This window comes from Marmota marmota, unplaced genomic scaffold (genome assembly GCF_001458135.2).
Source record: "Marmota marmota marmota unplaced genomic scaffold, marMar, whole genome shotgun sequence".
NCBI classification, from domain to species: Eukaryota; Metazoa; Chordata; class Mammalia; order Rodentia; family Sciuridae; genus Marmota; species Marmota marmota.
Window position 1 is genome coordinate 49,397,362 of NW_025999977.1, and position 72,089 is coordinate 49,469,450.

General features: G+C 48.7%; 1 long non-coding RNA gene across 1 annotated transcript; it reads right to left on the reverse strand.

Annotated features, from left to right (window-relative positions):
- Positions 1-26,098: 26,098 nt before the first annotated feature.
- Positions 26,099-58,198, reverse strand: LOC125617251. The gene is made up of 3 exons (XR_007348184.1): positions 57,426-58,198; positions 27,611-27,726; positions 26,099-26,397 (listed from the first exon to the last, which is right to left on the reverse strand). It is a non-coding gene; the product is annotated as an uncharacterized LOC125617251 (long non-coding RNA).
- Positions 58,199-72,089: the final 13,891 nt, after the last annotated feature.

Here is a 72,089-nt window from a genome sequence, read left to right on the forward strand (position 1 = left end):
CTCCATCAAAACTTTTGGTTTACTTATTTGCAAATTAATTGATTTATTTATTGAACATCTACTATGTGCCTGATGTTGTGCTATAGGAGCTGGGAAACCAGAATCGAGTTGGATTCGGTCCATGCCCTTATGAAGGTTTTGTTCTAGAAAAGAAGCCAGCCATTGACTAATTCTAGAGTGTATGCGTGGTACCAGAAAGTTCTGGGTGCTATGAAAGAATTTAAAAGCTTCTCAATCCAGGGGCAGAGACCAGAGAAGACCTCCCAGAGGAGGCAGTGGGGAGTCGCCTACCAACAGAGGCAGGAAAGAGGATGCTCCATTCAGATGAGAAGCATGTGCCCAGGCTGGCCACGGGGAGGGCAGCACTGTTTCCCTCTGGGGACACCTGGAAGACCTCCTGGAGGAGAAGCACCTGCCAATTCCTTAACTGGGTCAAACACCTGCAGGCACCTCGGTCTCGGTGGCCAATGAAAGGATGCCTGGGGCCTCTTCACCTGTGCAAGGGAACCCTTCACCAGGCTTCCTGTCCCTGGGCCTGGCTCTCACTCCCACCATAGGCCAGAGTCTACACGGGGTGTCTGCACTGCAGCTCTGCCCATGTTCAAGGTCCTTGATCTCCCTGGCCCTCTCTGAACCAAGCCTACTGGACTGGACCTTGAGCGCCAGGGAAGAACTCGCTGGGTCTTTGGTCTCTCTCTTCTGGCACCTGCCCTGACCAGCCCTCCTCACTGGCCCAGGCAACGAGGGGATTGGAAAGGACGGGACGGAAGATGAGGACCTTCAGGACACTTCCTGAAGATCCTTTCTCCCTTCTCCCAGAAGTTGGTGACCCGCTTGCCATCCTCAGATCCTTGTCATTCCCCCTGGAGGCTATTTTCCAGAAGGAATCTTTAGGGATCATGTTCCGGGGAGCTGATGACTTCGGGGTGATTTTCCCTTGAGAAAATCTTCTCCTCTTCCTGACACAGGAGCTGTCTGCATGCGGTGCCCAGAGAGGGGAGCGATGTGCTGATAAAGAGTAGAACGGGTTCCATTGACACAGAAAATGAACTCCTGGCCTGTGCAGGAAAATGAGAAAAGACCGGGAAATGGAAACCGTCCTCCCAAGTGTCCCAGGACCCCCAAGTATCCGCTGGCAGCAGAGCAGCCGGGGGCTGGGATTGAGCCTCCATTGAGCTCCAGGAGACCCTCAGGGCTGTGGCAGGGGGGAAGGGTCCAGCCAGACTGCCAGCTGATAACTGAGTGGGACCCCATTTCCTTCCCTTCTGCCAGCACAAGGACTTTGGTCCCTGCCACTCCTGGGCCCTCTGATTTATCTTACTGCCAGAGGGTGTTAAGGCTCAGTCACATTTAGACACCCCCTTCTGGGTGTTGTCCCAGATCCCCTGGCACTGACTGCTTCGGCCTGCTGTCTCTAGGCTCAAAGCTTTGTGAACTCTGGCCTCTGGCCAATGTCTGCCAGCTCCCAGCAACTGCCCCACCACTCCTGGGTCCATTTGCTCTTTCATTTCTCTACTGGACCAGCCTCTGCCATCCTCCAGGGCAGCGCAGCCTGGCTTTTTGAGTCCTGGCAGTGCCATAGCTCACCTGAGCCAGCACATGCCTTCTGATGACACAGCCAGCCCTGCCTCTGACCAGAGGAGGACTCCAGCCTCGAGGGTCCAGCTGTGGCCAGCTGACCACAGCCAAGGCCACTGTGACACACAGCAGCCAAGGCAGCTGTTCTGCTCCAAAGGTTCCTAGCCCAACAGACTCCGTTCTGTGCCCCGCCTCTCCAGGCTTGGGTTCCAGGGTCTTCTACAGGTGAATGGTCACCTGTCCTACTGGAAATGGTCATGCAGTCAATTGGGCAATTTGCTTGTCTCCAAATAGGACAAGGAAAGAGCCAGAGAGGACCCTGGAACAAGTGTCCTGGGGAGTAGGCTGGAGATGCAGCAATGAGCAGGGCGTGGAGCAGCCCCTGACCCTGGCGGGCCCAGAACAGCCCTGTCAGGCAGCTCTGCCCCGCTCTGTACGCCCACAGCACTTGGGTAAAACCTCTACCACAACGCCCACCCATGTCAACGTCCCGCTGATTTTCACACGCTCTTCTCTTCTCACATTTTAATTTTTCAAAGGCAGAAGATGTGTCTTTACTCATCCTTATTCTAAATCAGATACCCACCATGTGTCCACAAGTCAGTCACCAACACTAACTCAACGTCCACCTTAGGTCAAGCTTCTGCCCAAGGCTCTAGGATGCAATGATACATAAAATACAGTCTCTGTCCTCAAAGCTCCCAGTCCTGTGACATGTAAACAGATCTCCATACCTCAATACAACTCATGCGAAAATAGAAAGAAGCAGAGAGCTACAGAGTTCAGAGGCACAGCCATTTTATCCAAGAACACATCAAATTTTAGTTTTTCAAGGGGAGCATGTGTCATCGTTCATTCTTGTATTCATTCAAGAATTCTCTCAGGAGAGTCTGAGAATGTTTTACAGAGAAAGAAGCTTTTACACAAGGGTTTGTAAGATAAGTAGGAGTTCTGTGGGTCAGAGAGACATTGCGACCAAAGGACTGTGAGACAACCAAGGAACGTGGACCAGTATCATTATAAGACCTTAACAACTGACTCATTGGTGATGCTCAGGAACAGTTACTCAGCTGAACTAAGTGACAATGTTCTGACGGATGGACACACAGCCCAAGGACTGCAGAAAGAGGTCACACACCCAATTCTCTGCCTCGGACCTAGAGACACATTGCAATCCCTTGGGGAATTTTTGAATAAACTCTGTTCTGACCCCACCCCAGAGATCCTGGACAATAATAATGGCCTGAGATGCCACCTGCTCTTTGGAATTTTCAGAAGCTCTCTAAGTGAGTCCAATGGGCAACTGTGTTTGAGAAACACTGATTTGGGCCAGTGCTCCATATTGACAGAGATTTAAATGTGTCAATCGATCCAGGTAACCTTGTTAAAGTGAAGACTTGGGCAGAGCAGATGGGGCCTGGGATTCTGCATTTTGAACAAATCCATGGTCTGGGACCACCCTTGAGTGACAGGAGTCTCTAAGGCATGATCCCTGAAACCAATTCAAGAGGCTTCACCTGCATCCCGGGTGGTGTTAGGAATTTTGATGGATACATGCTGTGGTCAGGCCAAAACTGTAAGTTCCCACTGTCCCAGGTATCAGTGAATCTTGAGTTCTGAGCTGGGGGTCTGAAAAGTGGAGGAGCGGGAGCAAGCCAGGGCCCCAGGGCACATGGAGGGGAGGACTGGGGACCCGCCTGGCCGTTCACCCCCACAGAGGCAGATTTCCACATTTAAGAGCTGGCACTCACACCTGTGCCTGCCAGCTGCCTGCCCACCCAGCCTGCACCCAAAGCCAGGGAGAACCCAGAGGCCTGGGCGAGCCTGCCAGGTCCATCCCAGTGCAGGGGATGCGAGGAGGCTGCCTTGGCAGGAGCTGCCTGCTGGGTAAACATTGTTCTGGTTTTTTCTTTTTTTCTCTTCAAACAAGCCCTTCTCAGCACAGACCACATAACCCTCAACAAGGCCTCTCAGTGCTGTTGACACAAAGGCACAAATGGTGTCATTCCAGCCCAGAGATAAAACTCAGACCCTCCCTTAATGGCCGGCACTTCCTCTGGGGAAGAACACCCCAATCAGGAAATTCGGCAGGCCCCTCCGAGCACCCCCCTCGGGCGGGGCCGGGGTTTTTGTTATTTCGAGTGGATTTCTTCCTCCCCAAAGCTCTGCTTGTTCCGTGCAGCTCGGTCAGCAGATATGTCAGCCCCAGACAATGGCCTCTTTCTGCAGACAATGGTCAGCAGGAGGAATGTCGCAGGAGGGCAGGGCTCAGGGAGGGACAATCCCGCTTTCAGGATCCAGTGCCCAAGTGGGTGCTGCAGGGAGGGCCCTGCTGTCACCAGGGCAGCCTCCTCAAAGGCACCATTTATAGGACCCGCAGCCCCAGAAAACTAGAGGCCTTGGGCAGCGGTGGAACCGGGGGTGCTCAGCCACCGGCCACTGCAGGCTGACTCACCGCTGGACCTGCTTTATCGGGCTCCGGGGGCTCCTGAGACCATAAGCCCTGCCAGGCAGACTTTGTTTAATGAAAAAACAAATAGCTACCCCCAAATTAGACCGAGGCCTGCTGCTCCCTTCGCCGCCCCTCCTGCAACACCCAGCCTGGGCCTCCACTGGCTAGCTCTCCAGAAAAGAAAGGGCTTATTCATCTCCAAAGGTGGAAATTCGCCTCCTCCCGGGGAAATTGTGTAACCGTTTTGTAGTGGAATTGACTACAGTCCTCAAGGCCTTTTGGAAAAAGAAAAACAGATAAGGGGGCGGTGGCTGGAGCCAGTGCAGCAGTCCTTGTGTGAGATCTGCTCACTGCTGAGTGACTTTTCTGGCAGAGGCCACAGGCCCAATCATCACATCAGCTCATCCCTGGATCTCAGGGATGCTCTCAGTGTGATTGAAAAATTAAACCATCAATGTACATTCCTTCCTTCACTCCTGTAACACAATGCCTGGCACACAACAGATGCTCAGTAAACACTTGTTGAATGAATGGAGTCGTTGATAATATCGGATTCTCTCTCCCTGCTCAAAAAAACATCCCTAGCTCCCTGTTCCCTATATTGTACATTTCATCTCTCTCACTTTGACCTGGGGTTCATTAACTGGCCCCACAAATACATCTGCAAACATGTCCCCAGAACCCCCACCACACACACACCACCTGCTCTTTCTTGAACCAAACCATGGTTGTGTGAGCCTCGAGCCCTTGTCCCAGCTCTCTCTTAATCCAAGTCCCTGCCCAAGCTTCCTCTGGAAACTGGTGAGTTCTTCTCCCAGGAGGCTCGCTTCCAGCTTCTGTCTGTGCCCTGGAAAGCAGTCATGCAAGCTTCTGTCTCCACAGCCTGCTCCTGACGGCAGCCACAGTGTCTGCCATTTATCTGTCCCAGACAACGGTGGACCCTGGAGAGCAGGACCTGAGTCTGAGTCTCCTCTTCATTCCCAGGGGGAGCGCAGGGCCTGCTCCACTACAGACCCTGACACCTAGGGGAACCAGCAAGTCCTGGGGTACCCAGTCTGTGTCTCACTTCAGCAAGTTCAACCAGGAGACGCCACTGTCCCCACCAGCAGCAGTCTGTCCAACATCCCTGAGGAGGAAAGGACAAGCACTGATCTCTACCATTGGCTCAGTCGTGTCACACATGCGCAGTAAGCACCTGTGAGCCAGGTCCCCCTTTCACCAGGCAGGGGGCGTTTACACAGCCCACGTGTCTTCCAAGCAGCCCCGCTGCCCAGCCTTGCAGAGGGACGAGTCTCTGCTGTCGAATGGCATTCATCCAGGAGGCCCCTTCCCTGGCCCTGCTTATCTGCCCCGCTATCTCTTCCGGCAACGATGCCATTTTGTTTGGAGTGCATCTGTTGACATCTGCCTTATCTCCTAGGATTTGCTCTGGGTCTCCCTGGGTCCGGGGCTCTCAGAAAGGATGAGCCCTCTAGCCTCACAGCTGAATTCCTACCAAAGGGTCTGTAAGTCCAAAGGTGCCCACTGGAGCTCGGTTCCCGGAGCAACCCTGGGCCCTGGGCCCTCGGAGCAGGACCCGTGTGTGTGCTCAGCCTCCCTCAGAGCCTGGGGCAGTGCGGCCCCATCTGTTTCCCAGTTCTAGGTCAAATCAAGCTGAGAAAGCATCGGGCTTCATCTGACCCAGGATGGCTGCAGCATCTGGCTGCTCCCGCCACCTCCCCCACTCTCAGAAATGAGCCCAAGCCCCCACCCCACTGGGAGGCTTCCAGGGATGCCATGTCTCCTCATGATGATTCCAGGATTCCTGGGAAGTGGGATCCAATAGAAGCCTCAGAGACAGGCACATCTGGCTTTAATCCCAGCTCAGTCACTTAACTGAGTGACTTTGGGTAAATTACTCAATCTCTCTGGGTTACCTCAGTTAAACAGAGGGATTGCTAATGCTCACTTTGCAACATCATCCTAAAGAGTAGATTTGCAAGGCATTCAGTTCCATACCTAGTACATAGTAGATGCTCCAAAAACTACTTCTTTCACCTTCAAGCAAAGGGGATAAGGAACCATTTGGAGCAAATCTATTCACATTGTACAGTCAGGACCATACTTCTTAGGATCTTACACGGTGAACTAAAGAAGGGACAGCGTCACTGGGGAGGGGCAACCCAGTTTCTCCTTCTCTAAGGTATCCCTCTCTCTAAGAGAAGGACCTCAGTTGCAGAAGCTGCCTCTGGATAGAAGTTGCTCTTTTAAATTGGGAAGTTCCTAAGAATCTTTGGTTAACAAAAGACAAGGAAAACAAATATTAACAGATGGATTTTTTTTTTAATCCTTGCCCTAAAAATTCACAATAGAAATGTTAAATGTTGCTAAAAGTTGCCGGGCACAGTGGTACACACCTGGGCAACTCAGCAAGACCCTGCCTCAAATTTAAAAAATAAAATGGGGAAATTAAAAATTAAAAAGAGCTGGGGCTACAGCTCAGTGGCAGAGGACCTCAGTTCAAGGCCCAGTACTGCAAAAATTGCACAAAATAAAAGCTGTCAAAAGTCCTTTTTTTCCCCCTTAAAGGGATAATTTATTTATTTATATGTTTGTTTGTTTCTTTATTTATTTTTACTTGCAAAGTCGATTTTAATGCTCGGCATGAGGCCTCTTGACTTGAGACCATACAGAGGTCACACTTTGAAGTTACAGTCTCATTTTGTTTTTTGTTTCCGTTTTGAGATAGGTTCTGCTTCTGTTGCCCAGGCTGGCCTCCAACTTGGGATCCTCCTGCCTCAGCCTCCTGAGTACCTGGGATTACAGGAATGCATCACTGCAAAGAGTATGAGCATTCTGATTCCCAAGTGGAAAATTAAAAGAAGCAACCACCTGGCTCTCCAGGAAGTGAAGGTTATGAATTGTGTGCACAGGACAACTTCCCTTTCAAAACCCAGGTCCATTTAACTAACTTGCTCCCTCAATGTACCCCACACTGTTTTAACCTGTCATTCAGAATGTCCATGGCTGACTTTGTTCCTGTTTACTTGCCTGTTCTTATGAACACTTTGGCTTTTCATTGAATTAAAAATAATAGATTTGCACCCAAAAACAGAGACGGGGCTGCAGAACTCTGTTTGGGGGAAGTTTTTTGGAATGTGCTTTTCCCCCTCAGCAGTAGTCCTGAACTGCTTGCTTGAGAGAAATCCTTTCATCATGACTCTGCATGTCTGCATATCTCACATAGGTTTAAGAACACGCTGTGGGTGAGCACACACGATCACACGAAGACGGACACCCTAACAGCCCCGCCATGCAGCCCCGAACATCAGCAGCAGGTGTTTCCATTCGTATTCTGTTATTAAAAGTCAGGTGGGAGGGCTGGGACTGTGGCTCAGTGGCAGAGCCCTTGCCTCTCAAGTATGAGGCACTGGGTTCGATCCACAGCACCATATCAAAATAAATTAATTAATAAATAAAGGTATTGTGTCCATCCACAACTTAAAAAAATATTTAAAAAAAAAAAAGTTGTAGAAAAACTGGATATTCACCGAGACAGCCCCTAAAAACGACATTTGAAACATCATCGTGCACACTATACTCATTATTTTTTCCCAATTAGTCTTTTGAAATGCACTTGTTCCTCACTAATTGCAGGGTAATTGTCCACTTTGGAACTCTTACCAAGCGGGTAGGTATCTGAGAACCATGATGACCTATGATCTTTGACCCAAGGTGATCTTTACTGGGAGAACCCGTGAAAGATTGATTTGAGCAGAGCTGAGTTAGACAAACAAGCCATTCACATAACTTCAAATCTGGAGGCAAATCAGGTAAAAAATGTGAGCAACCTTTGTGGCCTGGAATTTCCTGTCCCCGACATCAGGAGTCAGGACCAGGCTTCTCCTAGCAAGTATTGATGAAAAGGTTTCTGATCTTCCCTTTCAAATAGCCCCATCGAACAGCGCAGTGGCGCATCTAGGTTCCATCCATGAAAGAGCTGTTTTCTTGCCAAATACCTTCAAAAAGGAATCGAAAGTGGGCCTTTTGGATAGTCTGCTCTCTTTGTGGCAATTGCTCTATTAAAATCACCAGCAATCCTTTCTTTTGTTTTTTAAAAATCTTTTTCCTCCAAAGAACCTAGGTTTGGGGACGATTTTTTATATTAAGCAAATTGCATTGCTTTATTTAAGTTATTTCCATCATCAAAACTCAAGAACATGCACGTCAGAGCCTCGGAAGGGGCTCCAGGAGCTGTCGCAGGGAGACCATGACTGCAACCCGCCAGGAACCTGTCAGCCCTGTGTGCCTGCTGAGGCTCAGCAAGAGCCTGGTGGCCCAGCTCAGTGGCAGCATTTCTAACCATTCAAGGCTCCTGCTCCTCCAATTCCAGAATCTGGGCAGGGAGGAGCCCAGGCTAGGAACCCCTGATCCTCAGGCTGTGTCCCCACCATTTCTGAGCCCACTGTCCAAGTTGTAGCAACAAGGTGGGTAGGAAAAGAGGCTTTAAAGACCGCATGTGACTTTGTTTCTTTCCCTGGAGTGTATTTATTGTTAAAATGAAGAAAAAGAAGAGGGGGGAGAAAAAAAACCCTGACATTACTCATGACGATTTTAAACCAGCAAAACATTAGTAGCAATCCTATAATCCATGTTTAAATGTTCACCTACATTGTTTCCGGTCTCTATCCACATGTGCGTCCTCATTGCCTGTGGATTCTGAGTCTGCAAATTCGCCCACTGGCTGAAATATATTTGTAACCCCGAAGTCAATACACACTGACGGGGCTGTCACCGTGGCTCACAGACACGCAGGAAGCAGTGAACAATCAGAGCTGCCCCTCGCCCAGCGTCCCTCCCGCACCTTCTTGTCCAGCTCTCATAACCATGAACACCCATCCTCCTCACAGTCTATTTAGCACCTCAGTCCTGTGTTTTTCACATTTTTGTGCTTCCTGTTGGCAATTCTAGCTGTTTGAAATGGCCACCAAGCAGGGTACGGCCACCAAGCTGGTGTTCCTCAGCCCAGAAGGCTGCGAGGAGCTAACCCAGGAAATGTGTGTGTCAGGCAGGATCCAAGCCGGCAGGGGTCACAGCCCATGAATTCTATGTTAATGGATCAAAAAGACATATTAAATAAAGCGTCTTTAAACAGAAGCACACATAAAACAAGATACTGAATTGATCGATTGATGAACATGCTATAAGCAAAGGCCCGTAAGATTCTAACCTTATATGTCTTAGGAGCGATGGATGACTCAGTATTCAGTAATTCAGTGTCCATGACAAGTTTATAGAACATAATTACCACAAACAGTGAGGATCGCCTGTACTTAAATTTCATTTTCTGCTTGTTTCAGTTAATATCACATCGTGAGAGGCTGTCAGTATTGGTACCCAATAATGCTCCTTTGTGTGAACCAACTGTCAGCTACTTCACCTATCCCTTATTGCCAGGCCTTCAGATTGTTTCCAGTATTTCAATCTTGGAGATGAAGCTGGAGAAGTATCTCCATGCATATTGATTGAGAGCTCTGCAAAGACAATGGCCCATCTTATTCTGGTCTGTATTCCAGAACATTCTTGATGCTTGACATACATTTCATCTCAGTAAATGTTTGTTGGGGGAATGGATTATTTAAGACAGGACAACAGTGACCAGGGACAATCATCTTAACATGGAAGATTCCAGTAGGGGTTCAGTCAACGCCTGGTGCTTGACATGTTAGTTTCTATAATCCCTGTTATATGCCACATAGGTGCCCGGATCTTGCCTTTCATAATATTCTTCCATTCTCATGACCTTCTGAGGTACATTTATTAGCCCATCTTACCAAAAGTAAACTGAGACTTCTAAGACATTGCAAAGTCACATAGCTGACTACAGCCACCTCCGGGATTCCAGTCCAAGTGTCAATATTCCAAATCTGCTGCTCTTTCCACTGTGCCAAGCCAAAGTCATCTGTGGTCCTGAGCCAGGGCTGGCACAGCTCCTGTGGTCACCAGATCAGGTTGAGCAGGATCCACCAGCTTCCCGCCAACTCCACAGGACATGTAATCCCTAGGGCTCTGCTTTCTAATGCTGCTGGCTCTTCCTTCCTCCTGTAGTCACACACACCTTGGTGGCTGCTGTCCTCTGATCCTAGGTCCTGCCTTTGTTCAGGTAATTGGCAGGCACTTGGCCTCCAGAACCTGATCCCAGGTTCTCTGAAACTCACACTGACTCAAGTGTGATGTGGAGTCAGACGCAATGGTACACGGAGGGCAGAGGCTAGTGGACTCCCGCAGCAGTTCAAGGCTGGGATTTGGGTCTAATCTTTTCATTTGAATGGATCTGAGTTGTGGTGAGGGTGGAGAAAGATTGAGTCTTCTCTTCACATTCACAAAAGATGAGATGAATATGGAAATAAAGATGGTTCCACTTGATCTGCATTTCAGAAACACAGGGATTACCTCAACTGGAACCTTCTGGGCCAGGAAGACTGCCCTCTGAAAAGCCCAGCTATGGCAGCGAGTTCCAAAGCAGGAATCAGAGACTTCTTGCAAATTTGGAAGCAAACTGGTAGATCTGTTGAAGACAGTTCTTGTTTGCTTTTTTACAAAGCACCACCCTTAGGATCCCAGGGTCACAATGCCTTCCAGGAGGAAAGGCATCTTTTCTCATCTTACCTGTCTGGGGCACTTCTGCTCAGCTTTTAAGACCCAGGAGAAGTGGCATTCCTTCTTTGGAGAATTATTGGACAAACTCCAATAAAAGTAACCGTAGCATCCTGTAGCCTCTCCTGTCCAGGACACATGGGCTTGGATATCTGTTGAGCAATGTCCACATCATCCATCTCTGGTCCTGTGCAGCATCTTGACATATAAAATGTACTCTGGAAGCGCTGAATGAATAAGTGGGCAAAGAAAAAGATCAGCTTCTTCAAAAGGATGTACAATGACTTCTTACACACTTATTTAAGTATCCCCCAAATTCCACTGTTGTTGGAAACATGGAATCTCTCAAGGGGACATTAGCTCCAATTTCTCCTTCCACACTGAAATCCTCTTTCATCTCACAAAATAAAGTTGTTCAGCACCTCTATGGACATACCCAGTAATGGTTAGCTGAGGAAACTTCTCTTTAAGACTGGTTTTCTGTGGATACTTTACCTTCTTCAACACTTAGGGCCTCTGAGATTTTGGGAAATGGAATGACAATTACAACAATAACAATAGCATTCATGGTTTTCCAATAGCAAAGTTTATTAAAGCAGCTAACATTTATGGTGATTGACTCGTTTAATTCTCATTAGACCCTCACATCAACCCTGTGAAGTGGTAGGATTATTACTCTCATTTTATAGATAAAATATTTGAGGCCCAGGCAGGTGAAAATAATCCACGCATGGTCACACCACTAGTAAATGGCAGAGATAGGCTCAGAACCCAGGTAATCTACCTCTAATACCTGTGTCCTAACTATGGCATTCTGCTGTCCTTTGGAAATGCATGACACCAGGGAGCACATTAACCCTTCGTCATACACGAGCTCACCACCACAGATGGTCCTATGACACAGAGAAGTGAATGTCCCTGCTTCATAGGAGAAAGTACCAGGAGCAATGATATCACATGCCACACCCTCTGCACGGTACATACCATACTGACCACTAGTGAAGGGGAAGCCAGCCACTGTGACAACACTGCCTCACCATGGGAAGCCAAGTCTCAGAAAATTCTTATTTCTGTCTCTGTCAAAATGCAATTTCTACAAACTCATTTTACGCCTGTCAATGGATACCCAGAATATCCAAGAAGCCTCTGTTCCCCTAGATGAGGCCTGGGGTGTCCTCATCTATAAAACGCAAGAGACAGGACTGGAAATATATGGTCCTCTTATTGACATAGGGGCCCATTTTCACTGAGATCTATGGAAAAGGGGGAGGAAGAGGAAGGAGGAGGGAGGGAAGGAAGGAGGAGGGACGGAAGGAAGGAGAAGGTCACAGTTCTAAGGAAGACACTTGGCAGCACAGCCCCCATATTTAGAAATAGGTGGAGGGAGGAGAACCTAGAAGGATCAGTAAAAGAAAACCAGGAAAAAGTGGGCACAATCTTGGGTAACAGCCAGATTCTGCGTTCCTCCTCACCAAGTGCAAAGTCCTAGGACCGCCCTCCGGTTACCCTGGAGTGAGCCTGTCCCGCCATGATTCCAGGCCCTGGAGGAGCTGGCAGCAGACACCTGTCCCTTTAGCCTCTCAGCTGAGCCATCCCAACACCTGGCTCCCCACACACACACCAATCACCTGCTCCACAGTGTCCTGTGGCCAACTGCCCTCAGAGGAGTTGGAGAAGTCCTCCAGGATACCAGGTGGGGACAAGTGGGAGTGTCCCTAGGACTAGGCATCCTGAGCCATGGCTGAGGCTTTAAACACAACCTGGAGAGCAGGTGGGGCCAGCCACCCTCAGGACAAGCCACCTGCCCTGGGGGCTCACCGCTTCAGCCACCCTGAATAACGCTGAGGAACCTGTTCTTGGTGAGTGGAGTGTGGTTTGGGTCCCTGCCACAGTGGTTGGTGCCACGGTCATTCAACCTGTGTGCAGTGCCATTCCAGGACTGGGGATCCTCAGTTTAGGTGCAATGGAAGGCAGTCCCCATTTCATGGCATTAAGGGCATATTTGTCCTCTCCCTTGATAGGGGACAACAACCATATGCCCTCTCACCCTTTACTAGTGACTCCTAAGGAACAGGTCCCCTGTGACCATAAGGTGGTGGCTCAGCCCTCCTGGGCCTGCTTCACCCATGATAGGACCTGTGCCACCTTTGAGGGTCAGAGGTCAGGACCTGGCCTTCCTGCTGCATACAGAGGAGGAGCTCCATCTCTGAATTCCTCACAGTTGGGCTCGGTGGGATGAGGCAGCAAACACCTCCATCAGTGGACCCGACCCTCCCTCAGGCAGGATGCCTGGACGTATAAACTTGGGGTGGGGGTGGGGAAGCCAGACCACACTCACATGCCAACCTCAGCAGAGGTAAGGCTAAGACCTGAATCTCCTGTCTGGTGACTTCCCTCTGCTGCTCAATTGGGCCTGGCCTAGGGAATTGAAGGGCTGTGAATATATTTGCATGTCAGGACCAACAGGTAGGCCTAAAAATCCCCTCACAAACTGCAGCACTCCCAGCCAGAGGACCCAGGCTCAGACTGCACACCCTTCTCCTACAACCTCAGGAAAAGGACCCAGGACAAGGATGAGTAACCCAACCTGAAACGTGCTCTCCTATAAACCCCCCCTCAAACCATAATGTGAAGACTGTTGCCCATCATCAGAGGAAATCAGGCCTGCCAGTTCTGGGCCTGGCCTGGTCCTCCTCAGCCCTCTGCACTGGAAACCCCATGGGGCTTGCTAGCACCTATCACCCTGCATTAGAACCATGAATCAACTGATCACCAGGCACACAGTGAGCGCTTACTCTCTGTTTGTGAGGGGGAGCAAAGGGAAGACTTGGTTCCATTTACAAACCAGTAGGTTCCAGTCTGGGGCTTCTAACATGGTTCACCTCTGCACACAGGATTGCCAAGCCTGTGTTCAGAACTCAGCCAGGGCAAAGGCACAAACATGTGGCGGGACTGTGTGTCCCATTTTCAAAACTGGTGCTGAGTACCCCTCCAGGAAGGGAGGAGAGGCCAGCCACAGCCCTCACACCCCTCCACTGCTCCCAGGGGGAGTGCTTCCAGAAGGCGGAGCAGGTGCATCCAAGGCCCAGGTGAGCTCACCTGGGTGATGCTTATGTGGCTCTGCTGGACAGGAAATAGAACCAGGTGTTGGGGTGAAGAGGTAGGGGCTTCCACTCTCAGACTCTGTGGCTGTCTGTTGCCCCCTCCCTCACACATGTGGCAGACAGAGATAAATTAACAGCAATCAACAATGAAGCTTCAACTTTCTAATGAACTTGGGAAAGTATACCTTCTATTTTTAACTGGCCCAATTTCTGGGTCACATCACATGACTCCCATTGTCTTGGCTGAGAATTATGAGAGTGAGGGAGAGAGAAACTGGGCCATACTTTCTAGTTCAGTAAGGCGATGGACTCCCCATTAAATGCATATTTCCTCTTTCATTCGAAATTTGCTAAGTAACCTTGGAGAAAAAAAAGTGCTCTCTTACTACCTCATGACCCTATTTAAAGAAACCAAGTGCTATAAGATAACCTCATCGAGGTCACACATAAAGTTCTCAGTTAAACAAGAAGTTGCTTTGGAAAGCATCAATGTTTTATGTTCATTTAGCTTCAGGAGTTTCATAATTGTTTTGGCTTGGACGTAGGGTGGGTTCATCTTCATTTTTTATAGTTCATACCCATTTTTACCTTATACTGAGCAGTGCTTTGCAAGGAGAAAAAGATGATTGACTTCAACCTGGAATGAAACTATGCTCTTCTCTATCCATGTGGCCTGCCTTGAACAAATCTCTCAGCATATATGTGGCTCAAGTCACCCCTTACATGACATCATTCCTCAGTCTCTATGCATGAAATTTTCCAGGGCAGCCTGTCAGCGTCTTGGAGGTTTTAGGTAACTCACAGCTCCCCGTTCCTGAAAACAAGAAAGCCAAGTGGTTCCCTAAAATCCATCAGTTGGGCAAGTCATTTTAAGCACTCAGGACTCAGAACTATCCAAGACTGGTCTGTCCTAACATTTAGGAGCTCTAACTAACCTTGTTAGGAAGTTGGGGATCTGTTAGGAGGTAAATGCTTATTAAGTTTTTGGATAGAACAACTTAATAAATAAAACTATTGATTATTCCTTTTGGCATATGGACACTGTGAACCAGAAAGATTTGGGAGGCCTCTGATTTAAGTTCGCCTCTCTATTAGGTAGTCTTTCAGCTTCCCACTGTGTCAGAATACAATGTATTTTTGCAGGTTGTGTTTTTGGCTTTTGGGGGTTTTACAGTGCTGGGGATTGAACCCAGGACCTTACACATGCTAGGCAGCTACTCTATCACTCAGCTAGATTTCCAACCTATAGTAGGTTGTGTTTTTCCAAAAAAAGTTCACAGCAAAATTTTTGATCCCATAATTTCTAGAACCTTGCCTCTCCTCTCATCAAAAGGTTGAGTCTAACTTCTCTTGCCTTTGACCATGAGCCGGGTTTAGTGACTACCTTCTAATGAAAAGCTATCTAATTCAATGTACAAAAATGATGCTACATGACTTTCAAGGCTACATAGAGAAAGAAGGTGATTCGATGTCAATCCACTTCTCTCCTGGGACACTCACCCCGGGAACCCAGCCACCATGTTGTTAGGGGGCCCAAGCCGCCTGCGTGGAGTTCCCATGGAAAAGTCCAGGTGGAAGGAAACTGAGACCTGCAGCCAACAGCCAACCTCAACTCCAGGTGGGTGAACAAGCAAGCCTTTGGATGACTGCAGCCCCATCCTTTGAGTCTTGCAGCTAAATTCCTGACATCTATAAGCAGAAACAAGCCATCCCCTAAGTGCCCTGAACTAGAGCTAGGGGAGAGTTGAAACAAGGGAAAGAGCATGAGCAAGAACGATCCAGGTTCAAGTCCTACATCTGCCACATATTTGCTTTAGTACCTAAAAAACAAACAAACAAAAACACACTTAAAATCTCCAAACCTCTATTTCCCACTCTACGCTCTTCAACTGAGATGTCACAGAGCTCAGACAAAAGTGCTCTGACGGGGAAGGCCTAAGACACAGGATAGCATCTAAATGATCCCCTATGGACAGTCCAGCCCATCTCTAGACAGTTTTAAGGGTTAGAAATTATTTTGTGTGTGTGTGGATGAGCTGGACTCTGCCTGCCTAGACTGCCCAGATGACCATCTTTCCTGGGAAAAGAGAGACAAGCCTCTGGACAACTCCTGCCTGCCCCCACCCTCTCCTGGGCTGCCTTCCTGCTCCCCTCGCAGGATGAAGCGGGCCGGTGTGCTGGTGAGTCCCGGCATATGGAAGGCCTGTGAGCTGGCTCCTCTTCGAGGCGGTTGGGCTGCTTCTGTAACTCAGAACGTTTGGCTGGAGAGCAGAAGGCTCCAGCTGAATCGCACACCCACATTCAAGTCCACCCCCTTCTCTCCCAGGCCCGGCCTCACCACTGCACAAACAGAAGCCGAAGGGAAAGGTCCAATTATTCCACGGAGATTTAGCTACTGTATTGACAAAACTCAGCGTTAATTCCCAGAAAGCATTCAAGCCCCGTGGTGGGGGCGGGGGCTGGAGGGAGCACGGGCAGCAGGAAGGAGGGCAGCTGTATAACTGGGTGAGAGTCGTAGCCGCTTTTCAGCTGAGTCTGACCTACTTTAATGAAATCAGGTCATCTGTGAGCTCTTCATTACCCTCAGACTAAACAGGACCCAATGGAGCAGCAGTGTCCCTGGACTTTCCCAATGCTGCTCATTCGCATCATGACATTTGGATGTTGGGTCTTAATGCGTGTTGACTTAGTGGCCTGGCCCCTCCAAAGGTAGTAAACAGCCTGGGTGAAGGCAGGAAAGTAAACAAGAGGACGCACACACACGGGCAGGGCACCTACCCAGGTCCCCAGCCTGCGTCCTCAGGGACACCAGCAGACAAAGGCGATCCAGTGTCTGTGACCATTATCGCTGATGGATGGACGGAACTCACCTATTATCCTGCCGCCTTCTCAGATGGAACTCGCGGTTTCAGCAGATCTTGGGGACAGGGGGCGGGGCGGGAGGGAAATGAAATTGTCGGTTTGGGGATGGTAGGGAGGATTCAAGGGCAAACTGTTCTCCAGCAACAATTGCAGAGAACAAGGACAGTTACCCGTCTTGAGACCGTCCTTTGGGCTGGTGATGGCTTTATTTGATCTGATGCCCAAAGTGCATTGTCCTGAAACCAAGCCCGTGGCCTGGGAGGTGGAAAGGATCCTCCTCCTCTCAGTGGATGCTCATCAACTGAATTAATATTTACGGAAGTAGATGATACGTGTGAGTGCCCTACTCCCATCAGAAGTGCCACAAACTGTCAGCCTCAGCAAGGGCAGGGCGCTCTGTCAGTAAGGAACACAATAGAAGCGCTGCCTTACAGATGGCCACGGGCTGCGTGTCTGGGGTGTGCCGCGACTGCCGCCGCTGCTGGTAGCTTTTTATTCAAGTTAAACTTGCCAATAAGCCCAGGCTGGGGTGGGCTGAGAATCAGGAGCGGCAGAGGGAATTCCTACATGCACTAGTCATGATCTGAAGCCCCTAGCCTGGCTGGGGTCCAGAGCCTCACAATGTGAAGAGTTTGGTCATAGCGTGGCTGTAGCAGAGCATTGGTTTATGCAGTGGCTTCAGGTAGAAATATCCCCTCCCCTTCCCTCCTCAAAGCCTCTTCTCAAGGAGACCTCACTCCTTGCCCGTTGCCTAATTTAAGTCTCCAGTCCCTGGTCAGATGTATCTAAGGACTACACAAATATAGACCGGGAGGAAGAACATACTGACTTTTGGGTGACTGCAAGCAAGGGGTGCCCTTCCTTATTAGTTCCTTTTCTGTTGCTCATAACACAATGCCACAGCCTGGGTAAGTTATAAAGAGGCTGATTTTATCTCGCAGTTCTAGAGGTGTGAAGTCGAGAACTTGCATCAGGTGATGACCTTCTTTCCAGCAGACCCAAGGCAGCACAGGGCATCACATGTCAAGTGACAGGGAGCATTCATGTAGGTGAATGTGTCTTCTCTCTCTCCCTCCTTCTCTCGCTAGAGAGGGCAAGAGAGGGAGCAAGAGGCAGGGTGTTGCCAAGTTGCCGGGCTGGCCTAGAACCTTCCATCCTCCTGCTTAGCTTCCGTATGGACAGCCATGCTACTCTAGTCTCTGTTTTTCTTTCATTTTGATTTATTAATTTATTTTTGTGGTACCAGGGATTGAACCCAGGAGTACTCTACTACTGAGCTGTATCCCCAGTCCTTTTTATTTATTTATTTTTTTTTAAATTTTTCTTATTTTGAGACAAGTTCTCGACAAGTTGCTAAACTGGCCTCAAACTTACAATCTTCCTGTCTCAGGTTGCAGAGTAGCTGGGATTGTGGGTGAGCACCACCATGCCCAGCTGGTCTCTCTTTTTATAAAGCCACCAGGAGTCTGTAGTGGGAGCTCCTACCTGTTGGGTTGACCAAACCCTAATCGTTTCCCCAAGTTTTCACCTCTACAGGGCTACACTCCACCCTCTGAGTACTTCCCAATGGAGACTAAACTCTAACCCATGAAGCCTTGGTGGGACACTCAAATCCTATCTAACACATAGCACCTTTCTGAGTTTTAGTGTTTCCTATTTACAATGAGGAGCTTCCATCCCATAATATCTAAGGGCTTTCTAAGAAGGTGATTCTGATCTTAAGAAATCCTAAAGATATTCTCTGCCTTGGCCCTAGGTCACTAGGCTCTTTTTCAGAGGAGATGTTCCCCAAACAAGCCATATCTTAGGGCCTTTTAGGGATCCTCCATGGACCTTGGCCTTAATCTCAGGCTCTGACACCCATCAGCTCACTCTCAGCCCCCTGCGTGTTTGGCCAAACCTATCGTTTCAAAGCCACTCTTCTTCCTGAAGGCAAGCGAATATAATAAGCCTGTTAGTCCAATTCCTCTCCAAGGCCAAGAGAATTATTGGCCTGAAGTCTTGGTCCAGCCTGGCCCCAAATCCAGAGTCTGGCTCTGCAGAAGAAGCAGATTGGCTCAGATTTTGACTTTTTAAACTTTCTGTACTATCTAATCAGGAAAATGGCAGGTTCAAGCTCCCTGTTTTATTGGCACTTGGTAATATATATTGAGTGACCGTGTCTACAGAGAGACAATTGGTGTACAAGGGGGTTACAGGGATTGATTCATATTCAAGTGCTTAGAATTACAGAATGCTAATTATCTTGATGTGCATCCTAATTTATAGGAACTCAAGAGAACTCAATAGCATATAAATTTAAGCCTAAGTGAGTGTGGGAAAGAATACTCTAATCAGAGTACAGAAAAAGCACAGTGTGAAAGAAAACCTGTAGAAGTTTGGTCTAGTGGTTCTTAAACACTCAAGTCACAGAACTTTTTTTTTTTTTTTTTTTTTTTTTTTTTTTGCAACAAAAGCTTCATGAAAACCAAATGCGTAAAACTGAGCCAAGTGGGATTGGTCAGAGAGAAGTAGAGGAAGGACCCTGACCCCTGTCTCCCTTTCTCAATTTCAACCCTGTCCTCCAAACCATCATCCCCATGGAACCTCAAATGCTCTTAGTTAGAAACCATTTGCCTATTTCATTGTTCTGTGGGTATAGATGAGAAAACCAAGGTCTAGACACATGAAATGATTTATCAAAATCCCAATGTAAGTCAAAGGCAGAAATGGCACTTGACGTTTATGTCTTGGCTCTGGGTGATGCTCACCTACCAGAACATTCCATAGTTGCTTTTTATTGATGTCCCAACCGATCTTCATTGTTTGCTTTCATTCAGAAGCTAATTTTTTAAATGTCCTTTATTATAATTGAAACCATGTTTTCGGCTAAGATAAGATGAAAAGGCATAGCACCTTGATGGAAAGAAGCTGACCTGGAATTAGGATGATATTCTGTATTACTTTAGTAAAGTTCTTTTCCTTTCTGGAAAGCATCCTCTTCATCTGTCAAGTTGGGGGTGATACTGTATGCTGGGAGATGACAAAGTTAGGAATTTCAAGATTCTTAGAAATTTTAAAGTTAAATATCATAAATTTAGATCCCCTTAGTCAACTCATATTCTGTAAATTACTCCTTTAAAAAAACAGCATAGCTAAAATGTGAAATCCAATAGAAATATCATAAAATAAAGGAATCTTCGAAATATTTTTAAATAGCAAAGTGTTGGAAAATGGGGCAGAAAAGATAAAATGTCAAGGTCAACCTAGAATATCCAGCATTTGACTAACAGTAGTCACACAAAGAGAAAACAGGAGGGAGAAAAGTATCCAAGATATAATAATGACTTTTCAAAACATTTCTTAGGAAAGAAGGACATGAGTTCCAAGATTGAAAGAAAGTATACCAAAAAAAAAAAAAAGAAAGAAAGAAATGATGAGAAAAGGTCCACACATATCAGCGTAAAATTTCAATACAATGGGGTATGAGAAGATCTTAAAATCTTCTGAGAAAGAAAATTAAAATATTTCTCCAAAGAACTGGGCGTCAGAATGGCATCAGACTTCTCCGTGGCAACACACACAAAAAAATGAGAGAACAAAGAAGCAGCATGTTCAAAACCCTCAAAGTAATTTCAACATAGATTTCTATACCCAGGGAAAGTAGCTAAGAAATATAAAGATTGTTTCAGTTATGCAAGAACTAAAAGGTTTCACCTACTAGGCATTATTTCTCAGGAAGTCAGCATGAGTTATGTTCCATCCAAAATAAATAAACAAATAAATAAGCATCAACAAAACTAGAACTCTAGATCAACCATCCTAGTACAACAGAGCTGCTATAACAAAATACCTTAGGTGAGGTAATTTACAATTTATAAATGTATAGAAATATATTGCTCACAGTTCTCAGGGCTGGGAATTCCAAAGTCAAGCCACGTCAGGTTGTCTGGCGAGGGGCTATTCCCCGGAGAAGGTTCCTTCCATGGGTCCTCCCAAGGGGCTAACACTCTCCCTCAGGCCTCTTTTATTAGGACACTAATCCCAACTGTGAGGGCTCGGCCTATATGATCTATTCACCTCCTAAAGACTCTACTTAAGCAGTTGGGGATATAGCTCAGTTGGTAAAGTGCTTGCCTCATATGCCCAAGGCCCTAGGTTCAATTCTCAGCACTGCAATAAAGGGGAAAAAAGGATTCTACCTTGGTACTATTGCATTGGAGATTAGGTTTTGTGTGAACATGGGGTCAGGGGGCACAACATTCAGGCCACAGTGATAAGCTCCATATCCTGGACAAGACAGCTACCAAGGTTTACTTCTTGTGACATTCCTTTTGTGGGTTGGATGTGGATCTGCTCCAAGAGGTCTTTAATTCTGACTTAATTTCACATTTTCTACCTGAAATGTTGACAGTCACCCTGGCAGAGAATAGACGAGATCATAGCAGGCCTCACTCTGACCCTAAAATTTCTCGCAGATATGATTCTCACACACACACACCACTTCTATTCACATTTCATTAGCCAAAGTAAATTACAGTAGGAAGCCAGAAATCAGTGGGACACAGAAATACAATTCTCATCCAAGAAGAGACAATTCACTCTTTTAACATGCAGTCTGTCACACCTAGGGTGACATCAGGAATAAGTAAGTGACAAACTTACAAGTCAGGCCAAACTGGAGCGGAAGTCGGAGAGCTGTGTGTGTGGGGGGGGGGAGTTTCACAGGAAAAATGCAACTGATAGTTTATCGACTTCATAGAGGCACTTGCAAAAGTACTATTAACCAATCTTAAAGATTAAGAAAAATAGGAATATTTACATAAAATATGCAAACAAAAGGGGAAATGAGGAAAATAGTCAGTCCAGAAGAAACATAAACATGGTTTAAAACAAGAAGAATATTATTTTTGTTTGTTTGTTCTTCCTGCTATGCAGGAGATAGAGTCAAGGGCCTGCTCATGTTAGACACGTGCTCTACTGTGCTACATCCCCAGCCCTGAAAGTATTCTGAATAAAGAACGTGGCTTTTCAGTGAACAATATTTTCATAATAGAAATGCAAACACCAACTATCAACTAACTTCAAATTGTGATGTAATCTTATTAGGCAGCTACAAAGAGAGGAAGAGAGCACAGTTACAGGATATAGGTTTACTAAAGTCTCTGGAAGGTTACACTCTCTTTTCTAAACTGTGATCCTATAAGATCCCACTTCAGGTGAGTACCATGTGCCAATCAATCAGAGGAGCACCAACAGTCAGTTTATGGATTATACCCAGCATTAATAAAAATAATAATATAAATATAAAAACTGGAAATAAATTATATGACAGATAGCTTAAAGTGCTGATATTTGTTTCTTTTAAGGAGTAAAATTAGGAGACGGAGAGGGATAGAGGGATAGAGATTTTGTTGTTGATGTTAAACCATGTACAGTTTAACAAAATCGACAAGTAAGATGTTATATATGTATACACAAACACATGAATGGCATGCTATCTCTGGTTCATTTTTGAAGTCAGCAAAGTGCAGAGCATAAATAAATAATAAAATATTTATCCTCAAATGATTAATTTTCAAGACACTCAGACATCTGTGTTATAACCATCCCAGCGGTAATTCAATCTTTCTTTGATGACTCAGAAGGCACTTTGAGGGCATGGCCATCACCCAAGGTCATCTTTCTGAACATGCTTTCTTCCTCTTTCCCAATTTGTTAGTCTCATAAGCATTGGTTTTATGCTGGCAATTCTAAAGTCCCCCAAAATCTATTTTCCCTTTGGTCAATGCAAAACCCTCTGAAGGCTCTGCACTGATGCTGGTGCCTTTAGAAACGCAGCTGTGTGAGACATTGTCCTCAGACTCTTCAGAGGCAAAAAGTATCCAAGTCATGGAAGCCACTCTGGAGAATTCAGAAACTACAGGTCACCATCAAACCTAAACACTTCACATGGGAAGTACTGCCAAGCTCTCAGAACCAGTCAATTTTTCTGAGTTTGTGTTCCCTCAAAAGTCCGAGCTGAGGTGCATGGCTATAATAGATTTTACCTGGAAAAAGAAAATACAGCTGGTCTTCTAGGTAAGACTGTTATGTTTTCACCCAATATCTGATTTCTTAAAAAGGACATTCACAGAAAAATCCCTAATGACATGGGAACTATTTTTGATATTTGATCTATAAACTGTGCAACTCTGTTTGTGCTGTGGAACTTTGACAGTACCTGCCATAGCTTGGATCTGGAATGCTTACCAAAGGTCTCCATGTGAAGGTTTGGTTCCCAGGGTACACTCTTGGGATGGGATGGAGCCTGTAGGAAGTGGATCTTGTGGGAGAAGCTTAGGTCTTTAAAGGAACACCCTGAAAGGAGATTAGTGTACCCCAATCTCTTGCCCCATCTCTTTGCTTCTGGCTTGTGTTGTGAACAGGTCTGCTCAGCCACATACTCCTGCCAGGATGTGCTGCTACACCTCAGGCCCAAGCATGAGGCCAATCAATGGTGGACTAGAACTTCCAGAACAGCAAGACAGAATAAACCTTTTCTCTCTATACATTAATTATCGCAGGCCAACTAACACAGTATCTGTCTCTGAACAGTGAGACTGGACCATTTTTATTGAGTTTAATGAAAATCAATGCCACTTAAAAAAATCATCTATTATTATAAATGAAAGGCTACAGACAGAAAAATAGGCAAAAGATCCAGAATTTAGTCTTGTTCACCAACCCATCGACTGAAGGATAGTGAGCAAACTTACTGACCTCCCTGGCCTCCTTTCTGCCATTTGTGAAATGAAGTGGTTGAATAAGAAAAGTGACTTTCACTCTTCTGTGCAGCCCTAGTCCCGTGTGGGAGAGAGAGTGGACTGTATGTGTATCCTCCAGTTGCACAATCACTAAAGTCACTGCTGATTCTGTTTCGTGTGGTTTGACGTGGACATTTATGCGACCCAGCCTGTCTCCTTCTTGCCTTGAGATCAGGTCCCTACCTGAAGGGGCCACCAGTAGTTTATGGTGGTTGATAACATGTTGGGAAACCAGGTAGTTCAGCACCAGTTACCTGTTATGTTTATTCTTTCTCCCCTACCTAGGAGATTCTCACCTCTCTTTGGTTTTCCTTCTTTCATGGTTCTGATTTATTGGCATGAATACTGCACACCGTCTCCAATCCTTTTTGGAAAGGTGGGAGGGGGAGCAGAGGTTTAATGACAAGGCTTCAAGTTCCATTTGGTCACTCAGGACTGGCTCCCCAACCATCACCACCACTACCCTTCCCCCTTCCCACCATGGAAACTACAGGAAACTATTAAATGAGTGAAAATCTGGAAACAATCTGTGGGAAACACACATCCTTTATCTACCTGGTTCCTAAATGTCTTATTATGTAAACAAGCAGAAATCCTCAGAACATAAGCCCATCCCCAGGTCTTTTTGGAGTCTATATCATTTATGTTCCCATCCAAAAAATAAATGTGAGCAACTCATCCAAGACAAGGTTTGGAGAACCTATAATGAAGATTTGCCAATTGCTTTACTAAAGAAAAGACATAAAACTATACAAATTAGACTTCCCATAGGCCATGTTGGAGAGCTCACAGCCTCTGCTGTACCTTACCTTTGAATTCTGATTCTGCAATATCTCATTCTGGTTGATCTCCACCTAAAGTAGCAGCAAGCATTATGCACCAGATGTTTATAAATGCTCAAAGCAGGAAGCAGGAAAGGGCCCTCTTCCCTCCCCAAAGGAGTAGCCTTGTCCCTCGCTGGGTTGGAATGAATTCATCAAGCTGGGATTGCAGGGCTGGTGTCCTTTGCTCATCCCAAAGCCAGAGAGAGTCCTCATTGGATGTGGAAGTCTGTTGTCCAAAGGGTCCTGCTCTACTGAGAAACCAGCCTCTACCTCAGAGCAAAGCCTGTCCAAGGAAGAGGGCGTGACCCTTGTCCTTGGAAAGACCCACAGAGCACTCCTAGGCACATACCCACCCTGCTGAGTGGTTTGTGTACAAATAACAGGAGAGATCTGCGGAGCCAGGTGTCCCTCACTCAGTCAGGCTAGGTGGGGACCCATAGCAACTCCCCTAGCAACCACCCATCAGCATGAGACAGGGAAAATACCTGGGATGCCAGATGACCCCCCAGTAGTTTATGGTGGTTGATAACGTGTTGGGAAACCATGTAGTTCAGCACATACTCCCCTCGTGGCTTAAACCAATCAGTTCAAACGAATCCCCTCTTGTACTAACCAATCACCCCTACCCAACTTGTTCCCGCCAGTGAATGTGCTACTCATGTTTTAGAGTTGTTTTATGATTTTCCTGCGGTGTGTGATGATTTGCTAAGAGATGCTATGATGTATGTGAAGTCCCTGCCTTCCCAAAGAGTGTATAAAACTGCTGCAAACCCTGGGCTCGGGGCCTCTCAGCGTCACCAGTTGCTGTGTGTGCAGAGGACCGAGCTAGCTCGCAATAAACACCTCTTTGCTGTTTACATCGATCTTGGTCTCTGGTGGTCTTTTGGGGGTCCCAAACTCGAGCATAACACTATTGAATTCTGGCACCCACCATTCCCTTCACCCCAGCCTCACTGAAGTCAGTAAGACCACCCTGCCTCACCAATGGGCTCATCAGCCTTTCCTTTTCTGCCGCATTAACCACATTGGCCATCACCTCCTTCCTAACTCCATGTCCTCTCTTTGAGAGGAATTCCTCCTCTGAGACCCCTTCGTGTGCCATCTTGTACCTGTGGGTAGTCCTCGGAGTTCTGCCCTCAGCCCTCTGAGCCGATACCCTGAGCCTATATCATTCCTCTTCTGTGGCTTCAACAACTACCTGAACCCCTGACTCTCCCTTCCAGGCCTCTCTTCTGTGTTTATGACTCTAGTTCAACTGCCCACTGGACGTCTCCACTTCCATTCTTCACTTATCAAATGCTACAAGTTCAGACCCCAACGCAGCCTCTTTCCTCCAAAAGCTTTCTTCAACTATTTTGTTCACAAATGGCATCAGCACCCAGCCAAATCACTAAGCCAGGGAGCTAGAAGTCGGCCTAGACACCCCCCACACCCCCTCTTTAGCCAACTGCCAGTATCAGTTCTAGTATCAAAGTATTTCTGAGTCTTCCTTCCCTCCACTCTCCCCTGCCACTGTCCTGCTCCTTCAAGACTAGGTCTTCTCTCACTTGAGCAAAAGCCTCCTCCTGGCCTCCCTGCCTCCAGACTCCTCCCTCCAGTTGCCCCTGCCTGTTCTGCCCAGAGAGCACCTAAGGAAAGTCAGACCATGTTCTTCTGGGCGGAGGCTCCTTCATCCTTCAGGATCTAGCTCAGCTGTCACTTTCTGTGGGAAGACTTCCTTGATTCCCAATACAAATTAACCCCTTCTCTGACTTCACAAGTTTCCCTGCGTAAGTCTGTCCCCTTGCATTGGGCTCCTGGATTCTGTAAATTTTTTTTCACTCATGTCCTCCCAGAAAAGACTCTAGGCACCTCAGGTTCAGGAGGGTCTTCTTTTTAATCCTTAGGGCCTAACCCAAGGCCTGGCATGAGTGGTGTTCCATACATCAACACACGAGAGGGAGGGCAGGGGAGACATGGGCTCCAAGTCTCTCTTCCAGCTCTGCCATTGATCTGCTGAATGACCGAAGCGTGTCACTTTCATTCTTGGGGTCTCAGTTTCCTCATCTGCAAAATGAGCTGTTTCCTTTACTGAAGATAATGATGTCCAGGCACTTGCTTCTGTGCCATGCACAATGCTCCTCCCAGGGCAAACAGGCCCTCTCCTGTGCTGGGACCTTGTGGAGAGAATCATATTTTCATGGCTCTGTTCTGCAGTGGGGACAGATGGCTTGCTTCAAATGCATTTGCCATGGCTCCTCCATTATTTATGTGCCGCCTGAACACCTCTCCTGGGTCTCCTGAGCTCCAGGGACTCTTTCTAATCCCAGCTAGGTTTCTCCTTCACAGTGCTGCAAGGGGCAGAATGGGGCCTCTCTTCCAGGGTACATCTTACTGCTTTGGAGTCTGCATGCACCCAGCAACATTTACATGGATGATTTCAGCCTTCAAACTCCACATCTCCTACAATTTGGTAAGAAATAGTTCGAGTATTTCAGTTTCATATTCTATTTTTGGCATCTGCTTCCCTGGTCCCTATCCCTAAGTTGTGAGGGCCACTCATAAGAGGAACGCAATGTTTATGTCATAAGAAATTTACTGTAACGGGTAAAATGCTTTCATCTCTAGGGGTGTGGACACGTCTCTGAGTCACTTAGCTATGTCGTAGGTGAACAGGAGTTTTATCACCGGGAAGCTCTGTGGATAGTGGAAAGACAACTGGTACCCACCAGGCCAACAGGTATGTACAGTAGAGAGACCAGACCAACCTCAGGCCGGAGCAGTGTCTGAGATGCCGCAAACGGCCGGGCCTCTGGCACTGTTCCTCATGTGGTGCTAATGGTGGGGGACAGTCAGAGAAGCATTTCCATCTTGCATATTGGAAAGTCAGCAGATTGTTCTTAAAACTGTCCAATCAAGAAGCACTGTGCTGGGGGCTGGGGATCTAGCTCAGTCGGTAGAGTGCTAGCCTCGCATGCATGCAAAAGGGCCCTGGGTTCAATCCCCAGCACCATCAAAAAAAAAAAAAGAAGCACTGTGCTGTTAAAGGAGATGGAGGAAAATGACAGGAGTCAACTCAGAGCTGAAAGCTGTTGCCTCTGGGGAAAAGGAAATAGGGAGGGAGAGTGGGGGGGGATGTCACTTTTCATAAGAAGACTTGCCCAATTTTTCAAATAGGATGCATTTGTGACTTTCATAAAAGTTAAACACTAAGTGGGAGGAAAAATAAAACAAAAATTCAAAAGATCTTCAGTGGACAGGAATCAGGAATGACTGGTGTGGCAGTGACGTCAGTAACCTGGACCACTGCCCGGTGCAATAGGATGACACCCCTTCCCTCTCCTTCCCTCCAGTCCCATCCTGACTCCTCTGCCCCCTCTCTGGACTTACCCTCCATGATGCTGCGGCACCCGGAATGGGCTCCATCCTGGGAAATCCAGGGGTCCAGGATCTTCGGTATCAATGCAGGCCGTGGGCAGGGTCTAGATGACCCAGATGAGCCCTAGCTGGAACACAGAGGAAGCAGCCTTCTGCAAGCAACACTTGGTGACTTCCTCACCGGGCAGCCCCAACTCCTCACCAGGTTCTAAAAATCTAACCAAACAAATGCCTCCCCTGTTGGAAGCTGCAAATCTTCATTTATGGATGAAATCTGCCAGAGCCAGCAGCAGAGAACAATTTCTCTCATTACACCAACTCCTGGAGCTCTGGATGGTAGCAGCTGTTGCCCCATTAGGAACGCATTCTCCATGGTGTAACCCACCCTACCACCCGCCGGGCGACCGCCAGCTTTGGAACTGCTGCCAGAAACAGCTGGAACGGGTCACTCAAATCCATGGGCTGTGGCGCCCAGAGAAACATTAGCCCCCCAGATAGAATGTCCCCTGCCTCCCATGTGAACAGTAGGAAGAGCAAAGCAGCAAGAGAATGGGGGTGACCGAGCTGCGATGATCAGAATCACTCAGAATTGCAAACTCTCACACACCTCCCAGCTCCCATGTGCTCACACACCCACACAGACACAGGCCCGGCATCCCCAAAGACGAGCTGGAGCACTCAGTGGCACCAGGCAGAGCCCAGCCTCTGGTCCTGACACATGCAAGAATATGCACCATGGTTAGCCATAACCACCATGAATCCGAGGGACCCACCGCTAATTGTTAAGTAAGGTTCCTTCTTCACTCTTACTCCAAAGAGAACAAGACTTTTGTTTTGTTTTGTTTTGTTTTAAATCTCTGAATAAAACTGCCTCCTTTGCTTAAAGGGTGGGATTTAGGGGGCTCCATGCTCTTCCTTTGCAATGTGCCTGGGCGTCTCTTTTCTCCTCTCCTGTCAGAGTCGTTCCTGGAAGCCCCGCCACCCCAAAAAGCATCCCTTGAATTTAGGTCAAAGATAACAAATGCTTGGTTTGAACATCCCAGTCTTAAACAGCCGACCCACTGCTGTCCCGGCAGACGGCCCGCGGGACTCAGAGTGCGAGGCTGCATTTTTAAAATCCCGGAAAGCTCCCTGCATTGTGAGCAGGTCCTGCTGACCAGGCCGAGTTTTACAGCCCAGCTCCCCGACAATGCCATTTACTGCACACGAAAGATCACAGCAGATGTGGGCGGCTTCGCTCTGGCCCCTTGAAATTGCATCTGTTTTGAAATGTGACTCGACTTCAATCCGAAGCTGACCATAACATCCATGGCACAGACGGGAGGTGTTTACTAGATAAGCTTTTGATATTTGATGTTTGCTAATCATATTAAAGGCTTGAAACAAAATCCCAGCTACAATAAATCCTCACAATTGTACACATGAGTCAGGAAACGCCAGCGAGCCCTGCCTGGGGGTGTGATCAGACACCGGGTGGCACAGGGCACACGGAGATGAACCCAGGTCTAGAGGTCAAGGAAACAGGGACCTGGCGACTTGTCTCAATAACTAGTCCCCCACGGTGTTGGGGAAGGAACCCAGGGCCGCACACAGGCTGCACAGTGTTCTACCGCTGAGCCATCCGCCAGTCTCTCCAAGTCCTCCTGTGACTGCGGTGGGAAGTTGGTTCCTTAGCCCTGGGCCTGGGAAGCTCCATCTCCAAAACCATGGCCCAGGTGTTCAAGGGTCCTTTTCATAGTTATGGTGCCTGCGTGAGACAGGGGGATCGGGAACTTCATGACGGCATCGCAGGGAATGTGTGAATAGTCCCTTGGTCGTCCATCTGATTTTGCAGCAGTTTGGGTTGGTTTTCTCCTTCAATTCTGACTCCACAACAACCCAACGCTTAGGCATCGATGAAAGACCAGCATATTGGAAGCTGCTTCTCCATGGCAGCGGGCGGAAGCCAGCTTTCAGTGACCGGGCAGGCAAAAGAGCCAGATCCTATCTGCCACGATGAGTCACCACCACTCCCCGCCCAGGAGTTGGACTCCAAGAATGGACAGCAAGTGCTGGGAGTTGGAAGAGACTCTGGAGGTCACCTCAGCCACTTCTCATTTCCTGGATGGAGAGCTGAGCCTCAGGGTCCCCTCCTGGGCATCCCGCATCAGCGTGTTATTTCCTGTCTCACTGTTTCTCCCAGCCCCAGCCTCATTTGAGATGGTCTCCTAGTTCTCGGAACCTTACATATAATCACAACTTAGACTTAAAACTACACTCAAATGAAACCTAAATCCCAGGAGACCAGAGAGGCTGTTCTGTGGTGTCACCCCTGTCCTCCTCCTGTCTGGGTTTACTTTGGTTCAGCTGGACTTCGCAGAAGCCAGCCAGCACCCTACCCTATCTTATTCCTTCCTACTAACTTGACCGAGCAACAGTTACGGGTAATGGCCGAGGACGTGACCTCGCCAAGAAGTCTACCTTAGAAAAAGGGATCACGGAGCCTAAGGGCTTTCAAGGTCCTGCAGACTTGGTGGAAGAGCCGGCACTAATTAGGTTAGTCTTTCTAGATGAGGCAGTCTCTCTGTGACCCCCCCAAATCCTGGGCATTTAAGCTTCCAAGCTCATCTTGGGCCTCCCTGGGTTTCTCTGAGCCATCTGGTCAAAAAACAGGTATCACTCACCTTTGTGAAATCCTCATCTAGTGACAACAGGAAGGTTTTGCTTACGGTCAAGGAATCTAAAGTGCTCACTGAGCTGGTGCTGAGCAGGTGGAAGACCAGAGCCCCGGGCCAGAGAGCAGAGCCAGGAGCCATGCTCACCCCTGAAGAAGTGGGACTGCCACCCCTTCTGCCGCCCCTTCTTAGATCACACACCAGCCCTCCGTGTGTGCACCGAGCGGTCGGCCACCTGCTTTGTCCTGGGGAGAGGGGCATTCTCATTGGTACCAGTGCAGGCGGGCGGTGAAGCCATCTCCTTTGTGGGACTAATTTAGTGCTTGCTCACACATTGAGAACTGCCTGCTATGCCATGTCATTAACCACACTGGCCAATTTAAAACCTGGATCGTCACAGCTCCGACTCACAGTGAGGGATACACCTCACCCTCAAAGGAGGAAGCCGCTAGATCTGGGCCCTGCTTTTCTGAGAAGATCCCCACAGACAGGAGCTCACCGAGCAGAGCCCTCCCTGCACCAGCCTCTCTGCAGACAGGACGGCCTTGAACCTCCTGCAAGCCTGCCTCCTGGGCCGTGTGATACCTCCACTGTTGACTCAGGAAACCCCAAATCCAGAAAGAATAAGAAATAGAATCAGTATTTGAGCCTAAAATCTAGACCAGCTCATGACCACTCAGCCTCCATTTCCCAAGGAGATTCAAGGCAGAAATCTGGCCATTTTCACGTTTTGCAAAACCCTGGACAGAGGGACTCAGGACCTTGTTCTTCATGCCATCACCCAGCTGCTCCTGACAGATCCTGGGACTCAGTTTGACTGGGTGCTTCAGTCAGAGCCTCTGGGGAGTAGAAATCAATAAGGAGCCAACCCATTGCTCTGAGGTCCTCCCACTCTACCAGCCCCACAGACTCAAGGACGTCCTCACATAGCTGTCCCTTCCCAAGCACTTAAGTCACAGACCAGCCTCAGCCTGCCCAGAGAGGAGAAGAAGTCATCTGGCCCTTGCACTGTAATTTTTGTTGTTTTTTGCTACAGTTGTTTTGCATTCTAATTTTTAAAAATATGGTTAATAAAGTATATCTTTTATTATTAGAAAAGTAAATCATTTGTTGAATCCCTTACAGTTTTATAATTGTATATCTCTTACTCTGTGAAACTGTGTTTTCCTAATTGTGACTAAATGCATAATTTATATCCCATCACCCCCGTGACATAATGACATAGCCATTTCCCTGTGCTTTTATCAAGTCATCATAAACATCCTTTCAATTACTGTCTAAAAACCTATTGTGAGGTTGTAACACAGTTTACACAGTGAATCCCCTATTGTTGGATCTTTAGGTTATTCCCGATTTTTCCTCATGATATAAACAATGCTGTAATGAACATCCTTGTTTATGTACCTATTTCCTTCAGAAATATTTTTTCCAAAGCGGAATCACTGGGCCAAAGGGAATCAACAGTGACACATCCCAGATCAAGGTGTACAAACACGACTATAAACATTCAAGTATACTTTAAACATGGAATCGCAGAGTGTCAGAACAGGAAGGGACCTTTCAAAGCACCTGTCCCAGATAAGGAACCACAGCGTGCTGCCTGGGCACGGTCCGCAGCCACCACACACAGGACAGTGCCCTCCCCTGCTCCTGTACTCACTTCCAGCAACACGACGCATCTGGCCCTTGCTCAGTTCCTTGCCCTGTTCCTTTCCGTGCCTGGAAGACCCCCATCACGTCTCCTGGCCCATTTGTCCCTGTGGAGGCTTCACTGCAGACAGGCCCTCCTCGGTGACACTTCCTCTGCAGAGTTAGCCCCTGCCTCTGCTGGGACAGGGATGGGCGCGCAGGGATATGAAGTGCCACTGGTGGAAGCCCCCAGAGTGGGGTGCACTGCATCCCCCAAGGACCACACCCCTGAACTCACCCTTCCTGCAAGAGTGAACCCGCCCCAGAGAGAGTCACCATCAGGTTGAAATCCTGCTCCCCGTCCTGGCCCAGCCCCCTGGGAAGCACTTTCCTCCGTCCCTCGCCGGTGGCTCTACCCAGGGCATTCTGACAACCCAGGCAGGCATCCTGTGGGGAGAAGGGTCAGCTGTCCAACCACAGACCCTGGTCCCAAGGCCACTCCAACTGGCACAGGCAAGAGAGCGCTCCGTCAAGTGCCGGGACCTCCTGGGCACTGGTCTCTCCTCAGGGGACGGCGCCGGTGACTCCCCTTCAGGGACACTGTGAGGACCCCACATTCAGAAGGCCTCCCTGTCCCTTTCCTAGCCTCCAGGAGCCTGACTCAGTCTACCCACCCCAAAGGATCACCAGAGAGAGGCAGGAAAGGGCAGGGGAAAGGTAGACAGAATCAGAATGATCATCCCCTCCTCCAACACATGGCTGCAGGCTAACTGGGACATCTTTGTCAGGAAGCGATGTGTACAAAGACACGAAGCCTAACTGTGTAATTATGCTGGGATTCCTTCTAATAATTAGCTTTTCCTTATGAGAAAGGCAAATAATTATCTTTCTGCCTTGGATCCAGACAGCATGTTCAGAGGCATCTATCCACACATCCGGGGCGGGGTGCAGGGAGAGGATGCCACCCAACCCAGCACTCTGCCTGTTCAGAGGCAGGAAATGTTCTCAGAAAGTATCCCTCTAGACAATGCAAACCATTTTGGACGGTGGCAGTTTTTACGTATTGCTAGAGAGTTTCTAAATGGTAAAAGTAGTTCTGGGGAGTAACAGGTAAATTTGGTCCTCTGGCAACCTGCTGGAAATGGTCAGACTAGGCCATCGTGGGAGGGTCCAGCAGAGAGCCCACACTGGTGGAGTGCACAGTCCCCATCCCCAAAGGTCACAGACAAGGGTCAGAGTGTGGTTGAGGGTGCTGTTAGATTCCTACACCAATGCCTCCCCGTCCCCAGGGTCTTCCCATAATCCACCTTCCTTCTGACCTCAAACAAGATTCTCTCCTCACCCACTTCCTCACCAACTGGTTCCTGAACCCTTCCAGGAGCCTTCAAGGCCAATCTAGTCCAGCACAGTCTCTGCCTTCCTTGAGCTCCCCCCACTAGGGGCTCATGGTTCTGGCCACTTCCACGGCTCCCTGATAGGTTTTGCCTCCTTCACCACAGCATCCCAGGTGCCTATTAAGGAACCGTCACTAAAGCAATTTCTGCAAGACAGAAACCACCCCATATTCACTTTTATCTCCTAAACCAACATAGTTCTAAGCACTTAGTAAAACATTGGTGGAATGAATAAATGAAAACTGCCTGACTGACCATCAATTGATTATGGATTGGAAACACAACAATGAATGAATGGATGGCTCTAGTATTGGGAAACACAAGTCTATTTTTGGACAGTGTCAAATGTGGGCTAAAGGGAGGAGCTAATAGGCCAGCACAGGCTCCCCCACCGCAGAGGAAACTCTAGGTAGATCCTAGAGCGTTGGCACAGAGCAATGGCAGATCTGGCGGGCTGCCGACGGGCGAGCCAAAATTTCCTGAAGAGGCACAGAGACATATGTCAATAAAGTACATCCGTTCTCTAGAGGCAGACAGAAAAGGCTGTATTTAACTTGCCATCTGATGCTTCGGTGTTGTTTCTCCAAAGCCATTAATTGGAATTTGAATTGAGATTATTCATTTTGGAGAAAGTAGATTAATTCTCCCACACAATGCAATATTGCCTAAAAAAATTTGTATGGACATTTGGCATCTGTCTCAGTGAGTTTAACCTTCCCTTTGGGGTCCAGCTCCTTCTCCCTCTATGCAGAATTCAACACACATACTAATTTACCTGTCCTACCAGCTACCCCTGCTTGATAGCTCATCTAGGTACTAGACTGAGAGCCCAGGAACCAGGTTTGCTTTTCTTGAACATTTCCAGTGCTAAGAGCAGTGTTATAGTCATCCAGAGAAAGTGTTCAGTTTCTATTTGTATAAATCAGTAAGCAAATGAATGGACCCTTCAGATGTTTTTAAAGACTCACCAAAGCCCTCCCCAATTCCTTTACCACTTCTTAACCCCTTAGATCCTGATTTAGAAGATCTGGGTCCATGCACCAAATGTATCCCTGCCTGTGCTAGGAAGTTCCGTCTAGATAAGTAAGAAGCCACCCTCTGCCTGGCTTGAAGTGGTGAATTGTTGCCCTTTTATTGTCCTGGGTACAGTCGGAATCGAAGTGGGGCGGGGGTGGAGGGATCCAGCCAAGCTCGGTCGGTGTGGGTTTGGAGGGAGGGGAAGTGGCTACACTGCTCAGGAACTGGTCACAGCAGTAGAGGCCTGTACTGTGGCACAGTGTGGGGACAGCTTGTGGAAGCCGAGGAGGATCGAACACCTCAGGTGTTACAGTTTAGACATTAGGTGTCCCCAAAAAGCTCATGTGTGTGAGACAGATTGGGTTATGAGAGCCTTAACCTAGTCAGTGAATTAACCCCCTGATGGGATTAACTGGGTGGTAGCTGAAGGCAGTTGGGGTGTGGCTGGAGGAGGTGGGTCGTTGGGGGCGTGCCCTTGGGGTAGGTATTTTGTATTTAGCAGGTGGAGTCTCTCTCCCCCCTTGCCCTCCTTCTCTCCCTCCTTCCTGATCATCATGTGAGCTGCTTCCCTCCCCTACACTCTTCCAACACAATGTTCTGCCTCACCCAAGGAATGGAGCCAGCCTTCTGTGGACTGAGACCTCTGAAACTGTGAGCCCCCTGATAAACTCTTCCTCCTCTACAATTGTTCTTGTCAGGTCTTTCAGTCACAGCCACTAGAAAGCTGATTAAAACTCCAGGGCAAGACAAGATCACGTGGAGAGCAAACGGTCATCCTGAGAGGGCCTGGGAAAAGCAGGGCTGAGGGTCAGAGATGAGACGGGCCGGCTCCTCGGAGGGCACCGGGGAGGGCCGGGGGTTCTGAGCAAAGTTCCTTCCACTCCTTCCTGGAGGGCAGGAGACCCAGGCCTCGGGATTTTGAGTTCTGAGGAGGACCGAGTGTTTGAGGAAAGAGGACTGAAAGGCCTCCCCCTGAGGCCGGCCCCGGCTGGTCTCTAAGCCCTCGCTGCCTGAGTCCCCCCGAGCTGCTGGCCCCGTCCTGCCAGGAGTCGACCTTCTGGGTGGTGGGTGAGCTGCGAGGACAGCTTGGGAGCCAGGCTCTAGGTAGGCAGGATCAAAGTCCCAAATAACCTCCGGGGTCACAGCGACAAAATGCTCACGGGCTGGAAGAGGATGGAGCCATTAGAGTGAGGAAATGAACACAGGCTTTTTCCCCCTGAGTGGGCACAATGGGGGCCAGGGGGTGGGGACAAAGCCGGCCCACTTGGGCGGGAGGCAGGGCCATGGGGAGTGGGCCCTGTTCTTTGGCCCGGGAGTTAATGTAGGCCGTAAACAATGGGAGCGCTGGCCGGCCGGGGCTTTAGAGTGAGAACACCATGGGGTCAGAGTGGCCTGACCCCCAGGGAGGTTAACCAGATCAAAGCTGCCGCTGATTGCCCAGCCCACTGGTGCCCCTAATCACCGTAAAATTGAAGTTTTCCCCCAGCGTTGGCCTGGCCACCTCTTCAGGTAGCCCCGGAACGGGGGCGGGAGCCACCGAGGCGGGGACCCCAGCCTAACATCTCACCAACTCGGTGACCTACCTCATCCCTCTTCCCAGATTGCTTCCTGGAATCCCCACCACCCAGCCACCCACCCTGCCCAGCAAGCCCCTTGTCCCTCGGGACTTGTCCTGTTCTGTTTGAGGTGGCAAAAAACAGAACTGACGCTTTGAACTTCCACGGCTGTTGTTGTGTCTATGATAAGAATGAGACACACTCATTCTAGAACACAGAGGAAAGCAAGAAGAAAACCACAACCATCTGAGACAAGCACCTGTGGCCACGCGTGGGATACTTCTTGTTTTGGTGTAGGATCATTTGGGATTTATCATTTCACCCGCTGAATGTTTTCGATTACTTGTATATCCTAAGAATATCCTTATGTGATTGAAAAATACTCCATAAACTTGCTATTTGACATCTGTATCAGGTGCCACAGTGATGGTACCTAGAAGAGCACAGGACAGACCACAGGGCTACCAGGCATTCCCTATAGCTTCTTTCTAAAGTTTTATTTTGTTTTGATACAAATGCTCCCATGATAAACATCCTTGGTGTTTGCAATCTTTGATTATTTCTGTGCAATACATTTTCAGGAACATGGAATGGAATTTCCAGCCAAAGACCGTGAATGTTTGGGAAGAAATTTTTAGTTCACTTTTTAAAAATTATTAAGAATCCAACAGTATGGTAGTCACCGAGGACACAGATACCAATAAAATATGACCTCTACACTTGAGGAGCAAGTGGTATGTATGCAGTGACATACCACCCTAAACCCCATTTGAAATGGAGCACCATTTTTAAAAAATCACAATGTAACATCAAAGGCCATTTGGGTACAATTCTTCCCATAACCCTTGGATTTCCCTACAATGCAAAAAATGATAGCTCTTTGGCCACTTCAGAATCATTTATACAGTGTGCTTGATCCGTGGACCTTCCCTATGCCTGGAGCCAAACCTATGGGAGCCTGGTGGTTAGAGACGACAGGGGCATCTACCACCTCCTCCCCAGCCTGGGTCCCCTCTGGCCCTTTACTCTCACCACCCCCTGCCTGGAATGCCTTGTCCCAGGCAAGTTCTTAATAAGGCTTCAAGGACCACATCCCGTCCCATTCCGGAAGTCTCCTCAGGCTTCCCCCAGCCCACACTGAACTCCTCTTATACCATTTACCATGATCACAAAGGTTCATGCTTACGAAAAGTGAGCTCCTTTGAGGACACAGAACTTGACCAATGATTCGAACTCAATAGATATTCAATGAATTGATCAAAAGTCATATGCCATTCTGTCTTAGATCATTATGTGCTACTATAACAAAATATCTGAGACGGGATGATTTATAACAAATAGAAATGCATTTATTTACAGTTCTTGGGAAAGTCAAATACCAATGCACTTGCATCTGGCAAGGGCTTTCTTGATCCATAACAACATGATGGGAAGCATGATACGGTAGAGAGAAGATAGGGGGAGAGAGAAAAAGAGCCAGCAAACCCACATCCATGGTAACAAGCCCACTCCCACCATAACGGCGTTAGTCACAACCTTAACATCTCTAAAGGTCCTTCCTCCCAGTACCAGGACAGTGGCAATCAAATCTCAACAGGAGTTGAAATCGTGGCAGCTATTTACGGATCATTTATTTTGTATTTATCTTATCTCTTCAAATAGACTATATGGTGTCCAGAATAAAAGCTTGGAGTTGAGTGGTGAAGGTGGACCCCAGCTTCATCTCATGGCCTGGACAATCCTCCACCTCATCATCCATAAAAACTGAAGTAGTAACATTATCTCTATGGATTTTTTGTAAGAATAAAGTAATGCTGTACCAGGAAGCAAGGACGTACTGCCAGAAGAACACAGGAGCCAATTTGAAGGCTCGCCCCTAACTAAAATGACAACTCAGGCATGGAAAGGAAAAACAACCAAAGGATTAAAATGTGAAAAACATAAAAAATTATGAGTTCATGATGATTTTAAAAATCTCATTGTTTATCTTAGAGGTTGCTTGTGTACAAAATCATTCTGAAAATTGATAAAAGGGAAGAATGGAGCATTTTGAATGAGAATTGAGTGGCTTAACATATTTATCTCATGTAATTTGCTAACACATAGTAAAGATTCAATAATGTTATGCTTTATGGACAATAAGAATATAAGAGCAAAAATAAAATGAAATGGATCCTATTGAATCATCTTCAAACCTACTCACCTGTCTTCCTTCTTTTGGTTAAGCATCTCCAGTTCACCAGGGACCAGCTAGTGCTTAGGCTCTGGTAGGGGCTCAAAGTCCATCAATCCCATCTCAAGATCCAAGGGCTTCCATTACCACTTTGCCCACATTGCTCTTCCTTTCCTCCCCCCACCCCATACTCTGGTACTAGCAACTGAACCCAGGGATGCTCTACCACTCAGCTACATCCCCAGCCCTTTTTATTTCTTATTTTGAGACAGGGTCTCACATGGTTAACTAGGCTGGCCTCGAACTTGTGATCCTCCTGCCTCAGCCTCCTGGGTCTCTGGATTATAGGTGTGCACCACCACAGCTGGCCTTTTACCTTTTCAGAGGCAGGATGAGGGAGCCCCACAGGATGTAGGCAAGGGCTCTGGGAGGCAGCACTTTGACCCAGCAGGCACTTCCTCCCCCCCTTTCTCTGCCTCCCTTCCTTAGCAGGAGCAGAGGAAGAAGTCTGCTTTAGGAAAGTAGATCATTAGGGCCAAAACATCCCACCCCATCTTCTTCTGCTGCAGATGAATGAACTGTTGCTCCCAAAGGCTAAGAAACTTACCCAGCTTCACAAAGCCAGCCAGCCAGGCTCCCGGCTGAGGGCTCCTTCTACTGCGCTGCTTCCAATAAGTCGCTGGAAAAGAAATTCAAAGCTCAGCTTTGAGATGGCTGAGATGGGTTTGCTAAGGCAACCAGCTCAGCTCTGCTTCAGGGAGAGACAGAGAAAAATAAAAATGGTTTCAACCACTCTGGACTGAGCCTCTTCCCAGGTGCTACTCTGTGCAGCACTGGCAATGTCATTTCTGGGAATTTCGTGGCTATTTCAAGGTGAGATCCCAGTTGCTCCCCAATGCTCCTGGACCAGCAGGACGCATACCAGACTCTGGGTGGCCTGGCATTCCCAGGGATCGCCTGGGCTGTTCACCCCTCCAGCCTGCCCAGCCTGGCCACAGATAACAGCCCGAGACACACAAACCAGAGAGAAGAGGCCAGGGAAACCCTACCATGTCCCTCAGACCAGTGGGGAAGAGGCCTCTGGAATGTCAGGGATCTGAGCTCCACCCAAGGGCTGCAAGGAAGGCCAAGGCCAGCCCCGGGGAGGGGACACCCACCCGCTTTGCAGCTTCCACGTCACCTCTGCTGCCTACCCTGAGACCTCAGCTCACCTCCTCGAGCTCCAGACACTTCCACCTGGACGCCCATGTGGCACCCATGTCTCAAGCAGAGTCCTGGGTCTCCTGTTGCCCCCTTCCCTGCTCTTCCCTCCTGTCCTCACCCTCTCTAACCACTCTTCCCTCAGTCTTCCCCAACTAGAAAAGGCACGATCCACTGATCGTTCAGGCCAAACACCTGGGTGTGATGATGGTGACCCTGTGCCTTCCCGTACCCTCTGGGTCCCACCCATCAGCAAGTCCTATTGACTTTTCCTCCAAAGTACTTCTGGAGCTGACCACTGCCCCACTGGCCCAGGTCAGCCCTAATCCTCCTTCCTGCATCATGCCCTTCCCCAGGGTGTAAACCAGGCCAGATCTAACCCTGCGCCAACACCTCCCGTGCTTCCCGTGTAGGACAAATGACGCTCAGTACATCCTCAGCATCTCCCAAGGCCCCAGGAGCCCAGGCTGGGCCTCACACGATCCAGGGCTTCTTTTCCACCCGCCGTCCATCAGCCCCACCGCCTCCTGTCCCTCTACCTGGAGGCTCTTCATACTCCGGGCACCACCTCCTCCCTGCGGGCTTGGCCACCCTGAGCCCCGCCCAGGTCACTGCACATGAGCGCTGCTTTCCTGCCTCCCATGTGCGTCCACCTCCATGGGGACAGATCTTGGCTCATCCTGCTCTATGACGTATCCTGTGCACCCCACACAGCACAGGGGCTGATGATGGTTTATCTACAGGAGAAATTCAGCTTCTGAGTGCTGGGACTGAGAGGACAAACCCCATGAGCTAATGAAACCTCCTCATGGAAACCTCCCCCTGGTCACCTCCAGGACCCCGCTAGGACAGTCATGGTCTTGGAGCCTGGGTCTCCACCTTGACCAAATGTTAGAATCGTGGCACAGGTTTCTTTAAATGTTGAGACCTGCGTTCCAACCCCAGCCAATTTGATTGAATTTATTTACAGTGAGCCTAGCAATTAGATGTTTAACGTCCCCCTAGAGATACTAAAGTCCAGTGGGACTGCTGGTCTATGCCTCTTATGCATTAGTGAGCAGATAATGCCCCTGGTACACTATTTTGAAAGGAAGGACAAGAACAAAAACATGGAGAGACAGCACTAATTGAATGTCTGTTATATACAAAGTTCTGAACTTAATATCTTTATATGCTATTTCATTTAACTTTGAAAGCAATATTAAGAGAAAAACATTACTTATTTATTTAACTAAACTACCATTTTTTTCAGGCCTCATTTTAAACTCTTTATACCATTAACTAAGTTAATCCTCCTAGCAACCTCAAAGCAGCAGCTATTACCAGCCTCATTTCCCAGATAAGCAACTGAGGCCCAGAGATATTAAGCGATACATCGGAGATCACAGAGCTGTGAGTTGTCAGAACCCATTTTGTTTCCAAGTCCAAGAGCATCACTTCTACGTTATCCTGCTTCTGTTACTATCTCTATTTGTTATAGAAACTGCAGCTAGAAAACATAAACTGAGGCTGGGGATATAGCTCAGTTGGTAGAGTGCTTGCTTTGCATGCACAAAGCCCTGGGTTCAATTCCCAGCACCACAAAAAAAAAAAAAAACAGAATGACTTGTTCAAAGTCACACAGCGCACAGTCACATCTGATTTCAAACCCTGCCCCTGTTCTTTTCATATTGATCCTCCTGTGTTCTCAGCTAGACTCTGAGAGCCAAGACACCTCATTTATTTTTTTCTTGTTCCCCTGAAGGCCCAGTCACAGTGCTGAGCTTAGTAGATGCTCAATAAACAGTAGTAAAGTAGAGATTGTCGGACTGTTCAAAATGCATGGCGACAGATTCTACATGTGGTATTTACAACTGGGCTCCCCGCCTGGCAGAAGTTGTTCTTTAATAATAAGATTAGAATGACTTGTAATTAACACATCAAAGCACCAGCTGACAGTACCCAGCTCTCTGCTCATTAGTGGACTTTGCTTCTTTATATATAAATGAGGGCCGTGCCTTTTGTAAAGCACTTTTGTAAATTGGTAAACAAGGGTAATAATTATTTTTAATTATTGCATTAGCGTGATCATCCTCATCACTATAACAAGAACAATATGAAGGGGGAGGGGCAGGCCCCTGACCAATGGGGAAAACACGACTGCAGGATTCCACAGCGAGAACCAGTGTGAGCCAAGTTCAGGATGGATTTCCTTTTTTTTTCCTTTCGTTCTATTTTTCAGTTCCTTCTAAAATATTTACTGATTTAATGACATGAGAACAGTTTCAGAACCCAAATATTCCGCACACCCCCCACTGCGTGGATCTTGGTGGCTGTGTCGTTTGAGAGTGCACGGGCTCCCTTTAGAGTCCTGGTTCTGCTCTCCTGTCTCCGTGCCCCAGCCCTGGGACTCGTCTGTCCCTTAAATACACCACACCTCATGGGGGGAGGCTCTCTTCCACTTGCCGGGGGGCTTTTGCTATCCAGCCCCTTGCTCTGCTGAGTTTCTCCCAAGGCACCTGTCACTGCCTGGCCCAGTTTACAGATGAAGAAACTGAGCACAGAGTGCTTAAGCACTTGCCCGAGTTCACACAGCCCCCGGTGGAGAGGCAGCGATGGGAACCCAGGAGAATGACCTCAGCGGCCAGGCCCACACCCCCGCATCACCCTGCTTCCACCGCGGGCTTCCTGTAAATCTCAGCTTGATTTTCACACTCCACCGACTCCTCTCCGAGTCTCAGGCTTCCTTGAGTGTAAAATAGGGATAGAAATAACCCCCTGGGAAGGCTGTGGTGGGGACAAACTGAGTTAATCACTAGGGACACCTGCCGAGGAGGAAGCGCTCAGAAGTGAGTCCCAGCTCTGCCTCCACAGCTGTGTGAGCCCTGTTGTCTCCTGGAGCCTCGTCCTCGTCATCTGTAAAATGGGGACAGTAACACTGCATTTCTCAGGAGTTTGTGTCCACTACGTGAAAAAAAAAAAATAGATTTTTTGAAAGGCTTCGGAAACCAACAGACACGTGGAAGTTCAACAGGTACGAGCTGCCCCCTACTCCTGTTAGCCATTCCCCCCCCCCAGTCCCCAGGCATGGGCTCGTCAGAGCACACAGACCATCTCAGTCTCTGCCAGCCTCACTCTCCTACGACCATGGCTCCTTGGTCATTTGACCATGGGTCCCCACGGTGGTTCTTTTGTTTTTAATCACCATTTTATCAAGATGCTGGCCAATGGCCTGACAGGTTTCTGATCCAACAAGCATCTCCTGAACCCTCATTCCAAGGTCTTCGGAAGAGAGAGACATTTGTGAGAGGTTTTCCCGACCCTCAAGAAGGCCGCAGGATAGCTGGATTCCTGTCAGCACCAAGCTCAGAGGAAACGTTTTGCTCACTCCAGAGAAGAAGACAGCAACTCCATCTAAGGGGGCACTTGGGCTTTTGAACTGAGCATGTTCTCTCGGAAGCTGTCTGCAGGTGAACTTGAACCTGAATGCTCACAGGCCTGGAACAGGGCAGGCCACCTTCAGGTCCATGAAGCCCACTTTACAGACGGGGAAACCAAGACCTAAGAAAAGGAGGATTGTCCAAGGTCCAGCACCACGGCCACAGTGGGAGGCGGGAATCGAGACCTGCTCCCTGGACAGTGAGAAGAAGACGAGAACGTGGAGTTTGGAATTTGGTCTTTCAGGCCAGATACCAGGCTGTGAGGACTCGGATGGTTGCTAAGTCTCTCTGGAGCTCAGCTGCCTCCTCCTACACACAGCATTTAGAACACAGTAAAATACGGTCCGTTCAGGGTAAGTTCACTTAGAATTTGTTATATACATATATAATGTATATATATTTATCATTATGTCATTATATATTTAATATAATTCATATATTTTTAAAGCCTCATTTACTACCTTCTAAAAATTAGACACAAATAAAATATGAAGAAGCTTAAGTTTTGCTAAACATTTCTTCTCGTGTGAGCAAAGACCTCACAGCAAATCGTGCTGAGGACACGGGTTCAAAGAGACCAAGTCATCCTGCAGGGAAGATGGCGTGGATTGGATCCTGACATCTGCAGAGACCACCCCCGTCCCTAGTATTCTGTGCTGCTGAGACCAGCCTGTCCCTCGGCCTTTGCCGAAGTGACTTGGCTTTTGCTATTACTAAGGAACAAGCCCAGGTCTCACAGTTATGCTATGAAAATGTGGAATGTCAGCGAGTTTCTGAAAATTCTCCCTCATATGTTCAAGAGCATATATGGAACTGGTCTATTTTATTTTTTCAAAGGTATCATTAGTGACCGTATGGACATAACCGTGGCAATCAGTGTGACCCTGAAACAAACACATTCCTGCGCACCAGTACAGTTTCTATATATTTCAAAATTACACTCACAGACCTACTGTGTGCAGATGATGGCCCTGGGCGGTGTCTTCCTACTAGAGGAAACACCAGCCAGGTCTGTGCACTTTCAAAGCATGAGGGAGAGAGGTGTCAGGAGCCTAGAAAGCAAGTTACCCAGATTTTTCATAGAGGCCAGAGTCTCTAGTTAGAGAGGAGGCCTGGACCTCGCGACTGCTTTGGAAAGCTTTGGGGAAAGAGGCCCCGGGGGAGAAGAGCTTGGAACTCCCTCAAATTGGCTCCATTTCAGACCCCCAAGACCAAGAAGGCATTCAAAGGGGGGTCCTGAAGGAACCATTTATATGGAGATCTTTTCGTGGGGCTGTTCAGGAGCTTGGATGCAGTCCACAGCTAACAGGGCAATTTCTGTTCCAACCAGAGAAGCCTAACTATCTCTGGCTTCTAACCAGTTATAATGGCTAAGCACGCCCCTGAAAGAAAGACAGAGGAGGAAAAAAAAAAAAACTAATGAAGAAGAAAAAGTGAGAGATATTTTCTCCTTGTCCTGTGGTGTTAGGGAGCGTCACAGCTGGAAGAGACCTCCCATCTCAGCCCGTCCAGATGTTTGGAGCTGTGAGTCCTGATTTCCACATCCACATACAGGCCATCAGGATGGACGACAGCCTGAATGGCCCATAGTGGAAATCACCAGACACACCCTCTCTCAATCTGGACCTCCAGGAGTGTGTGGGAGCCTGAGGACACTTCCCAGGGGCCTTCAGTCTCTCTCGCTCCTGCAATCCTCACCCACCTTCCCCGTCTGAGAATCTGCATGGCCGGAAGGAACAGAGCCCAGGAGCAGGAGAATGTGGGGTATAAGTCCCAGCAACACTGAAGCTCAGTTGTGTGTGTGTGTGAAATGGGAGTAGTAATCCCTAACTAGGAAGGTCCTCATGAGACGACAGGAGTCAACAGCTGTAAAACACCTAGAAAGTGCCCCTGTCACACCATCCCCATGACACAGGGACTCCCTGGCAGGGGAGTGAATCTCAGAGCATTCTAAGGGGATCAATCCAGCTTCCAGCTACTCTTACCCAAAACGGATGAGCCTGAGGCTTGGCCCCAAGATCAGGGTCTCACTACAGAGGCGACAGCCAAGCCAGGTCCCTCATTAAACATTAAATTGAGAGGAGAATGGAGGAGAAGGGTTTCTAAGCAGAAGGACTACTGGATGAAAGGCCAGGAAGCCTGAAAATGTCCGGGCAGGCATCGGATCCACCTCTGATTTATCTTCTCACAGTAAAAGTGTCAGCGTGCCTCTCGGCTTAGTTAGCCAGCCATCAGTAAGTGCAGGTTGACCTAATGATTAACTAATTGATAACAAAGAGTTCCTAAATGCTAGCTCCTCAGGAGGAGCTGGTGATGCTGACTGAGATACTGAGCATCTTGGAAAGAACCAGCCTCGGATGAGACAGCCGTTCCGCTTGGATGCTCTTGCAAAGCACCTGAGGGGCTTGTCCCAGGAATTATGTGACCACCACGGCTGAACTACCCTGGCTGAGGAAGGCCCTGGGGAAGCCACCCCCAAGAGAGCTGGCGACAGTGTGTGGACCCTCTTACTTTGAGGCAGCCTTAGTGACAATATTCTCTCCTTTCCCTTTCTCTTTAATTGTTTAAAATTAGTCCTGATGTTGTCCCAAACAACCCCAGAGCACCAAAGGTGGATGTCCAGGACAACTCAGCCCTTCTCCTGGCCTTCGCCTCAGCTTGTCTGTCAATGGCTCATTTCCTTCTGAGCTCTTATTCTTCTCTTTTAACGCCAGGACCTATAAAGAAGAGCTTCTCAAGCTTTAATGTACACACGACTTTGGGGAATATTTTATTAAAAGTGATTCGTATTTATTAAGCGTGGGACAGGAATCACAGGGAGGCTGAAGCTGCTGGTCCGCGGACCACACTTTGAGTAGGAAAGTTGTAGACTGGAATGGCAATTGCTCCCCACCTGCTCATTATAACAAAATCCCCTTGCTGGAATAGCAAGAACTCAGGAAGCTCATTAATTGATGGGATTTTCTCTGTGCCTCCTTTTTGGAAAGCTGATAATAAACTCTTACACTGATATAGCAACTTACTGTTTATAGAGCCCTTTCCTGTTTGTCTACTAATTCCTCTCCCATTCACCCTGGGAAGCAGTTCAAGGAGACAAAATTCCCCGTTTATCAAAGGAGGAAACTGAGGCTTGGGAGGACTCCATTTCCCGGCAGCTCGGTTTGTGTGACACTGAAAAGCTGGCTTGCTTCTCCCTGGCCTGTCATCAACAATAGCTTGCAGCCCACAGCTCAGGAAGAATCCAGTCTGGAGCAGAGGCAAGAGGTAATGGAGAGCATCTCAGTCCATTTTCTGTGGCTGTAACAAAATACCTGACACCAGGTAATTTATAAAGAATAAGTTTATTTGGCTCACTGTTCTGGGGGGCTGGGAAGTCCACACATCCAGCACTGACATCTGCCCTGCATCTGGTGAAGGCCTTGTGCTGCATCCTGACCTAGTGGAGTGCATGGTGAGACAGGCAAGAGGGCTAGCTGGGCGGAGAGCTTCCTCCCTTCCTCCTCTTACAGAGCCGCGAATGCCAACACAGGGCCACACCCTCACGATCTCAGCTAATTCTAATTATCTCCCAATGGTCCCATCTCTATCATTAACATACGGCTTAGGGGATTAAGTTTCTAAGGAACTAAAGTGGGGAGCGGGGGAGGGGGGGGGCACAGCAAAGCACAGCCAAGACTTTTGCAGTGGGAGAGCCTCTCGCCATGCCCAATGATGGGGGTGTCATCACTGCCGCACACACTCAGAACTCCTTGTCTTTTAGGCACTCAGCACACTTGTCCACCCTGACGGACAGCCCGCGAGGTACCTCCTCCTGCCTCTGCTCCCCTCTTCACATCAGCCTTGCAAGAGAGATTTGCTAGTCTGTCTTCTACTACAGTTGACAGAGTGAGGGCTCAGAGAAGTTCAGGAACCGTCACACAGTAAGTTGCAAAGCAGGACTCAGAGTCAGAGCTCCCAGACCCAAGTCCACGTCGCTGCAGCATTTATGTCTTCTCAACCCTTACTACCCTAGTGGTCTTTGTGCTTCCCACTCCGTAGTGCTTCACTCTTCTAGAAAAGTCTGTTGTGTTCTAGAAACATCCACTGAATAGAAATAAGCTGAATGGACCTGAATGAGCCTTTATGGTATATTTCAGGAGCTTACTGCCCCCTGAAGTGACAAGAAAATAGGAACACAGCATTTTATACTCTAAATAAAGGTAGCACAACATTATGCTTGTGAAATTGCCATGGAGGAAATGTTGCAAATAGAAGTACTGTACAATTAGCATCGGGGCCGTGAAGGCATGATAATTATTTGTTTCTGTTTCACGGTTTCTTGTGGGTAGAAGACCCAACCTGCAAATAGGTTCATTTCACCTTTTTTATTTCATTCTTAGCGATAATAAATATAAATAATAACTACTCCGTTTTAGCACCTATTATTTGCCAGATGCTCCACTGAGTATACATTATTTCACATAATCCTTGCAAAAAGCCTTGAGAGTAGGTGTTATTATCTTTAAGCTAAGGAAAATGAGGCTCAGCAAGCTCAAGTACCTGGCTCCAAAGCGGGTCAGCCCTGGCAACAGGGCTTCCGTAGTTCCCCGACATTGTCTCCCCACGTAGTCTCTCCAATAATGATGCAAAGTCAGTTTTTAGAGATCAAGTTGTCTAACGTAGCACCCTGAAATCACCCACAACGGGGCCCTGCCTATGGCTGCATCATTCGAGGGTGAAGCAGAAATCCAGAGAGGCGTTCTCACCCAGCTGCCCGAACTCCGTCACAAAACAGCCCGTGGACTTGGAGACGCCACTCCCTGTGACCCTTTGCTTGGGATGGAACACAGGGCCTCATGCATGCTCGGCAACCTGTGAGTGACACATTCGTGACTACAGTCCATCTTTCCATTTCTGGAGATACCCAGTTGGATTGCTTTTGCCCAGAAAGCAGAACTCACGTGCAAGACCTGAGTGAAAAAGCAGGATCGAAGGTGCTTGGAGAAAGTCACATAACAGGGGTATGTTTCTGAGCGTGACGACATTAACATTTCAGAGCTAGAAATGTTAATAGAAGAAGAAATAGAAAGGATAATAGGAGAAACCATCAAACTCCTGACTGCCTCATTCACGCAAGTCAAATAGTTGTTCAAAAAATGCGTCCCGGCACCTAAAGTGAGGTTGGCCCTGACACTTCACGTGGTGGGAAGAGAAAGAGCCCCTGGAAGCCAAGTCGTGTCCGGGTCAACTTGTCAGTGACTTCCCTTTTCTCCGTTGCGATTGACTGTCCATAATGGATCCTCTGGGAATGACCTTCCCCAGAGTCCCCCCACCGAGTTTCAGATGTGAAGTTCAGGCCCGCTGGTCTCCAGGGCATTCTCTGATGAAGAAAAACCAAAAAACAAAAGCATCATATCTGGATGCAGACGGCAGGAACTGCTGCCCCAGCCTGGGAGGAGATCCACCAGGTCAGGAGAGCCGCCTGCTCCTGTCTTACACTCCCTGAGGAAGGTTGGCACCCAAACGGAATTGGCTGGCTGGATGGAAAAAGGAAAACAGGGTGGGCGGGAGGAAGCAAGAAGCCTCATCTCACTCATCAGGACCGGAGAGGGGCGTGTCATGGAGTGGAGCCACATAAGGAGACAGAGGTGAGACCGCCCCGACTAGAAAGGAACCCAGAAGCAGTTCACCCTCCGGGTGCAAGGTGCAGGAAGGGGTGAGGGGGCCTGGAGGAGAGACCAGCACCACCAAGGTTTCCATGCCCACCTGAAGAACTTGGTCTTTTCTCTCCAGCAATACTCACCGGGAATTGGACGGTGGTAAGGCAGAGACAGTTACCATTGGAGTTGGGTTTTGGAAACAACATGGTGGCTGCAGTGTAGAAGGTGGAATAGAGGGTGGGTAGCTAAGGGAGCAGGAATGAGTCCTGCAGGCATCCAGGCAAGGCCGGGGAGGCCTCCAGAACGTGCCATTGAGCAGCACCAAGCACTAAAAAAGCAGGACAGCAGGAGGGAGGTCTTGATGCCCACCCATCTGCTGGGGATGAGCAAGGGGAAAAAGCAAGGCTGACCCCAGGTATCCCCCACAGAGGTGCGGCAGGGAGGAGGAGCATGTTCAGAATGTGCGGCTAGACACAGGAGAAATTGCTACACTCTGTTGCTATTTTATTTCTCTTTCATTTAGTTTGGACAAGGGAGGCCACGCTCCTTCAATAAGGCCTTTCTTTTCTCTAGCCTTGGTCATTCACTGGAGTCGGGGGTTTGGGGGGGCTGATGGCAGGGCTGCGGGCCAGGGGTAATAGAAAACAGGAGCAGAACCCTCCGCTGGCTGTTAAACAGAGTGGAGCCGAATTGGGGAGGTGGCAACACCTGCCCTGTGTCCCAAATGTTGGACACCCAGAGCCCCTGGTGGCCCCAGGCTGGACACTCTCCCCAGCAGGTGGCCCAGCAAGATAGAGACACACAAGGAGTAAAAGCCAGCGTCCCCACTGTCAGGTCAGAAGGTTTCAGGAAGAGGTTTAGGGACCATTTTTTCCAGCTCAGACTTTTTTTAGTGATTTTTTAAAAATTCCTTTCGTGCGTGGATTTTCTCTCTGTTAGTTTCAAAGGGCTGCAGCTTACTTCTGACATTTCCCGATGACAGAGGTGCCTCTCCCCAGCCTGTCCTCACTCTCATCCTAGACTCCGAAATCCATTGCTCCCTCAGAATGGGAAGAGGACCCCCTGAAACAGCACGTGCCAGGCCGTGTCTCTGCAGAGATCTCCCTCACTCCCACAGCCTGCCCACCAGCTCCAGACCCTGGCCGCCTTCCCAGCTCACTCCCACCAGCACTCCCCAGCCTCACAAAGAAAAGAACTGGCTGTTTTCTCCTTCCTCTAAGCTCTCTTTCTCTGTCTGTCTCTCTCTCTCTCTGTGTCTCTCAATCTCCATGTCTCTCTATCTCTGTTTGTCCCGTCTCTCTCTGTCTCTCTACTGTGTGTGTCCGTTTCTCCATCTTCCTTACCTCCATCTCTCAGTCTGTCTCTGTCTCTGTCTCCCTCTCTCTTTTCAAATTTCAAAGACCCTTCAAGTACTGGCTGTTCAGCGAGGGCGAAGGAGGCCTCTCGGGCTGGACTGCAGTCAAAGCCCCGTGCACTTCTAAAGGCTGCAGGCCCATCTACCCCGAGTGGCGGTGGCAGCGGCAGCCCAGCACTGCGACTGGCCATCTGTATGCAAATCTCAGCAGACCCAGCAAACTTGCATCAGACTGGCCGGCCGGGGGCTGTGCGCTCAGCAATTATCAGTGCACATCGGGCCTTTGTGCCCGTGGCCGGGCTTTGTGGGCGCCGAGGCTGCCCAGCACCTGCACCTCGGAGGTGGCAGATGGCAGGACTTGGCAGCAATATGGAAGTTCGCCTGAATGTGGCCGAGCCACAAATGGACATCTTTTATTTCTTCCTGGGGGTGGGGAGCTGAAGAGAGGGGATTAGTGCTGGATTACCACCCAGTCACACACTAGGCAAATATTTATTGAGTGCCTACTATGTGCCCCTCCACCAGTGGTCTAAAGAGGAGCCCCACAAAGGAAGGAAATGGTGTGGGTACTTTATTAGGAAGAAAGGAAAGAACTGGGAAGGGGCTATTTACATCCAAATTGCTACAAATGCAGTTGGCAAGACAGGTTGACAAAGGTCTCATTTTCATTCCTGGGGACTGTGGACATCACACAGTGGACCGCAGAAGGGGGCTGGGGGTCCCCCCCTCTCCACTCCCCACACAGCCCAGCTCCTGCTGGGCCGCGTGCCACAGTCCTGGGCCGGCTGCTGGAGGCCACAGCCAGGGCGCTTTCCATCCCCAAGTTCACATGTTCTTGAATCTTGGCTGTGGTGGGCCTGGCCAGGGACCCAGATGAATACAGCAAGTACTGTTTCACTGTCCGTCTCCCCACAGCAGGGAAATAACTTGGGTCCACTGTGGAGACAGGCCCTGGTCACCACTCTGCTGAGAACACGCTACCTCCCCCAAGATGTCTGTGGAAACATCATTCAGCAGAGTCCTGGGGGCCTTTGCATATTTGCAAACACTGACCACAAACATCAGTCTGGGTCCCCTCAGCCACTCTGCGAGCTGGTGCTCTCTCTGTCAAGCCCATTAGGAGAAGCCCGGCGAAGACAGACCATGCCGTGAGCTGGGTGGAACCCAGACCAGCCTTGGTCTCCGCTCCCCTGTTGAGCTTTCTGGATGGGAAGACCACGTCTTTCCTTCAAAAAATAGTAGGGCTCTGCTTCACATGGCCACTGGAATGAAAGGCTGTTTGGGGAAGACATTTGGACAGGGACTAAACTTTATTGCTCCCTTGCAGATAAGATAGGCCCTTGATACCGTCGCTCCACACCACACAGGAGCTGCGGCTGGTCCCTGGGTCTCTGCTCTTCCCCTCAGTCCCGCTCCTGGCCCTCTTGCTACCTCTCATCCTTTCACAGCTACTGAGCCCTTGCTCTGCCGCCCTGGCCTCGCACTCCCACTGGTAGAAGCCGGTTGCTTGTCTACAAAACCCCTGCTCTAATTTACAGAATGCATTGTGTGAAAACATGGAAGCCCGCTGGGGAAACTGCTAGAGTTCCTTACTGTCCATTTGTCTGAGTCCATGTGGGCTGTGTGACAAATGACCAGCGATTAGGTGGCTTAAACCACATTCACTTCTCACAGCTGTGGAGGCTGCAAGTCCACAGTGGAGGAGCCAGCAGACCCAGTGTCTGGGGACAGCCCTCCTCCTGGCTGCCTTCTTACCCAGTCTTCACATGGTCCAGAGCTGAGGGAGGGCAAGCTCTCGGGTCCCCTCCTATAAGGGCACTAATCCCATCTCGATGGTTCCGTTCTCCTGACTCATCACATCCCAAGGTTCCCCATCTGCAAATACCATCCCCTGGGTTTCCACACTGACCGAGCAGAAGGGCATAAGCATTCTGTCTGTACTGCCACTCCAGAGGAGCATTCTCTGCCCGTTAAGAAAACAGCACTACACGTCAAATCCCACCTCTACGTCAACATTTCTAAGGGATGGAGTTGACCTCGGAATAAAATCAGAGTCAGCGTCTTACAGTTCTCATGCTGGGAGGTAGGTGAGCACCTACAGGAGGAAAGGACGGGAGCAGGGCGGGATGGCCATCTCACACTTCCCCCATTACAAACGAAGCCCCTGATGCCATCTTAGGGCCCACAGTCAAAATATCCAGTGGGGTAGGTGATACTGGGGACCGTCTCCAGTCACGTAGGCATCTCAAACTCCTGCCAGCTACATCTGACAACAGGGCCCCTGACTGCCCATCACCACATGAAGGAAATAGTTCCCTGTCCCACGTGCCAGGGGCAGGGCTGCTCTGATGTCCTGGTTCCCAGGAGGGGGCAGGAGCTCTGAAAACTGGCCTTCTGCCCACTTCCTGAAGGAAGGAGGACTTAGGGCACCCTTGAACTGCCTTACATGTGATGCATTTATACTATATAGGGAGGCCAACTTGGATGAGGTGGGAAAACTGAAGTGGGATGATCAAAGACTCCGAAATGGGAACAATTCAGAGATGCTCAGGAGCCGGGGGGGTCACCTAATTTAAATGCAATGAAACTTAATGAGAAAAAAGTAAAATGAATTGAAGTCAATTAAAGAAATCCACTGGATTTGAGGGGTAGGACTTGGCCCCTGTCAAAGGGAAGCCCAGTGGGTTTACAGGCCAGAAATGTGGCTTGCTCAGGTCTGTATCTGAGATAACTGGGCAGCAGTGGCATGGAGGGATTAGAGTGGAGAAGTAAATAGAGGCACAAGGCTACTGAAGCAGAAGCAGGTGGCTTTTGAAGATAAGGAAAGATCTCTTCCTTGATGTAAGATGAGGTAGACTGGAAAGAAAGTGGTAAAGGGAGAACAATTTTGCTGCCTGGACTCAGGCTCCTTACCTACAAGTTTGAGGCACTAGTACCTACCCAACAGAATTGCGACGATTAAACAAGCAATGTCTGTGAACGTATCTGGAGCAGTCCCTGGCATCAACGGATGAATGGATCAATGGAGGAACGAGAGAATGGAAGGAAGGATGAATGGGTAAATGGGTGGTAGATGGATGAATGGATGAAGAAAGGGAGGGAGGAAGGAATGGGTGAATAAGTGCATTCTTCAAGATCCTGTTCAATTGCTACCTCCTCAAGAAGCCTCCCAGGACCTCCCTTTGTACCCTGTCCCATCCCATGTGACTTCCTTCACAAACCCCCTATAATAAGTTTCCGTCTTCCTCTCCTGCACTGCTGTGTGTCCCCCAACACACTTCTGTGGTTAGATACTCATTCAGCACTTCCCTCCCTTCATCTCCCCTCTAGCAATGGACTCCTTCCTTGATACCCCTCCATTCCAAATACGGGGCCCTGGGCAAACAGCTACATGTTGGGTTTTGGGAAGGGAAATCAGCTATCAACTTTCCACTCTATAACCTTGAGCAAATACCTGAAACCCCACAGGGACTCCCCACCTACAAGGTGCGCAGCTACATCACAGCGGAAGGCAGGAGATGCATAAAGTCCCCAGAGTCCCCCCTGGGGCATGTGGGAAGCTTGCAGAGGAACCCATGGAGGTAGAATGAACGCCACCTTGTGGTCAGGAGGTCTCAAAAGCTCATGGCCGTCTCTCCCTCCTGACAGGATACGCAGTGCTCCGTTGGACTCGGGATTTTCCATCCAGCTTGCAGCTCATGCTCACCTGGCTTCATGTCCACATCTTCCAACTGCAATGCTCTAGAGCAGAGCAGATCACACAAAGGCACAAGGGGCTATGGTACTCTCACAGAGGAGAAAGCATCCAGGAGAGGCCACCGTCTTCCATGTCTCCAGGAAGGTGAACCATCCTCTGAGACTGGGGCTCCCTTAAGTCCCACCTGCACTGAGGATTTTTTAAAACTTTTTTATTTGTTCTTTTTAGTTCTATCTGACAGTTAGAGATGTATAACCAACATGTTTAGTTATACATAACTATTTTAGTTGTACAAAATAGAATGTATTTTGACATATTATGCACATGTGGAGTATAACTTCCCATTCTTTCCTGCCCGTGATGTGGAATTACACTGGTCATGTGCTCATATATTAACATAGGAAAGTTATGTCTGATTCATTCCACTCTCTTTCCTATTCCGTCTTTCCCCTTCTTTTCATTCCCCTTTGTCTAATCTAAAGTACTTCTATTCTTCCCCCATGAGGTCCCCCTTATTGTGTGTTAGCATCCACATATCAGAGAGAACATTCGGCCTTTGGTTTTGGGGGAGATTGGTTTATTTCACTTAGCATGATGTTCTCCAGTTCCATCCAATCACAGGCAAATGCCATAATTTCACTCTTCTTTATGGCTGAATAATATTCCATTGTGTGTGTGTGTGTGTGTGTGTGTGTGTGTGTGTATACACCACATTTTCTTTATCCATTCATCTGTTTAAGGGCACCTAGTTTGTTAGCTTAGCTATTATGATTTGAGCTGCTATAAACATTGATGAGGGCATGTCACTACAGTATGTCCTTTGAGAATAAACTGTGGAGTGGGAGAGCTGGGTCAAATGGTGGTTCCATTCCAAGTTTCTGAGGAATCTCCATACTGCTTTCCATAGTGGTTGCACCAATTTGCAGTCCCACCAGAAATGAATGAGTGAACCTTTTCTCCCACATCCTGGTAAGCATTTACTGTTACTTGTATTCTTAATAATTGCCATTCTGACTGCAGTGAGATGGAATCACTGAGAATTTTTAAATGGGATGCAACAGAGCAAGAAAATAAGCATAAGAGAGGTTCACCCAACATTCTAAAACAGCCCCTGCTGCTTCATTTTGTGGGTATTATTTTATTACTTTGGTTTTGATTCTAAATAACAACTCTCTCTGAAAAGATTACCTGATTCAAGGAATTGGCCACAGCCATGGCAGATGAAGACCTGCCAGCCAGCCCACAGTGCTGTCCTCCAGAGCAAAAGAAGTCTGCTTGTTTTAGCAGGAAACTGACCTTTGGTCATGAGCAGCTTGTGTATTGAGAGCACTGGGGCATTAGTAGAGGTGCAGGGTCCTGGAGGACAGGGAGGCGGGGGCACTTTGAAACCTGCACATCTTTGCTCTGCACAGTGGGGCCGGCAGTGTGCTCCAGAGTGTATGATCCGTCCACTTATCCTGCTTCCTTTCTTCTGAGTAAGTCCCTCGGGCAAAGTGGCAGTGCAAACACTTCAGAGGCCAGGGCCAGGGCTCGCACGCAGGAAGGGATAAAGAAAGGGCTGCATTGTGCAATGTGATTCCTGGCCAGATGTCGTTTTTTGAAACATAGAAAACAGTGTGTGTGTGTGTGTGTGTGTGTGTGTCTAGAAGGACAGAATAACAGAATGGGAATGGAGGTCCAGGTTCAGATCTTCCAGAACCAGCTATGATGTCTTGAACAAGACAATCAATCTCTCTGGGCCATAACTGAAAATAACAGACACCAGACAAGGCAGTAGTGCCTTTGCTTCGGCTGCTATGTGTGAGCAGGACAACGCAGAGGCACAGTGCCGACTTCTCTAACCAGTGCCACGGTAGCTACCATCGCCTGTCTAGTCCCTCCATCTGAAATCTCCATGCCTCCTGCCGTGGTTGAACTTTTTCCAGTACTTCCTGTAAGAGAGAGCTTACCATACCCATCACAGATGGAGAGATGATGTTCAAAGAAAAAAGTGTTGGGGGGGAGAAGGAAGGAAAGAGAAGAAGGGCCCCCTCCGAGCAGGCAGGGGCCATCAGGTCTTGGACTCAGAAGTTTCACTTTTGTTAATCCTCACGACAGCCCTGAAGGATCAGTAGGTGTGATTTTCATTCTTGTTGTAGACAAAGTAATGGAGATTCAGGCGCAGCTTTCCCTAACCTTGGGTCTAGCTAGATGCAAATCACGTGCCCTCTCAAGACACAACACCAGAGTCAGGATGGCTTTACAAGCAGGAGTCGCTCAGGGGAGCCCTCTGCCCAGAAGCCCTGCTCCACCTGGGTCCCATCTGAAAGAACACGGTCTCCCATTTATGTGCCCATTTCCAAGAAGAGAGTCATCTTTCACTATCAAGGTTCAGTTCTAAAAATATCTGAGCACGACTGGCGACGGAGCTCAGTTACCTGGCACTTATCTGGTATGCGTGAGGCACCCTTAGCATTGAAGAAAGAAATTAGCTAACAAATAGAAAAATCTGACCAAAGCAACTTCCCCTCTCCCTGTGCCACCTAGGACAGCCCACAGCGACCTCTTTACACCAGGTGGGCAGGATACTACCAGTTGAAGGAAAGCAGTCGACACCAGGCCAGGAGCAGTGGAGGAGAGAGGCACTGACAAGTAAGGCCAGCAGAAGCCCTGAGGACAAAGGAGTACTGGCTGACACCTCCACGAGCCCCCAGCTGAAGCAAACCAGGGGACATGCCAGCGGACCACCCACCAACTGGAAACACTGAACTCTGGTCCTTTGCCTGGGGGTCCCAGTTTCTCCACAAATTCAACAAGTATCACGATGCAATAGGGGTGCTGGGTGCTGGGGATAAGATGGAGACAAGGGCTTGTCCTCGTGTGTCACATAGTCTGGTGAGGAAGAGTGACTCAAAGGGCCCCATGACATTCTAATCCGCCACTGAGTGAGGAGAAGAGGACTATCACTGCCCCGGTGGCGGGTGGACCTCTCAGAACCTGAGTTCCACATGTAGAGGGCAGCCCTGGAAAGCTGAGCATGGCCAGGCTGGCCTCCGGGAACATAGGCCAGCAAGGCCACCTTCTTGCCGCACCCTCCCGCACTCACCTGTGTGGCTGGGCCCCTCCCTCACCCTCACCACTCACCACAGCAGCACTTGGACTCCACCTCAGCCCCTTCCTGCAACCCACTCCCCACACCTCGTCCTGCTCCGGACTCCCCCAGCTCCATCGCTGGGGGTAGCGCCCATCCCAGTTGGCCTGGCCCCAAGCCCTCCTCTCCTTCAGCCACCCATCTACGTCTCCCTGGCCCCTTAGCATTGGGCTGTGCCAGACTTTGTTGTTAACTGTTCTGGGAGTATTAATTCAATTCCACTTCACAACAGTCCTCCAAGAGAACTGCTATGGTTAGCCACACTTTACAAATGAGAGTCTGAGGCACCGAGAAGGGAGGGCACTTGTCTGCGGTGGCACAGCTAGTAAAGGGCTTAATGGATTTTGACTCCGACCATGACCCACTACCTCATGTAGTTCCTCAAAACATGGCCCCTGGCCACCATTGCTCCACCCGGAGCTGCTACACACACTCCTACCCCATAAACACACCCACACAAAATACAGCACACACCCAACACACTCACACACACAATACAACGTCCATGCACAAAAATTATTGTGTCTGTCTACAGTCCAAACATTCCCATTTCCTGAAGGAACAATTCCTTTGCCTCCTCCCAGAAGCTGACCCCAGGCTGCTCTCCCAACAGCCCTTTCTCCAAAATGGCTCTAAGGTTTTTGTCCACTCTCACCACCTGGCCTTATTAGCTCCTCGTGGGAGTCATCGTCCTGCCCATCCTGGTATCAGCCCGGCACAGGCCACTGCTCTGCAGCTACTGTCCCTGTTCAAAGGGTCGAGATGGATTGGTGTGGCGTGTCTATGAAGCATGTTGCGAAAACAACAAAAGGATTTTAATCAGTGTCTTTTACCCAGTCCCTTGAAAGATAGCGTCCCATGAAGACGTGATCAATTTTCTCTATGCAGTTGAGCCTCATTATTCAAGACTCTGTGAATTTGCCTGTTCACTAAAATGTATTGGTAACCTCCAAATCAGTACTCACGTGATTTCAAGGTCATTCTTAAACACGAGCAGAGCAGCCAAAATTCAGTCTCCCAAGGCTCCCATCCCAGACTGAGCAGGAAAGCTCTGCCTTCTTCTCCCAGCTCCCACACTTGGGGAGGGACTGTGAAATCCATCTGGCACGTGTTTTCACTTCCTGTGCTTTTTTTCAGTAGTGATTTTGCATTTAAAGTGTCCTCCAAGGTATGAGGCTGATGCCTGGTTCCTTCACACACTGAGGCTGTGACCTCCCGGACAGAGGCATGTGCTTCAGTGCTGTTGGTTTGAGTTTCATGCTGATGAATCAAAGATAGGCATTAAATAAGGTGCCTTTAACAGGAACACGAGTAAAACAAGGTTACATACTGATTAGCTAACAAAAATCCTGTGAGCGGAGGCTCACGGGAACCTCGCCCCGCATTTTTCCTAGAAGCCGTGGTTTGCTATTAGCTAATTCAGTGTTCATGGTGGCTTTGGAGAGCTTAATGATCATGAACGCGTTATGGTCAACTTTCTTTAAACACACGCATACATATGTACATACATACACACGTAGGAGAATACCCACACACAGAGATACCTGAATCTTTTCCTATTCATTCACAGCAAGTACTTTTGTGCCATTTGTAGCCATTTAAAGCTAGCTTGTCCTTTCTGTACATGTAAGTCATCAGTAAGAAAATGGTCACCAAATCCAAAGCCCATCTCCTACCTTCTGAACTGCACAGTCTCATCTGAAGCTGAGCAGCATGTAGCCAGCTAGCTCCTGAGCAGGCAAAGCCCAGAACTGCCCTCTGGAAACTGCAGCCACTTCTGAGGGACTTTAGGGCGGAGTGCTCCTGGCAGAGCCCTTGTGCCACCTGCCCAGGGCTACTATCCCCTAAGGAAAGGGGTTAGTTCATTTCCTGACAAACTCCTCTGGTATCCAGGTACCCAACTGATGGTATTGCCAGGAAACATTCCTAATCAGGAGGCAGCAGGAAACTTCCAAGGAGAAGCAGGCCCAAGCCACCTGGTTCACTTTCCAGCAAGACTCCCCTCTCCAGCGTCCTGGAAGCATGGGTTTGAAGCCTCCAAAATCCGAACCAAGCAATTCTGTGCATTCCCTAAATAACCCTTTGCAGATGAATAACCTCCCCTCAATCTTCTCGTTTATAACTTACCTAAGTCCTTGGTGCTACAATTTCATTCCCTCCCTGCTTGATCTGTTCTCAGCCCACAAAGAGAGACTCTGCCCTACAGGACGCCCACTGCTCTTCCAGCCGGATTAGATGGCCCCCGGGGCTGACCTGCTTTAGGTTAAATGATCCTATTCATTGAACTTTTCCTCCTCCCAACTATACTGCCACCCTCATATCAATTTCCTGGCTCCTTTTTGGACTTTCTCAGTGAACAATGTCAGAAAAGCTTCCCTTTGTTTAGGGCCTTATAACATCACTCTCTTCCACTTTTATCCTGGAAAGCCAAGCACATACCAGAACCATTTTTTTTTTTTAAGGAAACCAGTAATCGCTCCACTCATTTCACCCCACTTAATTCATGATACGTTCTAGGACACAGAAGAAGCTCTGTCGTTGCTGTTAAGTATCTATGGAAGTTATATTAGGATAATATATTCACTTCTAGAAACCCCAGGTAAAGTGCTAATGATGATCCATATTATTCCTATACTTAAGACTCAGGCACTCAGAAACTGTCACAGTAAAGGAAGGGCTAAGCCAGTTTCAGTTCCTAATTAATCTATTAAATACTCTCTCCGCCTGTCTCCATCTCGCTCCTCCACGTCCACGACACATCCAGGGGTGTTGAGCACTCCTCCATTAATTCCTGGCACTCGGGGGCTTCATCCTGGGTTCTCGCTTCCAGGTGTAATTTACTGTAATCACCTCGGAGAATGAAAGCCATTTTCCAGAAGCCAGGGAGTAGGCAGACGCTCATTTGCATCCCACATTTCAAGTCCTAAATGACTGCTGGTTCCCTAGAGGTCAAATGAGAGCAATGCCTGTCATTTTGCTTTCTGTCATCTTCGTGGCTTCTTCAACATGCCAGGGACTGCCCCTGCGAAGGGAGCATTTGATCCTCGTTTTCTTCCCAGGCTCCAAGGTGATTGAAGATGCCGATGGTTTGGCCACAATCTGATAAATGAAAATCGACAACATAAGAGCGGAACATGTAAATTCACTGAGATGCACAGCAGTCTGGGAAAATGACCAAAACCTGGCTTAGAAGAGAGAGTTGAAGACTTGGGCCATTTTGCATGGGGAAGAAAGTATTCAGGATGGCAGGACAGTGCTTGCCTGGCCTGAGGGAGGGAGGATGGTCTGAGGCTGCAGGTCTCAAGGAAAGAGGAAAAGCCACGTAGCCAGACCTTACCAGATGCATGCAAAGCCCAAATGCAGCTCCCGCTTGCTGAATTTCGGATGCCAGGGACACCTTCCTCTCCTTAATCCTCGCCCTAGCTCAGGAAGGCAAATAGGATCACCTGCATTTCACAGCTGGAGAGACCAAGGCTCTGAGGGCTCTGGGCCCTGGCCACAGTGGAAGAGCACACACCGCACAGAGGGTCAAGATTTGAACTCAAGTCTGCTGACTCCAAAGCTGTGCGTCTGGAGAAGCCGCCCCCAACAGGCCACGAGACCCTGTGCAAAAAATGTTTGGGGGCGCAAAAGAGGGATCCGTAAGGGATGCGTGTGGGAGCTGATGACCTCTGGGGACTCCTCCTGCCCTGAGATGCTACCAAGTGCATATCTTCAAGAAGAAAGTACATAGGCTGTTGTTGTTGTTTTGGTGTTGTAATCTAATAATAGCAATTATATGTGAAGTGTCCCCGTGTCTGCAATGTGTTGGGCAATAAGGCAGACTTTTAACAATGTTGTCCTGGTCTCTCAACCCTCTCACCACCCTGCCAACTAGTTCAAATTAACCCACTTGTCTCAGAGAGTCCAAGTAACTTGACAAGACCGTGGCTGAGCACCAGCAGAAGGCTCCAAATCTATCAGATCTGGTTCACCTCCCTGAGCAGACACTTGACACCATGAGAAATGAAACAATGCTCTAGAGAATCCAGACTCCATGGGCTGGGGCTATAGCTCAGTTGATAGAGCACTTGCTTAGCATGCACAAGGCCCTGGGTTCAATCCCCAGCACCACAAGAAAGAAAGAAAAGAATTCATACTCCAGAGCAAGACTTGTGTTCCCATGTTCACTCCACTATGACCTGCTTAGCTTTTCCGAACTTCAGGATTTCTAATCCATAAATGAAAACAATTGCAAGTATGGACTGAGTTAAAGCATTAGGTGTGTGTCTGGAGCATGGTAAGTGCTATACAAGAGTTAGTTAGAATCTGTTTTTGTCTGAGAAGATTGAATCTGCTCTGAAAAAGTGAACCTACACAGTGTGCTGAACCGGGCTCCGGGACTCCCCAGAGCGTTCTCTGGGACTGACAGTCATTTGTCCCATATCTGCTGGAATTGGTGCCAAAACACTACACTCCCTCACTGGCAGATGCTCTGCAGACGGTGGGAACTTTTCTCAGCAACTTTAGGCTTTGGAAATTGGAACTTCCTTGCAGCTTGACTGTCTGTCTGCATAGGGCTCTGGTTTCAGACAAACTTCTCACTGAGACCAGGACTCCTTCATGCTGAGAAAGAGGCAACCCAGCTGCCCAGGAGAGGTGAGATGTCGTCACAGAAGAAAGAACTTGGTGAGTGAGAGTGGGAGGAAGTTGCTCATTCAAGGGGTCAAGCAGCCCTGGACATCACCTCCTGGACATCACCTCCTTCTGCAGTTCCTCATAGTGGAGAGGAATAAAGGGAAGATTCAGGAAAAGCATTCAAGCACAGACTCATAACTTCCCCGGATGAGAAGGAAGAGGCAGAGGCTTACGAGGGGCTTTTCCATCAAGCCTTGGTCGATAAGTTGAAGGATAAATGCTCCAACAGATGCTTACAATTAATCTTTTTCTCTTGGGTCCTTATTTGAATATTCAAAGTATTATTCTCAAAAAAAAAAAAGTTTCTGGACCCTACCTGCTGGTATTTTGCATGCCTTATCTCATGAGGTCATCAGAATGGAGAGGGGACTACTGAAGATGTGACCAGCCAGGTAAAGCAGGGTCTCTAGGGCACACAGATGGTAAATGGAGAGACTGGAATTTGAATCTAGATCTGTGTTGCTTCAGAATCCACCCTTGGGGCTGGGGCTGTAGCTCAGTGGTTGAGTGCTTACCTCACATGTGTGAGGCACTGGGTTCGATCTTCAGCACCACATTAAATAAATATAACATATTTATAAATATATATATATAGTGTCCATCTACAACCAAAAAAAAATTTTTTTTAAATCCACCCTCATTGGCTGCAGGGGCCTGGAGGTCAGTGTTGGCTGCATTCACCCACAAAGCTCCTTGTAAGATAAGGGACCTGATGAGGTGCTAAAGTCTGCCTTTTTTTTTTTTTCCTCACAAACTTCTAATCACGCGAATGCTGCGGGTTCTTATCTGCTGCCACTGTGGAGCCAGGAAAGTGAATGTGTCCAGGTCAGGACCCCCCGGAAGAGCCAGCAGCCTCAGGAGAGAGCTGAGGTCCACGTGGGCCACCAGCGTCGGGCAGGAGATCAGGCACAGGGGCCTGCACAGCTCCACCTGCTACATCGCGGGCAGCACCAGCTGACATCCAGAGCACACAGCTTGGCCTGCAGCAGCCAGCAGCTGTGCCAGAGAAAGGCACCACCCAATCCCCAACCTAATGAGACTAAAGCAAGGCCTAGACTGTAATCCACCGCTCCGCAGAAACCAATCATTCCTCCTCATTACCAGGCAAAGAAATGCCTCTCAGGGCCCCTTTTGCTCCTTACAAACAAAATAAAACAAATCCTTCCTATGGATTTCATTTGCCATTTAATGCAACCTAATGATTTCCAATTGAAACCATATTCGTATTTGTATTGACTTATTAATAGCACATCCATTTTCCACACAATAAAGCCTGAACATGAACTGATGGCTTTGACCGAAATGCATTAGGTAGCATTAAAGATTAAATAAACACTATTTCTATGAATAATGTTTAATGTCATCTATTTGTCAGTCTATTGAAAATTGATCTCTGGGTATTTCAAGCTGGGGTTCCATGGAGTACATTTCGAACATATTACGAGTAATGACTGTGCATTAGGACACAGAATGTTTTCCAGGCCATCGGAGAACTCGTTACGACTTTAGAATATTCCAGCTAATTTGCACAAATTGTTCCAACGTCAATGGCAAAAGCCAAGCACCACAAGGACAGAACTGAAACACATGTCTCACTCCAAAAAGCAACTTGGAAATGGCTTAAAAGGAAAACGAGAAACCTATGCCTGTTTCCTCCCTCTGGGCACAGTGATAGCATTTGCCCATTTTGATAATGATTGATCTTTGCTGTTTCTCCTGATATTCTGGTGGGCTGAGCTCCACACTAGAGTTCAGAAGGAGGTCCCCTCCGGCTCTGCCACCAGAGGCACCCTGCCTGCTCCTTGCAGAGTTCTCCCTCTGAAAGGCAGCGGTGGGGTCCGATGCCCTGGAAGCATCTCCTGACTTTGATTTCACAGGTGTCACTTCCTGGAGGACCAAGATGGTGTTCTCTTTGACTTTGTGTCCCCAGGGCCTGACACCCAAGCAAGGTCTGCAGAAAGGAAGGCCAGACTTCCCAAAACTTGTCTCAAGGTTAGATTTTCCTGGTAGACTTGCCTTCAATAGACCAGTAGCAATAATTATAAACTAATTGTTATGATCAAGTATCTTCTACAGGCAGGGGAGATGCCAAGTTTATTATACACATCCCCTCTAATTGTCTCAATAATCTCCCATCAGCTTATCACCCCTATATACACACTGGGTGGCTTAATAGTAATAATTGCCATTATCCCCGAGACTTTTATTGAGTGACTGGCTGAGAAGGTTTTCACACCCGTTCTACAGACAGGAGACTGGAGCCCAAATTAGTGAAGTGACGGACTGATTTCTCCCCAGTCCCTTCTTGGTCTCTTTCCCTCTCTCCCTCCCTTGCCCTCAGATTCCCGGTCATCCTTCCTCTTTTCCACTCTTTCCCGACAATCCTCTCCTCCCCACCCCCACCTCTCTACCTTCTTTTGCTTCTGTGACTTGGGAAGTCTTCAGATCCCAGGGTTCCAGGAAGGCAGGCCTAACACCTTTCATTCCCAAATGGAAGGAGAGAGCCAGGCGGAGCACCCAGACCTAGGAAAGGGATCCATCCTGAAGGTTCCAATTCCACACAAGTCCAGGGAAGAGGTTGGGATGGTTGCTCCCTGGACAAGGGAGAGCCAAGGGGGTGCACGCTGGGGAACAAACTGGTCAGATGAACTTGGGGCACATGAAATGTTACCAGCCAGAGATCTTTTGGACAGAATCTTAAAAAAGCCACCTGGCAGATGTGCATGGCATCTATCCTTGATCTTAACCTAGTGCATCCAGAGAGGCCTCATGAACTAGCCTAACTCCAGACTTTAGAGACAAGGACACTAAGGCACAGAGGGACGTTATCCTCCGTGGACCCTCTGCCAAGTGGTCCCCAGTTCCTAATGGTCAACTTTTCTAATTTAAAAATCTGTTTCCTATCAATTCCATTGGCTTCTGCCCTTCCTTCAGCCTGGGCCCCAGGGCAAATAGGGTTTGTTCCAGTCCCAGAGGACTTCACTGTGGTGTGGAGCCACCTGTCACATGGTGGGAGTGCCGTAGAAAACAGACAATCGGCAGATTGTTGGTTACAGTTGTGCACAGACAACTGTATTAGTGTTCACCCTGCCATATGGCTGGGGAATCGCCACAGCAAGCCTGGCCCCTGGAGAGCCTGGCACCTCACCTGTTCCCTCCCTCCCCACCTCACTCTGGCCCTGCCCCAGGGCTGGTGCTGGAATCTCCCCCAGAGGCCTCAGAAAACCACCGTCTCTGTAACCCATGCTGCCACTGCTCGGTGGCTGCCAGCAAAGGGAGGCAGCCTTCTCAGATGAGCATGTTGTTACTTTCTCTGCTACAGAGGTGACAACCTGAGACTCAGGTTGAGCTGCCCAGGGTCACATCGTGGGTGAGCATAGAGCATCAGGACCAAGTTGGGAACACAAGGTGGAGCTGATTTCTGAGCTCAAGCAATTCGTGATGGCTATTGTTCTAGGACGTCGACAACTCTGACTGGCTTCCTTCCACACCACCTTCCATTCCCAGGTTCTGAGGTTCTGCTGGTCTGGGCTGCCGGGTAACTGACAAGTACTGCGAAGCCCAAATAAAGCATGAGATAGACTCCACCCTTCAAGCACTGAAAAAACAATGACGTTGAACATTCGCTGAGTGACCGCTTTGGGTGGGACTCTGTGTTGTTTCACACATGACTTTATTACTATTGTTATATTCTATGTCATTACCGTCACCCTCATTATACAGATGAGGCAACTGTGGGACAGAAATGTTGGTCAGATGGTTCCTAAATAAAAAGGCTAATATCAAAGCTGTGGCCATTTTCCTTCCCAACACAAAACAAGGGAAGAGGAGCATAGAAGCAACACAAACAAGTACCCAATTGTCTCTGGCAGAAAGGGCTAGATCCATTAAGGAGAGGTGGTCCCATTGAGTGTCCTTGGGTAGGGGCATTTCTGCTGGGCCTCAAGTCTGGATGATATTCTAGCAGCCCAGGGTGAAGAAGCAGGTGTAGATAAGAGGTAAGACAGGAAGGTGGCCCAACAAGGGAAGGCATGTTGGGGAACAGTGAGCTCCCTTGGACTGGAAAGGAGGGGCTCCTCTCCCCGGTAGGAGCCCCTAACCCCTCATTTCACATATTATTTCTTCCATCCTTCCAACAACAGCCCTGAGCGTGGTCTTTCTCCCCTCCTTTCACACATCACAAGCAGAGGAGTGAAGAGGTAAAGCAACTTACCCTCCGGGCGGGCCCGATTGCAGAGCCAAGGGCTCCTTTGGGCATGCCTCTGCCTCCCAAGATGCTGGGTATAACAGAAATCTGTTCCCTGGACCGAGGACTCTCAAGATCATGCACTCAGTGCTAAGTGACCTGGCATCCTCAGAAGCCTGGTGCAGGCCTGGCACCGAGGCCCCCCGGACCAGCCGTTGGCCATTACACAGATTCCATGTCAGCCTCCTCCTTCTGTTCATGAGGCCTGGGGAGCATCGTTTATGTTGTGGAAACAGAGAGGACGGAGCTAGCTGGTCCCTCTCCACCAGCTTTCTCTGGGGCTTGACAGATCTCTGTCCGTGAGTCAAGGGCATGGCATTAAAGGAAGCTAGAGGGACCCAGCAGGCTCGGGGTGAGGAGAGGCGAGTCTGGGCCCCTGCTGTGCACCGGGCATTTCACCACTCTGAGCCTCAGGTTTTCCGCCTATAAATTGGGGTATTTTCAAAGAAGACTTCTTAGTTCAGCCTGTTACAACAAATTACCATAGAGTGGATGGATTAAACAGCCTCAGGTTTCTGGAGGCTGGAAGTTGAAGATTAAAGTAAAAGCAGATCCTGTCCAGGAAGGGCCTGCTTCCTGGCTTGCAGGTGATAGCCTTATAATCGTGTGGCAGAAAGGACTAGCTAATGCTCAGTCCTCTTCATACAACGGCACTAATCGCATTTGGGAAGGTGCTACCCTCGTGGCACAATCACCTGCCAAAGGACCCACCTCCCAACACCACGACGTTGGGACTAGGGTGTATGCACATGTATTCTAGAGGACCCAAACATTTCGTCCATTGCAGAAGATACTGGCAAATGACATCTGTAGCTTGACAGGCATAAAGGGGGACTGTCCAGCTCCAACACGATGAGCTACAGAGGGGAATCATGAGAGAGACTTTAAAGCCTGCAGAAGAAAGCCATTCACCAGCTAGCCCAAGTCCAGGCTGAACCAGATCATTCCCGAAGCTCCAAGTGTAAAGACGGAAACACTTGCCTCCCACCCCAGGGTTCCTTCTCCTGGCCACATCACTTCCATTAGGCTTCTCCTTCCTTCCCTCTGCCCTGTTGCATAAAAAAAAAAAAAAAAAAGACCTCCTGCCTCTTCATACTCTGACGCCAAGGCTGCTGGACTCTGTCCCCAGGGAATTCTGAGCCTTGATTCTGATGATGGAAGAAGGGGCTTCATCCCCAGTAGAACACACCAGGAATCATCATGTGCTCCAGGCTCCAACCCCCGTGGAGGGGAGCAGAGCCCTGCACTGGGCCTCAGAGCCCTGCCTCAAGTCCCGGCTCGGCTTTCAGCCCTTCTCCTCTCTGCGCCTTTGTTTCTTCATTTATAAATGAAAGGCTCAACGTAGATGATTGCTAAGTCCCTTCCAGTCCACAGCCTCTGAGGATGTCCACTTGTGGCTACCAGCGTGCAGCTGGGAGAACTCACTAGCACTCCCTCTAACACAGGAAGCTTTTGAGAATGTGGCTGGACCGGTATTGTGGGTGCACTCAGGTCCTCCGAGCCTCCAAAGAAAGAACAATCCAGGTGACCTTTCCTCGAAGGATTCCTGCTGGATAAGAATCAGGTTCACAAGGACCTCCGTCCCCCACCCACAACCACTAGACTAGACATGGTCCTTCTATAACTTCAAGTTCAAATAGATACCTGATCAGAAGAAAATGATTTTTAACACATAAACTTTGTTTTCATATATATATATATATAAAATCCCATTTTCTTCCTTTTGTGTGTTTCAGGGGGGGAAAGGCTTAGTAAAGCACAAGAAAGATTTTTCTTTTTCAAAAGATTTGACTTCAAAGTTAGTTAAACAGCATTTTCCCATAAATAAGCATGAAAGCTGCATCTCCTGGGCTGATTTCTTTCAGTTTATACATTGACTACAATAACTCCCAATTCTACACATGATGCCAGCTCTCTTTGAATAATAAGAGCTAAAATATATAATACTGGTACTTTAACACACACGTGCACACAAAGAATTGAATAACCTCAACCCTAAACTATTACAGTATTTCAAAACGATTTTCAACATTTCTTGATTTCACACATCTTTGCTTAAATTATAGGTTACTGTCAAGCTGTATTATCCTGTTGATCTTTCAGTTTGTGCATCAGAGTCCAAATTATTTGTTTTAATTTAATCTTCTTTTCTATTGGAAGTGTTACAGCTATGCCTCCAGCATTTCAGTCACAATAGGGATGAGTTATGCCTTTCAAAAGAGAGATTCTTCCAATTTTAGTGACAATGGGGCTGTTGGAGAATATCTAGGTACATGCAGAGGAAGAAACTGAGGCTCAGAGAAGGAAAAGACCAACCCTGATGTTCCATCTTGCAGGGGTGGGCTATTTCTTCTACAAAAAAACTTTTCAGCTCTTCAATCAAAAAATACCCAAACAGGCTGAGTGCAGTGGTACGTACACACCTGTAATCCCAGCAACTCAGAGACAGGAGGATCACAAGTTCAAGGCCAACCTCAAGGTCTCAACAGTGAGATCCTGTCTCAAAATAAAATATAAATAAGGCTAGTAATGTAGCTCAGTGGTAAAGCACCCCTGTGTTTGGTCCTCAGTGCTAAATGTGTGTGTATGTGTGTGTGTGTGTGTGTGTGTATTATCCCTATGAACTTTCCCTTTTCTCCATGGGTCTATTTGCCCAATTCCTTAAAATCCTTCTTCCTTAAGTGGAGATTTAGGGGCATCTTTCACATTGTCTTACCTCCTGTTTCCAAACTTCATCAGCTTCATTGAACTCACCCCCATTCTGACCTTGGGTTTGCCCTGCCATGGGAGTCTTTACTGAATATTTCGAGCTGTATAAACTGTTAAAATTGTCCCAAGGACTTTAGGGGAACAGAAGTCTCAGCCTCTCCGTCAGGGAGAGCTGGTACCCACAGATCAACTAGAGTTCTCTACACCATTCCACCAATTGGTTGGTCCTTCTAGCAAGACACTGAACAAGGGTTAGTTCAGCTGTCACCTGCTGTAAGACACTTTCCCTAACCCTCTGCCATCCCCCGACTCTGGTTATAAGACTTCCCGTGTGATTACAACCACTGCCTTGATGTGTTTTTCTGGGGGGAGCTGGGGATGGAACTCTGGGCCTCATGCATGCTAGGAAAGCCCTCCACCACTGAGCTATACCCCCAGCCCCATGACACCCTCTTGAGAAAGGCCCTCAGAAGGAATCAAGGTAGAAAGGGAGCCCTAGATACAGGAACAGTGAGCAGAAACCTGGAGGGCAGACAGCGTGGCCAGGGAAAACACTCCACAAAATTAAGGCCAAAGAAGAACCTCCAATCAGGCAGCAAGACAGAGGCAGGAGGCAGATTTTGAAAAGCGTCTTGAACCCTGTTGAGTTTGGATGGTATCCCAAGAGCTCTGGGAGCTATGGAAGATGTTATTAATATTCTTTAAGTTATTAAAGTAATATGTATGGGCAGGCGTGGTGGTGCACACATGTAATCCCAGTGGCTCAGGAGGCTGAGGCAGGAGGATCACAAGTTCAAAGGCAGCCTCAGCAAAAACAAGGCTCTAAGCAACTCAGTGAGACCCTGACTCTAAATAAAATACAAAATAGGGCTGGGGATGTGGCTTAGTGGCTGAGTGCCCCTGAGTTCAATCCCCAGTCCCCACTTTCCACAAGAAAAAAAAAGTAATATGTGTTGTAACAAGTGAAATAATATACAGATGAATTAAGAAAAAGCAGATCTTTTCTCTCCAACCAGCTGCCATTCCTCTCCCAACCTTAGATAACTGCTGTTAACATCCCAGTGTGTCTCGAGACCCTTGCAGAATTTTCTCTTTGATTCCAACATTTACAACAGATACACCCGCATACAGGGGTTGTTTGGCTTGCAACTGAAAAAAGAATCATGGTATGAGTATTAGTGACTTAGTTTACCTAACTATACACAGTAGCAATGACATTCCATAAGGTTAGACAGAGCTCTAACTGCTCCCTCCCTTTCTCCCCCTCCATCTCAAGAGATATAGGTGCACCCTCTCTCACTCGCCTATAGCTACCCCAGGCTATAAGCAGAAGATGGGTCTCAGTCTCCATTGACCCTGCAGAGAGAGGGAGAGAGGAAGGGAGAGAGGGAAGGAGAGGGAGGGAGAGAGAGAGGGAGGAAGAGAGGCGTGAACTTACATATATGTCATTTGACACACATGGGGTCAGGTTGAATATACTGGGTTGTTATTATTTTTATGCCCCCCCCACCTTCTTATCTTTTGTTTTCCTTGAGTGCTTTATATTTTAGTGCTTCACATTCTAGGACTTTCCCCTCAGGTGACCACATAAGAAAACAACTAGATCAAGGCAGAAATGGAGGCCTGGAGATAGGAGGCTGCTCTTGGGTTCCAGTCAAAAGCAGGGGTATCTTGGCCAAGGGAGAGACTGTGGGGTAGACTCACCTGGGGTATCCTTGTTGATTCCTCCAGTGAAGGGCTGGTTCTGGAGACACTGTTTTGAAGAGGTGCCCAAAAATCTTGGAAGACAGAATGACTCAGGAAGAAGAGGTGAGTTTTCAGAGCTGGGTTCTGCACCAAAGCTGGGTAGTCTCGGGCAAGTCACTTAAACTCCCTGAGCCCCACATTTCTATCTGCAAAACAGGAAGATTCCTACCTCCTTAGATCCCAGTGCAGACTAAACAAATTGGGCTGGTGTGGAAGTCACTTAGTCTCATGCTTGCATGTAGTAGACACTAAATAAATAGTTAAAACGGGCCCTACTGTCCAACACCAGGTCCTCACAAACAGATTCCTTCTCTGCCACCTGCCCCTAGCCAAAGCTGCTCATGGCAAGGCTTCGTGGCCACCTTCCTGAAGACCAGTGTCGGCCCCAGAACCTCATCAGGGCTGCACTCAAGAACACTACAGGTGGCCAGGCAGGAGCCTGGGAAGCCTCCAGGGAATATGTCTCCCAAGCATGCTGGGGCCTGAGGTCATAAGCAGCTTCTAACTGTGTGACCAAGACTAGATTTGGGGTCCAACCTGATAGGGGCACAGTCACTTGAGTGCCTTCTCTTTGACTGGTGAGCAACAAGCCTCTGGCCTTCTCCAGTGCAGGATGGGTGAGCTGCATCCTCAGGGGCCTGAAGGGGAATGACCCAACCTGTGGCCAAGAGCAGGCTGAAACATGGGCAAAGTGGCCTCGCAGGGCTGGGCCCCCACTGCCTACACTCCAATCGCAGCGCCTGCCCTTAACTGGTGCTTCATGTTTGCTTACTGAGGGAATGGAGAACAGAAGTGAGTTTACACTCAGATTTGCAGCGATTCTTGGGAGAGGCTGGTGTGAGGGCAGTGGGTGAGGACCATGGGGCATGCCCAGGGGAGAAACATCCTCAGCTCCCCTAAGGGGACACACACACACACACACACACTTGCACACAGCCTAGGACTCCCTGCAGAAGCAGCAGAGGAGAGGAAGAGGAAGGGAGAGCATGAAGGGGAGAGAGAAGAGGCCGAGGAGGAAAGGAGGGGCTCACAGGTTGTGGGGGCACAGGCCCTGTCTCAAAGGGGACCACATAAGACATCACGGGAACAGTCCTGGCCTGGGCATGGAGGGCTTCTACACTGACCATGCTTGCCCTGGCTGGGATTCACTCCAATTTCACAGGACTGAGATGTCCCACGAGTTACTCCCTCACAGTTCTTTACTGTGTCTTCGAGTGTTTTGGACCTTAATGTCCCCTGAGTCCTGGGCAGAGCCCTCAGGGGGGTAAAATAGGACTCAGCTGGAATAGAGTGCCATGGAGGCCACAGTAGGAGGTTCCCAAATGGCATTCCAGGAGGGGAAGAGGAGGGAGGCCTCCCTGGGGCCTCTGGCCCCCCAAGTCCCTGCAGCTTTGCTGGGAGGCGGGGAGCCACTGGCAGGCCAGAGCCGCAGCCAGCCGGCTGGGCCGGTTTCCCTTGTTGCAGACAGCCTGGCTCTAGGCCCACCTCCCGGTGCCCTGGGCCTGACATCTTCTGGGCAGAGCCGCGGTGCCCCGGGAGCCGTGTGGATGGTGTTAGTAAACACGCTTTCTTGCGCCCAGCCTGGCAGGGCCTGCGGGCAGCGGGAGGGCGCAGAGCTGGCAGCTCCCACGACTGGGCAGGCGGACGGGCAGGCAGACAGGCGGGCAGCCGCCCCGCACAGCCAAGCCAAGGCCCAGAATGGAGCAGCTGCTCCCGTCACCATGGCGACGGGACTGAACAATGAGCAGCCAGAAATGCAGCATGGCCGCCTGGCACTGTGGCCACACTCTCGCCCAGCCAGCCCTCACGCGGACTCCTGCAAGCACACATCTCCATGTATGCTCACGCACACGTGCACACACCCAGCAGAGGCCTCCCGGCCAGAGATGCACAACAGAGAGGGGAAGCGGAAAGCCGGGAGAGGGAGAGAGTATGGAGGGACAGACCCAGGAAAAGAAAGGGAGAGTGACAGGGGACCAGGGGTCACAGCTTCACTGCCACGAAGTTGAGCAAATTCTCACCCCTGAAGTCTAGCTAAAAATACCTTTTTAAAAACCCAGCCGGCTGGCTTTGCAGAGGGTCAGGTGGTGCCCTGGATTCTTGTGTAACCCAAGAGCTCAAGGGTTCCAATTAGCAAACGGCATCTCGAATCAAATCACCTTCTGCTTAGAGAGGGGTCCCCGAGAGAGCCTGAAGGAGCTCTAAGTCCCAGGAAATTAGAAGGACGCTTTCTTAAATGGACCTAAATCCC